Here is a 72,089-nt window from a genome sequence, read left to right on the forward strand (position 1 = left end):
TAGGGATGGCAGTGGACATGGGGAAAGCGGGGCCCCACCTTGCCCCGTTTGGACCGGGGATGGAGGGCATGAAACGGGGATGAGGTGGGGATGAAGGTTAAAATTCATCCCCGTGCGGGGATGGAGGCGGGGATGGACTGACACTTTCCCCCGCCCTTCCCTGTCCCGAATCCTGATAGCACACCCGTTAACCCTGCTAAACCCTAACGCAAGCCCCCTTTCCCTATTTTTGTTCACCTTCCTTCTCACGCAACTCGATTTTTCTTCCTTCTACCTCGCCGCCTCCGATCGGAGGAGCGGTTCGAGAGAAGAACCACGGCAAGGTCGATTGTGATCACACCGGCACTACAACCCATCCCGTTGAGATTAAAGGTCTTGATGTTTCCCCTGAGCTTGTACTTGTTGATGATCATGGCAGAGAGCGAAGGCATTGGATTGAAGAGGCCAGAACGTTCGAGGATCTTGCCCTGGAAGTTGAGGGCTGGGTCCTCGAAGTTACCGGAGAGGCGGGAGTGCTCCATGAATAGGGAGAAGGAGACCTTGAGGTTGGGCGTCTTCGGGGTGCCAGATTGAACTGGAGGTGCTGCCCCAGTTGTCGGGCATCTTCGGGGTTCATTTGGGCGACCTCCAAGACGATGACCACCATGAGCGGGATGGGGCAGGGATGTGGCGATGGTGATGGTGAGGAGGGGGACGGGACGGGGATGAGGTGGAGATGGGGACGGGGATGAGGATTAATATTTTGAGACGGGGCGGGGTGGAGGTCCAAAGTCTCCCCCACCACAGGAATGGACCGGGGATGAAGGTTAATTTTTTGAGAAGGGGCAGGGGTGGAGACCTTGTCCCCCGCCCCGCCCCAGTCCATTGCCATCCCTATCCACAGTAGTATCTTTTATCACTCTTTTGAATAGAGATTTGTCTTCATTCAAATATATATAGTTACATTTTACTGTCGTACAAGCCAAATTTACCATTCATCTTTATTCTGAAATCACGGTGAGGGTTGAGCTTCATTTCTGATTTTGAAAATGTATGATCATACCAGGCTTCTCATGTAACGACTCCTTTGCTGTAGTCTTTATCTTTTCAGATCTCATTGGCAGCTGCACCTTCGTACTTAGAATGTTCCTGATCTTTATCTCTAACATGCAACCATGGGCCCCACAACCGACATGCTTTGTACTCAAGATGGAGGGTGATTGAATCATTAAAGATTTGATATTTTCTAACTCTGTAACTCCCTAGAGACTAAAAATAAAAAGAATATGTGTAAACGTGATACCCACACCAACCAGAAGGAAAAGGATTGAACAGAGTAACTCCCGAGCATTTTGGTTATCTCAGATGTGTCTATTTCAACAAAAACGAGTGACTCGTTATTTTGACACGAATCATTTCTTCGGGCAAAAAAAGGATTATTTAAACAATTACTCAAAATCTCACTGTATACGTCATTCGGGGCTTTGTTCGCTGCCACGTGCAATTCTTTTCTCTTGCTTGGCATAAAAAGAGTAGCGGCGAAAAATGCACAAATATTTATGCAATTATATTGCACCTGATCGAAACGTAACGGGTATTTGAAGATGAGAAAAGTAGTAATGAACTCACCCTGTAAAAATGTGTCAGAAACCATAACTTTTAAGTTTTTCATGTTTGACAACTGTTGTTGGAAAAGCTCGTACGGCGAGCAGTTGTCCGTTAGTCTATGACACGGGTTCGACTCGCTGTCCTAGATACATGAAAAGCCGATATAAAATTTTAGTATTTTTTTTTTTATATGTGAACACCCGTATCTTATTTTGTCCATAACAGAGGCCAATGGTAACATAGGTTAAACAGATGGAAGTTTGTTTGTTTTTATTAACAGTGCAAAAATTTATGTGACTATTTTTTTTTTAAATTAGGTCGGCTTTTTGAAATGCATATCCGCTGCTGATTGCGCAAAGATCAGCGAAAAAACGTCATTTTTTCCGTAAAAACAGATTTAGCGGCAGTCTTGACCATTGTTAAATCTGTTTTTTTTTTTTTTTGCCCAGATGCTCCAGATTTAAGAAAATCAGATGCAACAGGCGTGTCCGACCCTTGCTCGATAAAGGGCATCCACTGTTACAGGCTTCTCTCTTTCTTTTTCTATACATATATAGAGAGAGAGTAACTGGTAGCCGCCTACCAAGCTCAGGCTGTTTAAGAGTTTTCTCTATTTTTTTTTTTTAAGTCGGACCATACATATGTGCTCTACATGCTTGATTTTATAGGACTCTTGGATTGTTTGATTATGATACATAGGTAGTTTTTTACAAGATTTAAAAATCAATGGTTTATACTTTTTATAAATATTTAATGTTTACAAAATTATATTTTTATCAAAAAACAAGATCCAAGTGTAATTTTTTAGCAAATCTCAACCATTCCCAACACATCTGCAGGATCATATTTGCCAAAAACGCCTTTTTGCTAGTGGTAGGCTGAAAAAGTTGTAAAACGGATACCACTTTTCTTATATATATATACTACTTTTCTTGCCTATTGGGCTTTTGAAATGAAGGGTTTTATACATTGTTTTAAAAATGTGACTATACAGATGTGATCTATAGGAAATGACTCTTGGATCATCTGATTCTGTTGAGACGCATGTAGATTTTTATAAGATTTAAAAAATCAATGATTTACATTTTTCGTAAATATTTAATGCTTAAAAAAATTATGTTTTTTTTGTGAAAAAAACATGATCCAAGTGCCATTTCCTAAAAAAGTGGTAGGCAGTTATATGAAAAATTTATGAAAATATGCTTGACTTTTGACCTATTTACAAAAACATGCCTAACTTTTAAGAATTTATGAAATGCCCGCTTAAGTTAAGAAACTAACTCTCAAAGACACTACTGTTTCCTAGCTCAGCTGGTTTTACCATGGTAAAATTACTCCTTTGCCTTCTTATCTCTCCTTTAATCATCTTCTCCTATACTTGGGTCAAACAAAATCTCTCTCTCTCTCACTCTCTCAGCAATGCCTTCTCGCCGAAGCTAGATCGTGCGCTCAATCAACAGCAATCACTTGAAAATTGGAGGAACCACACCCGAGTGTTGTCGAAGGCACAGATCAGGGACGAAGGGGCTGGGGCTGAACTAGGGATGTGAAACAAAGTGCTCACCCAGATGTAGTTAAGCAATGGGAGGAGACAAAGAATAAAAAAAAGGAGATGTAGATGATGATGTTTGATGAGTGATGGATGATGATATTGACGATGATATATATATATATATATATATATATATATATATATATATATATATATATATATATATATATATATATATATATATATATATTGGTAAATATTGGCTACTAATGAAGGTAAGCACTCATTTCTTAAAAACTTTCATTTTATTTTTGTAGATCAAAGGTTACTGATGAGATTTACATGGTTTGTTTAGTAGGAAACTTGTTTTGAATCATGTGATAACAAGAAGTAATTAGACTTTTAAAGGGGCTAAAAAATCAATGGTCTAAAAATATTATAACTCAAAAAATCATGTTTGAAAAGCACGATTCAAGGCTTAATCCTTAGCAAACAAACTATGTTGAACGCATCCATGTAGCTAGATTAAGACGATACAACTTGCACCTATGATTTCTGGCTCATTAGCTCCTTACTTTCACTTTCCTTTCTTGAGAGATAAACTGCCTCCCCCTCCCCCCTTCTTCTCTTTCCTTTCCAATCGACATTCTCTTTCCTTTCCAACCAAACAGTCTCTCTCTCTCTCTCTCTCTCCACCCTACCGTGCAAAACACAAACACTAACTAGAAAGCCTGGCTAAGTGTCATAGTCAATCACATTAACATTTTATGTGGGGCCTGCAATCTGTAACTTTAACTGTAGGCCCCCATGCAATACTGTGTCCTGTGATTGGCTATGACACTTAACCGCTCCTTTGATCTTAATTCATATTATGTGCAATATGATTACATAAATATTTATGCATCCCTCTATCTTAAGGACAGAGCATGTCAGTTGTGAGCCCAAGGCATGATGGAAAGCAATCAGGTGTTTAATGCACAAATTCTGTGCCATGTGATTGCACCCCATCTGGACTCCCACTCTTCGTCTACAATTTAAAAACCTTTTTTTCCGGTTATTAAACCGGTAATTAATACGAGAAACACTTATTCAATCACTTTTGCTTTCTTTCACTTCTGGTAGTAGTATCCAACTTTGAACTCATTTTCATTCATAACCAAATATTTGACCTTCATAATCCGTTAAATTGCCGTCTTTTAGTCTGTTTTTAATTATCGTTTTTAGGCAACCCATATTTGACCTTTGACTAAAAGGACAGGAGAATATGGTAATTGAGGTCGAAAGCAGCACCCCGCGTCGCTTCCGTGTTGAAAAGACACGCGTTGACGGTTGATTTGTGCGCAGTAGAATATACTGTGAATCGGACGGTTCTCATTTCCCAAAGATGCCCTCTTTTTACCTTTCTCTAGAAGAAAGTCAACAACCGGCTGTCACCAGTCGCTACCACCACCAAAAAGATCGAGCTCTGCGTTAGGCCACCGCCACGTGGCTGTTTTAGCTGACAGTCTCACGCGTAGACCAGCGGTTCTCGATTCTTCGTAAAAGCACATTTTCCTTAATATAATTACCGAAGTTCTTCGTAAAAGCACATTTTCCGTAACATAATTACCCAAAGGCCACTGCCTCCCCTGCCCGAGCACTCCAATTAGGCGTGTCAACGGGTCGCACCCACGCTAAAATGGGTAGGTCCAAGCCTTAATCCAACTAAGTGATGCGGATTTCGGATCTTAATTTGGGTCTAAACGGATTTTTTATATGCCATACCCGGATCCAATAAGAATTACATAAACCAGACCCGGTCCATACTCGGTAAAATAATAAAAAAAAATTTTAACATTGAAATATTACATATCTTAATAGGAACTCGAGTTGGACCCGGGTTTGGTATAAAATTTCATAAACCGTACCCTACCCATTTAATAATGGGACTTCATGGGTCCAACCCAGATAGTTAATTGGACCCTTTCTTTATAACCAAACCTTGACCTCATCCAGGATTTTGCTTAAAGGGGGCAAAAAAATATATAATAAAATAAAATATAAAACTAAACTATATTCAAGATTTTGCTTAAAGGGGGGCAAAAAAATTTATAATAAAATAAAATACAAAACTAAAATATAAAGTAGGGCAATATAAATTTTTATAATAAAATAATAAAAAAATTCAAAACTTTCTTAAAGGAGGGCAATTTTTTTTTATAAAATATAAAACTAAAATATATCCAAGATTTTGCTTAAAGAAGAGCAAAAAAAAATTATAATAAAATAAAATATAAATGTGTGCAATATAATTTTTATAATATAATGAAATTTTTTAAAACTTTAGGTTGGGATTGGGTCACACCCGATCAGTTGACACAGCTAACTCCAATAGTCCAATTGTTGTTAGAAACTTGGAGGTTGGGGTCGTGCATCACTCTAGTTCACCCTGAACCAATGTCACAAAATGTTGTTCTCAGGAAAATCTCCTGATATTTTAAGATTTTTTTATTTTTCTCAGAAAAATATAATGAAAAAATTGGTGTATATATATATATAAATTAAGTATAAACAATACAAAAAATATACCATAAAGTTCTTATCTTACAATATCATCATCAAACATGATACCTTAAAATTTTCACATTTTTTCAATATTTTTATCGAAATTGAAATACCATGATAAAATTGAGATATTTGTGTTAAGACTTTTGTTTAGAGTCCTAAACCTCATGTGTTAAGACTTAGTGGAGGGCGGCTTAGCCACTTGGAAGGCAAAGAAAAAACTGTAATGGCATGAATGTAATATACGGAAAGAACAAGGGGTAGTGTACAAATAAACATGGGTGCCGTCCTAAACGGGAAAAAATCGTCTTGGATATCCGTATATTTAAGTACAAGGGGACTTGTGCTGAATTCCTGGACACACCAGATCCTTCACTCTTCCCAATTTTACAACCTTTCCATGGCGTCCCGGTTCCCTCTGGAATTGGAGCTCACCATCTCCTGTGCCAAGGACCTCAAGAATGTCAATTGGCGCTATGGGGACCTCAAGCCCTATGTGGTGGCTTGGGTCGACCCGGAGTCCAAGTCCACCACCAGGGTCGATGACCACAGTGACACGTGCCCTGTCTGGAACGAGAAGCTGATTATCCCGATCCGTGGCTGCCCAATCGAGGACGCCGTCCTCTCGATCGACGTCGTGCATGCCAACGCCTCTGGCGAGACCAAGCCGCTCATCGGCTCGGCTCGGCTCCCACTCCTGGAAGTCGTGGATGAGGTCGGCTTCGGCGAGCTGTACGAGACGACACTCAAGCTGAAGCGTCCGTCGGGTCGGCCGCAGGGGAAGGTCGATCTCGTGGCTGCAGTCTGTGAGGTCCGGTACCCGGCTCCGGACCCGTATGCGAAGCCATATGGCCAAACCACTAGGGATTACCAACCGGCTACAGCCTACCCATATGGGGCACAGCCCGGTCCATATGCTGTGCCAGTATATGGATCCGCCCCGCCACCGCAGTATTACAGCGGGCCGGATTTGGGTTACCGGAGCGCACCGGCGGCATCGGAGCCGGCTAAGGGCAGCAAGTTTGGTGTGGGGACTGGGTTGGCTGTAGGGGCTGTGGCTGGGGTGATGGGTGGGCTGGTATTGGCTGAGGGGGCTGACTATGTGGAGGATAAGATTGCAGAAAAGGTTGAAGATGACTTGGCTTACGGTGGCGATGGTGATTATGATGATGATTTTTAGTTGATTAAGGTGCAATAAGCGAGAGGAAAGTAAAGATCATGTTTTTTGTTGCCTTGGTTTCCTCCACTACTTCTTGTTAATCTATGTTTAAAACATATATGCATGAGGATTGTGTGCACATTTTTCTTTGTGATGCTGTCCTTTGTAACGAATATTTTATGGTGATATCTTCTTAAAATGTTATAATCCAAAAAATATCGAGATATGTTCCTAATATTTCGCTTATTTTGGGACTATATATAATGATGGAGATGATGGTATCGGTGCATTTTGGTCCAAGTGTGGTGACATGAAAATATACGCGACGGATCCATTGTGGTTCATGAAACCAATGGTGAGGATTTAACCAAAATCCACATAAAAATGACAATGCTATTATATATATATATATATATATATATATATATATATATATATATATATATATATATATATATATATATATATATATATATATATTCAAGTTCTCTGGAGATGGATCGGATCCAGGTCACTTGATGAATGAGAAATCCAATGTCACAGGGCACACCATTTTTTGCCGTGTCTCTCTCTAGCGAGACGATCAGAAGTGCGCAGATACGTTGATACATACACCGACACTTATGGCCATTATTTTATTATTTTTAATGGTTTTTTGAATACCTTGAATATTATTTCAATCAAAAATAGTTTTATTGATTAAAATTTAGTTGAAAATTAGTGTTGGGATCCTCGCCTCCCATTTTCAAAAGGGTTTCGAGCTTGTGAGTCGAACCCTCGTATCCATGTATCTTTCATGACAGAAAAAATCAGACTTCAGTACAAACATGAAATTGGAGGGGGTTTGGCCACATGGGGAAATTGTGGGATGCTTTGCCTAGATGCCATTTGCACCAAAGCATTATTCCTGCTAGCTGCAACTTGCTCCTATTGCTTTGTCAAAGTGGGGCTTTTGAATATGTTCTTTCTATCTTTTTCTTCTTTGGTTGATACCACAGGTTCACCTTCACAGACTGCCAGTCCAGCAAAAGTATTGCATGGACAAGGAAAGATGACAACGGGTCGGACCCATTAAATATGTGTCCCCGACTTCTTGTTGGTGCGTGTGGTCATGTGTTGCACGTTATGTTTATCCATGAGTAAGCCTGCTCATGGATAAGCAAAGTCAGTTTTACAAAGCATTTTAAAATTCATATTTTATCTTTATCAAAATTCTCGGACTCACCGTGATTCTCTCAACTGACTGTTGAGCCGAGAGAGAGAGAGAAACTGAAGGTTATAAATACAAGGGACTCAGCCCCTAAAATATATACACAAAAAAATCTAACTCTGTAAAGAGAGAGGCCTTCAAAGCAAACCTCAAAGTCGATATTCAATTCTCCTCTTCCCCTTTTCTTCTTTCTTCTATAACTCGAGAACTTCAAACTTCTGCTTCTTCTGGAGTTGCTTCCGCTGCCCCAGATCCAACAGTGGTATCAGAGTCGTGGTTTGAAGATGCTCCACAAACTGTGTTGCCTTCAACCTGCAAAAAAAGGAAAAGCATTAAACATGTGAGTTTGCTCCTCTACATTTTTTTTCTATCTCTAAAAACCCAAAAGGGCAAACAGAGGCTCAGTTTCTTCACGAAAGAAGAGTTTCTTCTCCCTGACTGTCTCTGAAAACTCAAAAGGACAAACAGAGGCTCAACTTCTTCACAAAAGAAGCATTTTTTCTCCCTATCTGTCTCTGAAAACCCAAAAGGGCAAATAGAGGCTTGACTTCTTCACGAAAGAGGCGATCTTTTTCTTATTCGTCTCTGCAAACCAAAAGAAAAAGAAAAGAAAAGAGAAAAATAGAAAGACAGACCAAGAAAGAAAAAAAACAGACAATGTTTTTTTTTTGTCGATGGATAAAATCGGTTGACTGCCATTTTTTTCGGCAGCACCGAACAAGCAAGGACAGAAGACCTCCGGTGTTTTTCTGGTGCTCCCTATCCAGAAAAAAATCACCAGGACACATAATCTTAAAATAGAAAGTCAGAAAATGGCAAAACCCTAAGTTACCGGGAAAACCGATTTTGGGCCACTGTTTGGCCTCGGGTTTGCGCGCAGGGGAACTCTGCGTCAAGAGAAGCAAACTCAAACACTGGGTTGAGCCATCGTCGTCGAAGAACGACTGGGAATTTTTTTTATCATTTTGTCTTCCCTGGAAGCTTCGACGAAGAAAAGGCCTCGGTCCTGTGCGTAGAGGAAGCCTGCGTTGAGAGGAGCAAACCCAACCAAAAGCTTGGGTCATCGCCGCTGGTGAATGGCCAAAAAATCAATTTACGGTCATTTCTGGAAGCTCCACCAGTGGAACGACTGCAAATTTGCACACAGAGGGAGCTTGCAATGAGAGGAGAAAACCCAACCAGAGAGTTGGATCATTGCTGCCGGAGAACGATCGGAAAACACCAAGATCGCCTCCGACCGCTCTGGAGCTTCGTCGAAGAGGAGAGAGAAAAACCCAAAAAAATAATACGTTGTTTCGAAAGGGTTAGGGAATATATAACCTGAGGGGTAAAAAGACCTCGCTGCCCCTGAAATTTTTGCATATTTCAAAAATAGGGTTAAACGAGTTTTATTTTTAACCCACATACCTTTTTAAACAATTTTGCAAAAATAGGTTTGCGACTTTAAAATGTCTGAAAATTTGTCAGAAATAATAGTATTTCTTTTTCGATACTTGAAACTATTTTAATTTTTAAATAACTTTGTTCCTTTTAATTTAAAACACTTGACTTTTATGAAATTCCATTTAAGACTCAAAAATAGGTCTATTTACAATTAGAGGCTTGTTCTCAGTATAGACTGACATAATCTTCTTTTTTTGTCTATTTGTCTCTTTGTGCTGACTTATCATAAATAAATAAATAAATAAAATATATAAAATAAATTTATTTTAGTATAAAACGGCTAACCGTGTATGTGCCTCCGAACTAGCAAAAACCAACAAGCTAAATGGGACCAACTTTCCTGTTTGGAAAAGGTGGATCCCCTTGGCTTTAGTCCTGGAAGGACTGAAATATGTCCTTAGTATGTCTATAGATAAACCGAATGATGAAGCAACTCAAAATGATATAACTAAATTTAGAAATTTTCAAAAAGATGACCTGATGGCAAGAACAATCATGCTCACCTAAATGGACGATGATTTGTTTAGGGTCTTTGAAGACTATAAGACAGCCAAGAAAATGATGGAGGCAATAACCATAAAATATGACACCACATCTGAAGTCCACATCCAGTTACTACTCGAACATTACAAGTCATATAGAATGAAAAAGAGTGACAGTGTAGTAGACCATCCAAACAGGATGTTGGTCATGGCTAAAGACCTAGCCATTGCTGAAAATGTAATTCCAGATATAATGCAGGTGTCCACCATACTAAATAGCCTCCCACATTCGTAAAAAATGGTGACAACTACATTAAGATTAAATTAAAAGAATTTAAACTTAATTGTGCTGCCCTTTCAGTTGGCCATAGAACAAAAACACATGGCTAAAGAAAAGAAGTCTGAATTGATGGTGGTTTAAGACACACTGTCTCATAGCTGAGTATCCTTTAAGCATAATAACTTTAAGAAGAAAGGTAATGGCAAGTTCCATAAAGGGCAAAATGCAGGTTTCAAACCTTAAAGCAATAAAGGCTCGCAGGTCAAGTGTTTCAAGTGTGGCAAGATGGGGCACATACAGAAGAACCGCAGGACAAAGTTTTCCAACAATAAGAGCAATTGGAATAGTGGAAGATACAATAACAACTCAAACAAGAAGAATGATGGAAAGAAAGTCATTTGTGTAGTATCTGAATGTCACTTTGCGAATGAAGAGATCTCAGGATGGTGGGTGGACTTTGGAGCTACTCACCACATAGCCAAGTCCACTGATGGATCTGTGGATCTCAAAGAGTTGGGACCAAGAGAGCATAAGGTTTACATGGGCAATAACTCCTATAGTGATGTTCTGGGAGTTGGGTCTTACGGACTCAATGTGGAAGGGACTAGTGTTTTACTTAAAGATGTTCTCTATGTTCCTTCAATGAGAATGAACCTTCTGTCTATACCAACTTTGACTGAAAAAGGTTTTGAGGTCCGTTTTGTCCCTGAAAAGGTCATAATGAGAAAACATGGTAGAATCCTGTTTGAGGAAAAATTTGATAAAGAACACAGAATGTTCAAATTATCTGACAATAAAGAAAACTTTTCCTCTTATATTGATTGTGCCTTAGTTATTGATGTGAATGCATGACATAAAAGACTTGGGCATATAAGCCTAAAGAAAATAAAAAATCTGGCACAACAAGGGATAATCTATACCTTTAATGAATCTCACTTTGAAAAGTGTGAATCTTGTATTTTTTGAAAGATGACAAGAAAACCCTTTCCACCTAATCTTATTCGAGCCACTGAATTGTTAGAAATAATTCATACAAACATTTATGGATTTTTTATAGTCCAAACTCACAATGACATGTTATATTTTATAACATTTATTGATGATTTCTCAAGATATAGATATTTGTATCTCATCAGAAATAAATCAAAAGTACTTGAAAAATTCAAAGAATACAAGAATGAAGTTGAAAGATAACTTGGTAGATACATTAAAATTATAAGATCTGATAGAGGTGGTGAATACACCTCAAATGAATTTTGTAATTATTGCAAAGATCTTGGCATTAATAGGCAAAGAATCATGCCAAGAACACCGCAACAAAATGGTGTTGCTGAGAGGTGTAACAGAACCCTCTTGAACATGGTTAGATTCATGTTGGCAGGTGCACAACTGCCCAAATTTTTTTCAGGTGAAGCTGTAAATACAACTATGTATACTTTAAATAGATTTTCCTGTAAGGTTGTCCCAACAACTCTATATGAAAGATGGACTGATATGAAACCAAATTTAAATCATCTTAGGAGATGGGGATCTGTAGCTCATGTAAAAATCATTCAACTATGGATAAATTAGATAACAAATCAGCAAGATGTATCTTTATTGGTTATCCAAAAGGATCAAAAGGCTACAGATTGTATCACCAAAGACTGAGACTGATTGACGGTAGCGATGTTGAGTTTCTGAAAAATCTCAACAATGAATCCAATGATCCAATTGAGGATCCATTTAATTTTCTAGATGATCCTAATGATTAGGATGAACAATTAGGTAATGAACCAACTGTGGAACAGTTAAGCAATGAACCAACTGATTTTGAGCCCTTTACCTCTCAAGGACTAAGTGGTCATAAAAGGTTTAAAGCTCCTTCATCCTACTTGGATGACTACTATGTGTATTTGTGTGAGGAACTCTGCTACTCTGTACACCTTGATGAGATGACTAATAATCTCTCATATGTTGATGCAATTAATTCAAAAGAGACATCAGAATGAAAAAAAAACTATAGATGAAGAAATTGAATCCATCGAAAAGAACCAAGTATGAGATTTAACTGATCTTTTTGAAGGAAGGAAAACGGTTGGTTGTAAATGGGTTCTTAAAAAAAAAATAAAGTTGATGGATCTATAAACAAATTTAAAGCAAGACTGGTTGCGAAAGGTTTTTTCCAAAAGGAAGGGACTGATTATACGAAAACTTATTCGTCAGTTGCTAAATTTACGTCGATCATGATAATATTATTCATAGTTACTCATTATGATATGTATATATGGCAGATGGATGTAAAGACTGCCTTCCTAAATGGTGACTTAAAAGAAGTTATATATATGACTCAGTCAGAAGGTTATGTGATAAATAATGATAAAGTGTACAAGTTTAAAAAATTCTTGTACGAGTTAAAGCAATCACCAAGATAATGGTATTTAGTTTTTCATAAGGCCATAACAAAGATCGGATACAAACCAAATCAATTAGATCATTGTGTATATGTGTGAAAAAATGAGAGTCTATTATGTATCCTATCATTATATGTTGATGATATTCTTTTGACTGGTAATGATAATGAAAAGATAGTCAACACAAAAAATGGTTATACACAAACTTTGAAATGAAAGATATGGGTAAAGCTTCATATATCTTGGGAATTAAAATCACCAAAAATAGAGATTCAATGACTCTTTGTCTAAGTCAAGAAAGGTACATTGACTATATTCTAAAAAGATATAGAATTCATGATTCCAAATCCATTGAGACTCCAGTTACAAAAGGAGTAAATTTAAGTAAAAGTGATTGCCCAGGTGAGGGCCAACAAAGTCTTAAAATTTCTTATGCTCGGGTTATTGGAAGCCTAATGTATGTGATGTTATTTACAAGACCTAGCATAAGCTTTGTTGCAGGTCTTGTTAGCAGACATCAAAGTAATCCTGGATGGCCTCACTGGCAAGTTGTTAAAAGAATATTTCGATACTTAAAAGGCTTTAAAGGCTTACAACTGAGCTTTCATGTTGACAACCTTGATTTGATTGGATACTCTGATGCTGACTTTGCAGGGTGCAAAGATGACAACAAATCTACTTCTGGCTACATCTTCATCTTTGGAGGAGGAGTTGTTGTTTGGTCCTGTAAGAAACAGGATTGTGTTGCTCAGCATACTCAAGAGGCTGAGTATATCGCGTGTAATACAACTGTGACATTTGCAGTATGGATCAACAGATTCATTAAAGACTTAAAGATAAATCTATTATGTGAATTTGTGTAGATATACTGTGATAATCAAGTTGTCATTGCTCTAATGAAAAGTGGAACTGATAGTTCCAAGAGCAAGCATATAATGGTAAAATACCACTACATACACAATATGATTGAGAATAATGAAATATTTGTGGACTACCTTCCTACATTGAATATGGTAGTTGATCCCTTAACTAAGGGCATTTCAGAAGACTTGTTTACCGAGCATGTTGCTCGCATGAGGTTGAGATACGTATGATTATGAAGAAAATCCTTAATGGAAAAATCTGCAATCGGTTCAAGGAATCCCACGCTAGTGGAAGCAAACTGAGCAATCTCATGTCCAAGTGGGAGATGTTGGTGTGTGTGGCCATGTGATGCACGTTATGCTTATCCATGAGTAGGCCTGCTCATGGATAAGCAGAGTCAGTTTTACAAAGCATTTCAAAATTCATATTTTATCTTTATCAAAATCCTCAGACTCGCCGTGATTCTCTCAATTGACTGTTGAGCCGAGAGAGGGAAACAGAAGGCTATAAATACAAGAGACTCGGCCCCTAAAACATATACACAAAGAAATCCAACTCTGTAAAGAGAGAGGCCTTTGAAGCAAACCTCAAAGTCGATATTCAATTCTCCTTTTCCCCTTTTCTTCTCTCTTCTATAACTCGAGAACTTTAAACTGTTGTTGTTGCTTCTGGAGTTGCTTTCCCTGCCTCAAATCCAACACTTCTCAGGTCCTCATCATAGTCACGGATATCGTTGATGTGTTTATGGTGATATTAAGGTTGTTTGAAAGCTCTTTGGCCTTTTGGTGCGTCACCTGCATCCCATGCAAACGCGGAAAAAATAAACTGGGATTGTTTCTTTCGCTCTTGTAATTGACCTAGGAGCGAGAGCATGATTCTACCTGTTCCAGAGGGTCCATTTGGATTCATTTTGATTCTTTATGGTCTCTTGTAATTATCTAGTTTGGATCGTAGTTTTAGGTCACTTTTTGGATCTTGTTTGACATAGGATCTATTTCATATTCATAATGAGATTAGGGTTTCCAAGGTTTCTCTTTGATTGCTATAAGTATTTATGAGAGAAGAAAACTTGATGAATAAATTATTGGTGATTTTAATTAATTTTATGCAATTTTCTGTTACTTTTTTATCTTTTCTATAGGACTTTATCCAATATATGAGCCACTTCAATTCTATTTAGTTGCATTTGGTAAGGCAAAGTTATGTCCGATTATAATTGGATGACGATATCGTTTTGAGATTTTGTTATCAAATGGGATAAATATTTAAACTGTTTTTTTTTTTTGCAAATTGATCCCTGCCTTATCAGCCATTTGCAAATTAATTCTCGCCTTATCAGGTTTCGCAGGGATATTTGTGTATGACTGCCTGCTCAAGATAGTCTATTAGCATTTTTGGTATCTATGGTGATTAAATCTTTTTATGATGGACAAGATTATATCCAGCGGATGTGTTCGATACGGCCAATTTTACATGGAATCAACAATTGGATCATGTTTTTTTATAAGAAAAAATGGTTTTTGTGGGGTCTGAAAATTTACAAAGATTTTAAGCAGTTGATTTTTTAAACCCTATAAAAACCTACTTATGTATAGGAATTGGATGATCCAAGAGTTGATCCCTATGAAATAAAGCACTTTAATCACCTCTGTACAGTCAGGATTTTAAACAAGACTAAAAAAAACACATTTTCAATGTTTTTTTTTGCAGATTTCATTTGTAGATTCCTCTCTCTCTCTCTTTCTCTCTCTCTATATATATTAGATATAGAGAGAGTAAGGGGTCGGTGCCTAATGTTTTTGTGCCTACCGTGTGTCTACCGAGCTTTAGAACGATTGTTTCTATTTTTTTCTAAAATCTGACCATACATATGTGATCAACATGCTTTATTTTGTGGGAATCAATTTTTGGATCATCCGATTCCAACACCAAGTTAGGTTTTTATAAAATTCAAAAATTAACAGTCTACAATTTTATAAAATATTCAATGCTTAAAAAGTCATCATTTTTCTCAAAAAAACATGATCCAAGTCTGATTTTCTATCAAATCTATAGTCTAGATCACATATGTAGGGTCAGATTTTTGAAAAATCGCCTGGAAACCCCTATCCAAACTCGATAGGCACACGGTAGGCACAAAAAGCATCAGGCACCTACCCATTCATATATATGTGTGTGTGTGTGTTTGCGCTAAATTGATATGGGATAAATGGCTTATTCTGCCCTTTTGGTGTTTTTTTGGCAGTTCTAACCCCATAAATGTATTGGGCACGATCGATGTACGAGGAATTCACACCTGGATGTTTTCCATGAAAATTGATATTTGGAGCCTAAAAAATTTACAAAATTTTTTTACTGTTTACAAAAATTTTAGAGTGTTGATTTGTCGAACCTTATAAAAACCCACCCATGTGTTGGAATTGAACACGTCAAGAGCTTATCCCTATCAAAAGTACATAGACACATTTATACAGTCAGAATTTAAAAATAAAATGTAAAAAACTGAAAAACCTCATTTAGAATGTATCATTTAGCACCTACCCATTACTTTATATATAGAGTAATGGGTAGTTGTGAAATTGATGCATGCTAAATGGGTTTTTCTGTCCTTTTGGTTTTTTTTTTTTTTGCAGTTTCAACCCGGTAAATGTGTTGGGCATGATCGATTTACAAGGAATCCAACCTTGGATCATGTATTTTGGATGAAAAAAATGATATTTGGACCCTTAAAATTTTACCTATCATTTCACACCTACCCATTACTCTCTCTCTCTCTCTCTCTCTCTCTCTCTCTCTCTCTCTATATATATATATATATATATATATATATATATATATAAAATGAATCGATGCTCCTGGAGCACCTGCTCCTTTTTATTAGCCATTAGATCTTTTGAGATCCAATGGCTTGGGAATCACTTTAAATATGCATACTTTGGAAATTCTCAGCTGCTACCTTAAATGGCTCTCTCACAAAAGGATAAATGCCTCTCTCTCATACAGCTACCTTAAATGATACTCTCACAAATATCTGTCTTACATGCTAAGAGGACAGCAGAGGGAGACCTAAAAAATCATGAGTCATGAGAGAGGCGTGCATGGGTGAGCATGTCATTACTCATCATGAAAGAGAGAGAAAGAGATACCAAAGTCAATATGTTATTATTATTTTTTTTTAGGGAAAAAGTGAATGGAATTAAAAGAAAATATGTACACATGCTATACAGTTTGTGTTTAAAGGTCAACAAAGCACAAACAAAGAATCAAACAAAACCGTAAGAATAAACGGTTTGTTTGTGCAAATAGAGGGTGATGATCATGAAAATTCACCCAGTCCAACCCCTCCCTCTGCCAGCAAACGCGGATAGCATCATTAGCCGAGCAACTTGACATGGGTTGTGCAGCAGTTCAATGTAAATCCTGCCATTTCTTTCCTTTCAGATAGGCCACCAGGCTGTGCAGATCCACCATCTCCAGATTTGTAACCATTTCCCAGAATGTTTTAAAATCAGTTTTTAGGGAGAATGAGATGTCTGGTCAAGACATGCAAAAAATCTCTTGGGTGAAGCGACAAGATCAGAATATGTCGATAGGTACTTCATTCATCACAGACGCACAGTAGGCATCGATTTGCAAGATGGAATCCCAGCTTTTTTTAGTCGATCCTGAGTGTAGATGCTTCCTGTGAGCAGCAACCACGAGAAGAACGCCCCCCTGGGGGAGTGGCCTCTCGACCAAAGCGCCTTGGGCAGCAACTAGTCTGCACTGTGCTCAACTCCGACCCTGTAGCGGACGTGACGGAGTAACAACCATTGTTGCAGAGGGTCCAAATCAGCTCCTGCCCGTTGGTGGATGGATGCACTTGTATGTTGTTTGAATTTCGGGAAAACCTTTAACAAAGGTTCTTCGAAATGGATGCCCCTTGTTTCCAAGAGGCATGCGGTTGCCATGATGCAGAGGCTCCGGTGCTTGACAAAATCCAACATTGATGACTCTTCGGAAGCAAGCCGCCACCACCAGCCACACAAGATTGCTTGGTTCAGAATACCCAACCTTTTTATTCCAAGGCCGCCCCTGAAAATAGGCATGGAGACCCTATTCCAGGCCACCAGAGCCTTTGGTGGGACTTGAAGGAATGACAGAGACGTGAAATCTTATCCTCAATCCTCTTCCGGATAAAAAAAAAATGACGCATCATGTGGAGGAGGAGGTTGTTAAGAATGTGAAGAATCAGGATAATTCGACTCGATTTTCTATAGATAATTCCCCTGCCAGTTAAGAAGCTTTCTATCCACGGAAAGATATAGAATGACATCCAAACAAATGTTACGTGAAAGATACAAGTGGGAAATTAAGCAGGTCAATTTTACATACCTGTTGAACACCTTAAGCAGTAGTGTTAATGTGGGTGCGATATGAGATTGCGACACAACACCAAAGAAGAGGACATCATCGGTGAATTGAACCATGGTGAAATTGTCTAGGCCAGTCAGATCCAGGTTAGATAAGAACCTAGATGAGACTGCTTTCCTAAACAAGTCATTAAGGGTGTCATCAACAAGATTAAACAACAGAGGGATAGGCCCCTACCCATGTGAAATTACTTACCTTGCTCTTTGTTGATTGAAATCGTGATCTGAGCATTAGTGACCAGATCGAGCACCCATCCGATAAACTGTGACCTGAAGCCCACCGATTCCATGGTTTCTTTGAGAAAAGACCAAGAGACTCAGTCAAATGCTTTGAAGAAATCGATTTTCACGATAAAATAGACCCTATTTCTCTTGTTGAGGGTGTCAACCACTTTATTGGATAAGAACCCACAGTCTTAAATCTTTCTCCCAGGAAGAAAGGCACATTGGTAGGGAGAGAAAATATTTTTTAATAATAATATTGGTCTGAATCTGGTTATATCCTCTTTACAGTCCTTTTTTGGGGATTAAGATAAAATCGAATTTGTTCAATTCTTTGAATAGTGTCCTATTAGAATGGAACTCATATGTAAGCTCACAAAGCTCCTCTTGCAGCATCCACAGAATGAATGACTTAAGATGTGAGCAGAAACCTGTCAGGGTCGGCTGGGGCCTTTCTTGATGGAACCCTTTTGATTTCTTCTTCGTTGAAAGCTCTTTCCATCTTTCTTGAAAGCATTTGGATGAAAAGACCTTCCGACTTTTCCAACAGATGGCCCAGGATGTGAAAAAGAAGCTTTGGAAGAAAGAAGAGGCAGCTGAGATGATCTCCTGGCCCCAGAACGTCTCCTCACCAATACGGAGTGAGGGAATACGGTTCAGCCTTCTGCGGTGAGATGTCTTGAGGTGAAAGAACTTGGTGTTTCGGTCACCCCACTGAGGCCAATTAACTCTGGATCGTTGCTTCCATCTGATTTCGTCATGGATACCCCCATTCGCGAATCATGGATTCTAATTCATCAGATCTGGATTGGGATAAAAGAAGTGGTCAAACTCTGGTTTGTGTTCCTCATTGAGTTCATTCTCCCATTCATGCAATTGCTGAAAATTGTGCTGGCCGTCTGTTTGGACTGCCCAATGGAGTTCGACCATCTCGGTGAAATTAGGATACGAAGCCACTAGTCTTCAAATTTGAAATGTTTCGGCTTCTTTATCCCCAAGCCCAACTCCAACACCATCTGTTTGTGGTCTCATTCGATTTTAGGTAGGATGGAGCTGACAAGGTCATGAAAGGAATCTAGAAATATGGGACAAACCAATGCCTTGTCAAGGCAGGGGTTTTGCATTCTTGTTGAAGCAGGAGAATGGTAATTAAGCCCACCCCCCCTAGGGGGTACATCATAAAGGTTATGTTGAGACCAACAATTCTCTAAAACTCTGCATGGACCTGGTGGCTTTGATGGGCTGATTACTGTCATGCGGATACATGATGAAGTTGAAATCACCCTTGATGCAGCACAGCATGGGAGGGTGATTGAGGCCCCGATGATGTCCAATTCGCTCCAGATCCGCGATTTGTTGTTGTTGTTAGTTGTACTTGTGGGGCCGTAGACGGTGGTTAGAATAAAGGAAGAGTCTGCCGCAGTTTCAGAGAACCGGATAGTGAGGGAATAGTCCCAGTTCAGGCCCCCACAAGATTATGATTCCCCAGAGGCGCGCCTGTGGATGGCTTGAACTAAAAGTTGCATCCCCTCCAAATGCAATTCACAAGAGGGACATCAGCCACCTCAATTTTTGTTTCGACGAGTACGAGAATATCTAGCTTGTGCTCTTTAAGCCAGTTGGACGCTAAACAATTTTTATGTAAAAATGACATTTAGCGACACTTTTGAACTAGTCCCAGTTCTGCTAGAACTAGGGGTGTCAACGGGTTAGGTTTAGCCGAACCAAACCCTATAGGGTCCGGGTATGGTGATAAATAAGAAGACCTGGGTCCGATTAATACATGAACCCCCCAGTATAGTTTGTGAAATTTTATTCCAGACCCAAATCATACCCGAGTTCCGATTAAAGACTAGCAAATTTTCAATAAAAATATGGTTTTATCGGGTATGGTCTTGGTCTGGTTCATGTAGTTCTTATCGAGTTCGAGTACAATTTTTCTTATAATGGACTCGATTAGACCCAGGTCCGGACATGATACCATACCCGAAAAGCGGATTCAAGTTTGGTTCTACCTGGGTCCAAACCAAACCCAACCCGTTGACACCCCTAGTTGTGACCTTTAGCAGCGCTCAAAACCGCTGCTAAAAAAAAGAAATATATCGAGCACATACCCGGATGACCTTTAGTGGCGTTTTTGAGCACCCCTTAAAAGTCCCAGCGAAACCCCCTAAAAGTCCCAGCAAAAATGGAACCTTTAGCGGCACTTCAAAACCATCGTTAAAGGATGTTTTTTCGTGTTTTGCATCTTTTTTACTGTTTTTTGCGCACTGACCATCCATCATGCGCCATGAATGGTCAGCACGATCAAGTTTTATCAAGGAAGTAATGGATCAAGCACCTACGCATTTCTTCGGATAGTTATGCTCTAAAAGCAAAATCTAACCATTGGATGATGTTTAGTATATTGTATTTTTTGTGAAAAATGTTGAGCACCCAAATTTTTGGCTTTGGATATGGCTTCCTCTCTATCCACATGTCAAGCTTACTTCGTGCTTTATAATATGCAGGACGACCCAATTCATAATTTTTCTTCTTTGATTTTTGTTGTTGTGCTCCAATACTAGAAGATGTTTATATTGTGGACCCCTTCAACACAATCTTCTCAATTTTCATATTATATTAAACAAATTCAGAATTTTCTAAAATAATAAGACATGGAATATAGATAAACAGGCGGGCAACAGAGACAAGACATAGTCTATTGAAAAAGCATTGTAAAAAACAAATAGAATAGCCTATATACAATACAAAAACCCGAATCGACAATTATTTATGAGGATGAGAAAGTTCACATAAATTATTCGTGAACAATGACCGATATGTTTTAGTTGAGCAATACATTTGCGAACTCATCCTAAATATGTGATTTTCCTCCTAAAAATAGTTGTGAGAAATTAAACTTTCGCAAGAAAAAAAATCAAACAATGTTCCCTAATCATGTTTATAATACAAGCAACGCAACATATAAACAACCAAACTAGAGAATAGAGTCATACAAACAAATAGAATAGGCTATTGAGCATGCAAAGATAACTTAAAACTATGCAATTCTTCCATAAAATAACTAACTTAGGCCAATTGTGAAAAAAAATAGTTCAATCATTAAAGATGTTTTTATCGAAAAAAATCATTGTCGATGATTTTAAAATACTCAAGGATGAAGTGTCGTTCGATGAATCACCGAAAATAGTTATCGGCATGAAGCAGGTTGGGGACCACAAAGAACCCTATGTTATGCGAAAATAGCCCTAGGTGTGAACAATCGGTTTTATAGTATCAAAGAGCCACATTTATTACTCAGACGAATCTCCACAAAAAAACCTCACGTAGTATTCATCCCAAACATATGCGATGTTTGGGAAAGTTTGCATATTTATCATAATATCAACGTATATGTAAGGATCAACGCATATATGTCATAAATTCACAAATATTTATTCAATATTTGTGAAGTTACGAGGTTCTCTTTATCAAGAGGTTCACACATTTTATGATGCAAACTTTGTGAGGCATATACGTACTAAGTAGAATATTTGCGACGTTTTGAGGTTTCAATTTAACCGAAGGTTCACACATTTGTTTATGTGAACTTTGTGAGTTATATGCAGATTAAGTAGAATATTTGTGAGGTTATAACATTTAGTTTAACGGGAGGTTCGCACATTTTTTATGCGAATTTTATGAGGTATATGTGGATTAAGGTATTTATGGAGTTACAACATTCAGTATAACAAGAGGTTCATATAATTTTTATGTGAATTTTGTATTATATATGCAAATTTAGTCAATTATTTGTGAAGTTTCAAATTTCAGTTTAACTAGATGTTTGCAAATATTTTTATGCAAGCTTCATGAGGTTAAGCATAAGAAAATTGCAATTCTACATTTAAGTGGGAGTTTGCGATATCAGACAAGCGGAGCAATATATCGCAGGAACTTCATCAGTTTTACACATGTGCAGGGTAAAAAGGTCCTAACAAAGTTGGGTATTTGTAATTTTGAACATGAGGATTGCAGAAATTGTGGGCATTTCAAAAAATGTCATTTTTGTTGTTTTCCATTTTTTTTCAAATATTTTCTCAAAGACAGCTTTCTTTTTTATTTATTTCAAGACTTTCCCTTGCCCAGAAGAAACTGACATAATTGGATTTGTTCTAGTCAGATTTTGGAGTCAGATTCAGATGCATACGGGAAAAGCTTTTGCCTAACATGATTTTATTAGCTATTGAATCGAATCAGATGTGCTTTACTGCTTTTACATTTGAACTGGTTCTGCTGATGATCTAACTCGATTTGAATAGGAAAACATAAAACCACATTCACATTTTAAACCCAAAAGAAAAGGGAACATATCTTATGACAAATGACGCTAGGCATTATATGGGTCGGATCCAGTTTAGACCTGGGTCGGAATTCTGACCCACTTGCTAGACTTTAAATCCAAGTTCAGTAAGATTGGGGTCATTTTTTACCACTTCAACTACCTTCCAATATAAATTAAAAAAAGAAAATGGGCCAACAGAATGCGCTAGTCTCAAAATTTAGCAGAAGAAACTGAAAATCACATCCAACTTATTACTACTTATAATGAAATAAATAAATAACATGAAATATCAATTTACATTATTGTCAAGTCATATGGCAATAACAGAGGATGAGAAACTCTATATGATGGTGGATCTAACATTATGCAGGTAGTTTGGTGATTCACTTTCTTAAAATTTCTTTAATGATCCTGCCAAGTTCTTCTCCACTATCCTCCTGAGCATGATGCCCAGCCTGTTGAACAAGAAAGAAAAAAAATTATTTTACCTATATGTGTCAACATTGCATGAAGTCGACCCTAAGGGGTTGCCTACATGGCCTCGGGTTTGTGGATAGGGAGCTTCCTCCTTATCCGAGTTCGAGTCCCCATGTGGACATCTCCTTCTGCAAGGCAAAGCAGGAGGCAGGAGGCTAAGACCAGTACAACCAAGTCTTTGATCCCGAACACAGTTTCTCCGTGTAATAAACAGGGAATTAATATATATATATATAGAGAGAGAAGGTGGTAGGTACTACCCACTTTTCTAGCTAACCGGGCCTTTGAAGGGTTTTTTCCATGTTTTCCTTGTATCTACCTAACCAGGCTTTTGAAGGGTTTTTTTATATGTTTTCCTTATATCTACACATACAGATGTGTTCTACATGCTTGATTTTATAGGAATAGACTCTTGGATCATCCAATTCCGATACGCAGGTAGGTTTTTATATGGTTTAAAAAATCGATGGTCTAAGATTTTCCTAAATATTCAAGGCTTAAAAAATCATGTTTTTATCCAAAAAACATGATCCAAGTGCTGTTTCCTAGTAAATCGACCATGCCGAACACATCTGTACAGTCAGATTTAAGCAAAACATGGGAAAACCCCTTTGAAAAGCCCTGTTAGCTGGGCAGTTAGCTAGAAAAGTGGTTAGCAGCTACCACCTCTCTCTCTCTCTCTCTCTCTCTCTCTCTCTCTATATATATATATATATATATATATATATATATATATATATACCATTGCATGAAGTCATGTATTTACTAGTTCTGCCAAATATGGAAGTGCACTAAAGTAGAGCTATAAACTCAAAAGGAAGGAAAACCCATATCAAGTGAGAGAACATTACAGCTGGAAGTTCCACCAGTCTGTGCTTTGAATCTTTGCAGAAGTCCTCAATGCCCTCATAACTCAACCATCGATCTCTAAGTCCCCAGCATATGGTTGTATTGATTCCCCAAGTCTGACTGCATAAGAACTCATTGGTGTCTTGGACATATTTCTGCTCGAGTTGGCAAAGGAAGTTTGATATCAGCTGGCTTGACACACTATACAAGTCATTGATGTGAAGGCACACGGAAGCAAAAGCTTGGTTCTTCCACATTCTCTAACATCAAAACACTTAATGTACAATGTAATAATATATTAACCACTTTTACTTTAGGAGATAGAATGTACAAAGCAATATTAAGTTGTTTGTCCATCCATGCATATCTTTAAAACCTGGTGAGTTGAATGATGACTAGTCTGAGTCAACTGAGCAATCCCCGCCTCTCTCTCTCTCTCTCTCTCTCTCTCTCTCTCTCTCTCTCTCTCTCTCTCTCTCTCTCTTCCGTGCACGCACCCCCTGACCCAACCAAAAAGAAAAAACACTGTCAACCCAGTTGGTTCCGAGTTTGGATTTTTAATTTTTTAGGTTTTAACCACATGATTAACACCATAGAGATGGAGTTTTATTTGTTCTATCTGTAAATGAATCTATCCAATAAAACTTCCCATTTTGTCTTTTTATAAAAATGTACCATCCAAAACCGAAATCCAAAACATAGCAATAGTATCTGCGATAAGATCCATATCATCCCTATAAACATAAAAAACTGAGAGAGAGAGAGAGAGATGAAACATATATTTATTTATTTATTTCAGTTTGTAGATGTCACATTGCAAGGAACTTGGACCAGTTCTATGCAATAAAAATATTGCATGAATGCTATTGTATCCAGAAGTTCAGATGTTGGTGAATTATATCAACCCATTAGTTGGGCCTTAGTATGAAAACAAATACTGTACTGAATCATTTTTGTTAATTTTCTATTCATGGATGTTTGGCAGAGTAGCTGAATTTACACTTTTTCATCTAATAGACAAATTTTGCAAATTAAATAAAATTGTTCCCCTTAGGCTAGGCTCGAACACCATTGGGAGATCAAAAGCCTTTTCTTAAAGATATATTCAAGGTTATTCTCACCATCAAAGAATTGCAACTAGATGCCTACATTTGTCTTGCAAATTTTGCATACCATAGCACCAGCACAAGATCATGAAGAATTTACAAAAAGTTTGGAGGCAAGACACAAGTACTAGACAGATTTGTGACAAGGATATGACAACCTTTTCATGTAAGCAGGACATAATGGCTATTGATATTTTCAAATATTCATACTGTGAATATATATATATAACAAGTTGAATGCATTAAACTCCAAATTTCCTATTAGACTCATAATATTGTTTTGTGACATGATAAAACAGAAAAGTTGCACTTTTTTTTACATTAACAAGCCAAAGAAAATTAGCAATTAGCAACAATATCATCCAACAAAAGAAAAAAGAGAGATGAAAGAGAATGAACATGGAAATGATATTGACCACGTCCAACACATGTTCTGCCATATCTATAAGCTGATGTGACATTGGTCATGTGGGTATTGATGTTGGGTTTGTAATGACATTGGTATACATGGATAAGCTAGATATCCATGTTATATGTATGCTGGCATCAGTGCATGTGCATGTGCATGTGTCCATGAGTGAGAAAGGGAAATGGAGATTGCAGGGAGGCAGCCAGAGAAGCCATAACCATGAAAACATTGAAAAACACTGCAAGCAATGTGGCAAATTTTTGCAAAGGTTGAAATGACACAAAGAAACAATCCATTCTGAATATGCATCAATTCAACTCTTCCAAAGCATATCATTATTAGACCAAAACTAAACATTGATAACCACACTCTTTATTATGCATGTGCTAGTCCACATTTAGAGAACACTAAAATGAAAAGATATAATATGAATGCCAACAACAAAATCAGGAGCCAATCTTGGTGACTACCTTCAATTCTTTCTTCATAGCCCTACTGATGGCTGTTAAAGCAAAGCCAGAAGAACCAGATGTCAAGTAAGGCCGTCTATAAACCATAGCGTCCTCCTCTTTCATCATATAAGGTCCAGAGCTGGTTAAAGCTTTATCACTTGCTCTCAAAGGATCCTTAAAATACAGAATGACACCAACATTCAGAATATTCATCGATTCAACTTTTTCAAACTACAGACAGCCACCCATGTTGATGAATAGAAGTGGTAACTCTAACCTGAGCAAAAACTTCACCAAACAAAAAATTGCTGAAGACTGACAAGGTAGGTGGCAGTATAGTGTGCTTGTCTATCAGCTGCAAAGGAATTAAACCTTTTAGCTTCGGCCCGGATTGATTGAATATATGTTATCATATTCATAAAGTATGAAAGTATCATACAAAAGAAAAACACCCAGACTTTTTTTTCAGTAAGAAATGTCATGCACCAATTAAATTGATACAGGAAACCTTCATAGAGAGATACTTGTACAGATTTCACATCATTTCCAACATAAACCTGTTAATTTTATCTTATATCTTCTTGTGTAGCACTTACTGGGGGGTTAACAAGAATAAGCTTTTTCAACTTTTCTTGATGAACATTAGCATATTTGACAACAACTGGGGCAAAGTAACCCTGCAGATTCCACACATCCAAGTTATTTACCCATAATTTTTTGATATTTTTCATGGGCACTAAGAAAAATGTAAGCAAAATATACCTGAACAACAAGGGAATAATTATCTAAGGCTAATGAAGTAAGAAGGGAATCCAATGCTGAGACATATTCTGCCAACAAAGAGCAACATCATGACCACAAAGAATATGCAAAAATAATTCTACGGAGGTCAAATGAAAACTTCCATTTTCTTTTCCAGGCAAAGGGACCAACTTACCATCCAAGGTGTAGTCAAAACCATATCTTGGCTGAGGCTTGTCAGAAAATCCAAAACCTATAAACAGTATATATTGCCTTAGCATGTGAAGCACAATCATACAAAATCACCAGTCATTAAGGAGTATGTGCCAATGAAAGGCTAAATCAGATGCAAGCTGACGATAGGGGTCGAGAAAAACAATGCAATATCTGAAATGTAATACCCTAGTTCAAATAGTAGAGTCTAAGATCCATTTTGAATTTAGTGAGAACAAAATGACACTAAAAAATGGAGTGCAGCTAATTAGAACCTTTGAAAGCCAATTAAAGAAGCCTCTTAGAAATCATATTGCAAAAAGCAAGTGAGACCATTCACTTTAAAAAAAAATCCTCTAGGAAGTATGCACGCACTTTAGTTCAGTCTTGCAAGAATCCTTATCAATATTATTGTTAACAGGATTTTGGAGAGAAAAAAATAATAATAATAAATAATTCATCATATTTTTATGTATGACAACATTGCACAGACACGAATACACCAGGTGTAATGCCCCAAAATCCCGAACTTATAAATTTTAGGAAAAAATTGAAATTTTAACAATCAATCTTTTTTCAGAGTTGAAAATAATAATTCAACGGAAGATAATGTTTGGAAAGAACAAGTCGGCGAACCTTGGGCAGATTACAGGCGAAATTCCCACCCAATAAATTGGGTCCGTATCTCCATACATTCATTTAAAACCATGAAGATTAAAAACAAGATTTTATATAGAAAGAGTTATTACAAAAGAACCCTTATACAAAATTACAAAAATGTGCTCAAAAGAGAATAACAGAGAAAGTAGATTCTTTATATCATCGCGTCATCGCACCACCGCCTGTAGCATCATTCTATTCGTCACCAGTATCCCATAAAACGGGTCAGACTCATGAAAACCTGGTAGGTGCATCGATATCAGACAAGACTAGCATATGCATTATCGTATTTCACAATATTTGGTTTCAAGAGAAGCAAAGTGAAAAAATAATCTTGTTTTGATAATTAACGACCTGTGAGTACTCACAACACAATACGTAGAAACAACTGAAACCACTCAGGGGTTTATTATTTTATGTAAATTATAACCCGAATGAGTAGCTGAGTCCGCTCCAATGGGAACGGTTTCAGAGACTGAGAGAGAATTCCCTATAGGCGAGAATAAACGGGGGATGCATCCGAACTTCTGCAGAAGTCAATAGGATCTACCAGTTAGGATAATATTTGGTAGCCCAGTCCCCTAACTCCAATGGTCGGGGACGCCGAGCCATTGCCACTCGAAGAGCATAGTTGTTAACAACTTGTCCATCGAAGTTTGTACCTCTTATCCTTTCTCTTGACAAAACCAAAGGATGAATGGGTATGCTAGTTATTATTTTATCTGACAACCCATTCAATATGCTCTGGTCTTTTAAACCAAATTGTGCATCTTGCTTGTAAAGACGATCATTTGTGTTTACGTGATTTTTCCATAAAGTGATGCATTATCGCACAACTAGGTTTGTCATAAACCTCCTATCCAGTGTTGTGAAAAGCGTTAAGGCATAGCGAGGCGCTCCACCAAAAACTGAGGCGAGGCGTAAGCCTCAAGGCGTAAAGCGTAAGCTTCAAATTTTTTTTTGAAAACTTTAAAAAAATTCTAAAAAAAATATCTAAAAATACAAATAAATAAAGAAATGTTTTATTGATGAAATAACAACCAATAAGAAATAGAAAATCTCAAATAAGTACTAAAAAATATGAGATTAACATATAAAAGTAACTAAAAACTGATTACATAACTGGAAAATATATGAGATTAACCAAAAAAAGTTAAAATATACTAAGAAACTGATTACATAACTGAAATAACTGGAAAATATATGAGATTAACCTACAAAAGTTAAAATATATGAGATTATTCTAAAAAATATGAGATTAACATATAAAAGTAACTAAAAAAATGATTGCATAACTGGAAAATATATGAGATTAACCAACAAAAGATAAAATATACTAAGAAACCAATTACATAACTGAAAAATATATGAGATTAACCAACAAAAGTTAAAGTATATGAGATTAACATATAAAAGCAACTAAAAAACTGATTACATAACTGGAAAATATATGAGATTAACCTACAAAAGTTAAAATATATGAGATTATTCTAAAAAATATGAGATTAACATATAAAAGTAACTAAAAACTGATTACATAACTGGAAAATATATGAGATTAACCAACAAAAGATAAAATATACTAAGAAATTGATTACATAACTGAAATAACTGGAAAATACATGAGATTAACCTACAAAAATCTTGTTGATTGTGCCTCAGAAATCTTATTATAAAAAAAATAAATTTGCGCCTCAGGCTTGCGCCTTGAGGCACAGAGGGCCGCGCCTCAAAGTGAAGCGCGCCTTTTGCACCTAAGGCGCATTTTTTATAACACTGCTCCTATCCATTCATCATCGTACGAGCATATCGTGCAAGTCTGATAGTACTACATAGATGAGAATGATATTGGTTTCTCAGAAAGAACCCCCAATCACAACACTGAAAATCGTGATTTCTAGAGCTTTAGGCTGGAGGAATATCAGAGTCATTGCGAATATAGAAAAGGACATGACGTACGTACGACCGAAGGCTACATAGTCAAAGTCTTTTCGTTATATTGGTTCGAAGAGAAGACTCAGTTGTGAATATCTGAGTCATGAAAATCTCAACTTATTTTAAAGTTTGAACTAGGTTGGAAAGGTGTTTCAAAGAATACTCCAACGCTTGAGAATTGTCTGGTTAAGAACGGACGCAACAACCTTGATGCATGAGAGCATAAGAGACTTATTTTGTTTGTAGGACAAGCAGCGCATGTGTATGCTGAATATCACAAACATGCGAACGTAAAACACTTGTTTTATTTTACGAAACATCGGAGTATGCGAACTTGAAATCTCACATGAAAATCTTTTTAAAGTTTAAAATAGGGATGCGCAAATCTGCATCTTTAAATAAATATTGGCGTAATTTAAAGTAAGCAAGAATACGCAAAACTGCGTACTCTAAATAAATGTGTGCATAATTGAAATAGAGCAAGAGTACGCAAAACTGAGTACTCTGTATAATTATATATGTATATAGGATACATATATTAAAACAGAAGCTTGTGCACATAACAGCGCGATGGCAAAGTAAATAGCGTATATCAGGGCCCGGTATGTGAAACCACGCATTGGGCTAAGTAAATTGCGTAAACAGAGCTCGGTATATAAAACCATACATCGAGCTAAGTAAATTGTGTAAGCAAGGCCTGGTGTATAAAACTATACATCGGGCTAAGTAAATTGCGTAAGCAAAAGCCTATGAACATAACAACGCGATGGCAAAATAAATAACATAATTTAAATGGGAGAAGAATACGCAAAAATGTGTCCTTGAGTTAAAAGCGTGTATATATATAACGTAAATATAATACATATGTATCAAAAATATTCTGCCATCGTCATCGTATGCAACTTTTTCCTACATCAAAAATGGTCTGAATCTCTGACGATTCTGAGGGTAGGTTCTCAAAAGCTCGTGCCTCGATAAGTGTGTCTCATATGTTGCGTCAATGTGGGGCACTAAAAAGATTTTATCGTGATGCATAAAGAATGATGTTAAAATCTTAAATTTGAGGACGAGGCGACAAATGTGTCGCAGGGGTCAAACCCGAACCTAGTTCGAGCTTATCGGACCGAGTCAGGCTCGATACAAGAAGTCGAGCCAATCTCGACGGCTAGACGGGTTGGGCCAAGGAGAACCGAGTTGGGCTCGGTGCTAGCCGGGCTCAGCTCGGTAGTGCTTGACAAGGCAGGCCGATGGAGGGCTGGCAGGGTCCGATCGAGCTAGCTCGATGAAACCGAGTCAGACTCGGTGCACTTGGGCCAGCCTAGGGGTGCTAGACCGAATCGAGCTAAGCTCAGCCTTAGCCAGGCTTAGCTCAGTTCGGCCCGACTTGAGACAGTAGTAGCAGAGTTGTTGCTACTCGAGCACAGCAAGGGGACGGGGGTGAGGGCTCGGCAGTCAGGTCGAGTCGCACCCGATTCCAAACCAGGATAGGACCGAGCCTGGCTTGGTCCTCTAACAGGGGGAAGGGGAGAGAGACGGCAGTCAGGCCACTACCGGAGCACAGCAAGGAGACGAGGGTTTTAGACTAAAAGTGTTTGGATGCAAATGTTTTGTTTTTAGTGATAAAAATGATAAACTTTCTCCTCGTGTCATCCCTTGTGCCTTCTTAGGTTATGTAAATAACCAAAAAGCTATAGGTGCTTTGATTTTAAAAATAAAAAATTATATGTTTCAAGAAATGTATCTTTCTTAGAAAATAAAAAAGTCTTTGATTTTAAAAATACTAAGAAAGTAACTGAGTATTCCTTTTTATTTGACTTAGTTTCAGAACATAATGACTATGATCATATGACCTTGATAATGGTCGAAATATAATAGAAGGTGACCTTGACAATGGTCATGATGATGTCATTGATGAAGAGAAAACCCATAAGGACAATAACTATTTGCAATACTCTAAGCGTAGGGATTCAAATCACCCATGTGCATTGAAAAAATATTCTGACCAGTCTAAAGAACAAACCAGAAGGTCATCTAGGATCTCTAAACCACCTAAAAATTTTGTCCTATGACTCCTTTTCCCCCAAATACAAGACATTCATTGCATTAATTCATTCATATATAAAACCATCAACCTATGCTCAAGCCAATGAACATTTTAAGTGGGTGAAGTCATAAGGGTAGAATTGAAAGCTCTAGAGAAGGCTAGAACTTGGACCATTCGAGACATACCACAAGGAAAGAAACCTATAGGTTATAGGTGGGTATATAAGGTTAAAACCAAGAGTGATGGAACGCTTAAAAGATATAAAGTCAGATTAGTCACCAAGAGATATTCTCAAGAATACAGCATAGACTACGAAGAAACCTTTGCTCATGTTGCTAAAATGACCACTGTTAGGACCCTAGTTGTCTTAGCCTCAATCAGAAAACAGTTTATATTTCAAATGGATGTTAAAATGCATTTCTTAAAAGAAACCTAGTTGAAGAAGTTTATATGGAGGCATCACCTGGTATAAATATCCCTAAGGGTAAAGCTCTTCGTCTGGATAAAGCCCTTTATGGCCTTAAAGAAACACCAAAAGCTTTATATGATAGGTTTAGTCAAGTTATGCTTGATATTAGATTCAAATCATGTTTGACTGACACTACCTTGTTTGTTAAGGTGTCTAATGCAGGTATAATTATCCTTCTCCTCTACGGGGACGATATGATCATCGCTGGAGGAGACAAACATGGAGTTGAAAATATTAAAAAACTTCTTAAAAAATATTTTGAAATGACTAATTTGGGGTTTTTAAAATATTTTTTAGGAATTGAAGTTGCTTACTCTCCTAGTGGGTATCTGTTATCTCAATTTAAATTTGCTTTTGATATTGTTTTCAGGACTGGCATTACGAATGATAAGAGAGTTGACACTCCTGAAATCGTCAACACCAAGATGCGAATTGACGATGGAGAACCTCTTGAAGATCTTACTCTTTACAGACAGCTTATTTGAGCTCTCTCTTACCTTTTAATTAGTAGACCTGATATAGCACACATTGTACACACAGCTAGTCAATTTTAGCACGCTTCCACTTCTCTTCACATGAAAGGAATCTTGCGCATTATTAGATATATTAAGACCTCTCTTTCTCGAGGCCTCTTTCTATCTGTTTCTTCTATATTAAATTTAATTGCTTATACTGATGTTGATTAGGAAGTAATCCAAATAACAGACACTCAATCACTGGTTTTTGTATTTTTCTAGGTGAATCTCTGATTTCGTGGCGATGTAAGAAGCAGTAGAAAGTTTCACTTTCATCAACTGAAGTTGAGTATCAGGCCATGTCAACCACTACGATGGAGGTGGTGTGGCTCAGGAAATCACTAGCAGATATAGGAGTTCAAGTGACCAACACCTCACGCATGTGCTGTGACAATAAAATTGCAATTTACATTGCCAACAACTGCACTTTTCACGAACGCACCAAGCACATAGAAATGGATTGTCACTATGTTTGAGAGGAGTGATCTGCCTTATGTTACTTCAAAATACCAGTTAGTAGATTTCTTCACCAAACCTCTTGTTGCTCTCAGGTTTTATTTCCTTTTAGGCAAACTTTCAGTTGTTACGCCGTAAGTTTAAGGGAGAGCTAAATTGTATATATATATATATTCCTTTTTTTATTTTATTTTATCTAGTTCTCTTTGAACTAGAACTTTGTTCTAGTTCACTTTTTGAACTAGAGTTTGATTAGTCAACACTAGGTTGACTAGTCAAAAGAGCTATTGGAGCAAGCTCCAACGACTCTTTTTGTGACCGTTGAGCTTGCTCCAACAGCTCTTTTGAGCTCTCCTTCTCTCCCTTCTTTTGTATATAAATAGCGGTGATCCCCTCCCATTGTATTTTAATAATGCTTCTTGCATTTTTGTGAGGTTTCAATAAATTATTATTTTTACATATTGTGTTTGCCCTTTATGGAATTTGTGAGTGTGCTCATTAGTGGCTTTGTGATTGTGCACCTTGTAGCCCTTTAGTGGCATTGTATTTGTGCACACTTTGTTTTATTACAGGAAGCACAAGCACACACACTAGAGTAGAGGACAAAACTCTAAATTGTCTTATTTCCTTAAGATATACAAGAGAGTCTACCCTCTTTATTGGGCTTACATTACAAGGAAACATTATAAAGACTGAAATACCCCTAAGAAAGATAAGAACAAGAAAGAAACAATAAAAAAATATGTACAATAAAAAGACATCAAATATCAAAATACCAGCTATGCCCCTAAGACACAACCTACTCACTATTTCCACACCTCTGATACTCCTCTGAAACCTTTCCTTGAGTAAGATTAGATAGATAAGTATTCTATGACTCCATTCCTTAAAGAAAAGCAGATATTCTACACTAGTACAATTCTATGGCAATAACAGGAACAGTGAAAGAGAAGAAACAACTCCCAAGTGTCACCTCTATTATCAAAATGAGAATGGTACCTGCAAAACTATTAATGCAGAAGCTCCAGTAACCAGGCTAAGTGCATTATTTAACTCAAAATTTGCAAGTCTTAGAAACATATGCGATCTCAAACACATTCTTGAGGTGAACCAACAAAGAATCCATCTTTTTAGGGAACTAGAGGGATTAGACTTGTTCAAATTTAGGTATAAAAAATCAAGTAGATGCTTTGCTGAAATCAGTTCTGAAGTCGATTACATGCAACTCAAGAATTTTATTTTCACTTTCAGCACCTATATTACACAAGATGAGAAAATGAAATTCCAAATTAATACCTAAGAATGCCCTTTCCTCAGTTTGCATAGAATAGGGTGTTAAAATGTAAAACTGTACATATATGTATATATAATAATATTATATTATTATATATATATATATATAAATACATTTTTCATTTCTTTCTTTTCTGTAATTTTTTTCCTTTATTCTTATTTTTTGTCTTTATGTCATCTAGTTGACTGTTGCTAGTCAAGTCCTGTCCAGACTTGACTAGCAATAGAGCTGTTGGACTGACACAGTCCAACAGCTCTTAATAGAGCTGTTGGACTGACACATTCCAACAGCTCTAAATAGAGCTGTTGGACTGTGCCCAACAGCTCTATTGAGTCCTCTTTCAGCTGTGTATATAAAGGGGTGCAGCCCCTCTTGTATTTTACTCTAATGCTTCTTAAGCAATTGGTTTTTCATATCAATAAAGAATACATTTTTATTTTTATTTTGTTTCCAGTTATACCCTTTTTAAGGGTTATGCTTTAGTGTCATTCTTGACACTTGCTCTTGTTAATCTAAGCTCGTGTTTCGAAGATCCCCATTTCATTTCATAGGGATTCCATTTCTCACATAATCCATGGCATTCAATCTTTGTTTTGATCATATGAGCTTTTAAATAAACAAACTGAACATGCTATATAGCAACTCTACTTAGATACACTTTTCCAAGACTGTAGTAACTTGCAACCTGTCTTAGCAAAGTCCATCTACATATGACTGGAAACTGAGGTCCTGATTCTTCTAAGTATGCAATATGGTCCACGCATCTATGATGCATCACATAGTCCTGGTTGTGAGGGTAAATGAGGAGCTCACCAAGCCAGTCAAAAGCGATAGCACGATAGTCTTCCGATAGCAGTGGAAGAACTTTCCTGTATGAGTATGACTGTTCCAAAACAAAAAGGAATTAGTCCGATATCTTTGCTCACTACCAAGCATCAAACTAAAGAATTTCTCAGATAAACAAAGAAAACAGGGAAAAAAAAAGAAATGGAAAAACAATGTAGGAAATTGGAACAACATCTAAGAATCATAAGGAACAAGGATATTATCACTCGTCCTAAAGTTGCATTGTGAGATAAATTTTACACATAATCAAAAGAAAAATGTGACAATCATCTCTAAAGAAAAACAGAAAATAAATGGTAGAGTCAACAAGTTGATCATTTGTTAATCACCAGATAAGAGCCAATGTCATTATGCATGGTCAACTATTTTTTGCAATCTAGATAAGCTGAAGGAGCATCAGCTACTGTTGCCCCAACAATGAGGACATTGAATGACATAATATCAACAGGTTAGGATCCACAGACAACATAATCTATTTCTCACATTCTTCCTATTACTTAGGCATCAGGAAAACACCACATGAGGTTGATTATTGATATCCTAATGCATTACTACTTTCAGCCTATTCTCAATTTCTGACAGATGCATTTTGCTTGTGAAATCGCAACTGTGTGCATATAAGGCCTTTATTTATTTGTGGATTGGGGTTGTTAGTGTTCACCAAATATGATAAACATAAATAACACCACTGCAATAACAAATAAAAATACTTTTTCCTTTTAGAATTGTATATTTAATCTGCAATGATGGAAGTGGAGTGAAAAGGAATGAAAGAAAAAGAAAGAGGAAAGGAAGATAGCAACTCAAAATAGTCTTTGAATCCAAGCAAAAGTATTTTCATTTATCAAAATATTACACCTTACATAAGCCAAATTACAAAAGTCCTCCAACACTAAACAATAAGATCCAAAGGACTGGGCAACATGTGAAATAATGCAAATTAGACAAAGTCACAAAATGAAATTCCTCTTGCAACACATATAATGAAAAGTAGAAAATGAGCAACCACACACTCAAAACGCCCGCACAGTAAAAACACCCGCACAGTACAAACTAATGATTCTAATGAGATAACAGGCAGAAAAGGCAATAACACTCCCCAAATCTAAACCCTTTTTGCATCAATAAAGAAAACAAGCTAAGAATAATAAACTATAACCAGTTCTGAGAAGAAGTAAACCTGTGAAGGAAATCCATGAACCAGAACAACTGTAGGATTGATGTCTTTTCCACTTTCAATGCAAAACCATCTACAGTGCAAAAATGAACGAGCATAACATGTAAACTATGTCACATAGGTGCGGGTGCAGGTGCGGATGCGGGTGCGGATGCAGGTGAGGATGCGGCGATGCAGCACTTTAAAAAAACTTGGGTGCGGGGAGGGTATATATAGTAACGATTTTAAGTTAACACAAATGAAATAAAAACAGTTATCATATCATCAATTCACCATGCATAAATTCATGCAATAAATCAAATTAACAATATACAATTGCTATTCCTCATCAATAAAAAATAACCACACTGGTGCGGAGGTGCGGATATATATATGTATGTATGTATGTATACGTGTATGTGTATGCATTTATGTGTGTATATATATATATATATATATATATATATAATATAGATAAAACTAGACTTGGTTAGGGTTAATTGAATCTACTTTTGGACAGAAATGGACCTCAGTGTGGTTGACTTCACCTGACACAAAGGAAGCCGTGTCCAAGTGTCGCACCCGCATGGGTGTGGGTGCGACGCGGGTGCAGTGCCCTGTTAGAAGAGTCTGTGTTACATAGCATGTAAATCACCGTGTACCAGGAAGCAATTATTTTCTGTTCAAGCAGAACCATGCATCATTTGGAACCTACAGCTTTTAATATGTCAAGGCCCCTGGCTTCATATTTTCTGAAAACAACTCCATAGATGCTGATAGCCTCTATAACTTTGGGTTCACCTGAAAACATCAGTGGAAGCTTGAGAAGCTGAACCCATTGTAAGACCAAAAATTGGATCTTTGGCCTTGTCCCTGCTTCCCTTAACAGAATAAGCTTTCACCTGTAAAATAAGATCATAAGGCAATTATGAAACACTTCCACAGATATACATTAAGAACTGCACAGACACATTTTTCTGGCTAAAAGAAAATGCTCATAAAAAGGTTTTGCACATGAAGCAAAATACAACCTATATATAAAACAAGATTTGCAAGTTAGAAGTTAGAACAATTAGCTTTGTGCATGCTTGCAGACACACAGACAAAGACCATAGATGACAGAAAGTAACAGCTGATGCAACCATAGGAGATTGCTGTCATTATGAAATCCGAAGGTTCAATCAAAGATCAAGTTAAATAAATCTGAGAGAAGTTCCAAATCATCATAAATTCATAATACATTACAGGCAATATAGTGTGGAAGTGACTACCAGCACTCATGGCCTCCACATTTTCTGTTTCCAGAAAGCAAAGTATAGCCTTCACATTCATCTCATAAACTAGCGGCACCAGACAGGACAAAAAGCATTCCAGATAGGTAGCTATGCACAAAAAAGATCAAATGGGTGAAAAAGGGATACAAACCATGTATGTTGTGCATATATCATTAGTGGGATGGTCCTCCAACTGATGAATCATGCCAGTGGACTCAGCTGGCCAAAAGCAAGCCCAAGAGACAAATCGGTTGCCCCACCCAAAACTGCCTACGTGACTTGAAAAGGGTGAAACTCAGGTGACACGGGTATTTACAGCTAGCAATAATCATACAAAAAAATGTACTGTAGCTACACATTTCCCCTACACATATAATAGAAAAGCTGGTGAGAGAGATTGAGAGAGTCAAAATTTGATATAGTAAAGACTGAAATTTCTTGCTAATATGATAACCATTCTTTAATTGTTCTTCTGCATGTGTACTATACATCAGTTGAAGGAAAATTTCCCAATGAATATTGATTTGTTACTCACTATCTTTCCTTTTTTGAACCACTCGTCAGATTTGCTCGGTGCATCTGAGTATTTCCCTGCTCCAGAATAAGAATAGAATGGTACAACATGCAATAAGAATGCAACAACAATAAAATGAAACACACACACACAAATGAAAGAAGAAATTGGTACCTCCACTAAAAGAGAAACCATCTCCAATGGAAACAGGAGCATCTAACAAGTAATCCTTTGAGAAACACAAAACACAAAACACAAAAAAAAGGCCATTGTTAAAAAAAGAAAATATTATGAAAAATACTCATATTGGAGCTAAATTAGGTCAAATAAACCAGTAAATTTTTCTCCACCACTTCAGTCAGATAATATCTTCTGCTAAAAGAGAATTCATCTCCAACAGAAAGGAGCACCTAACAAATAATCCTTTCAGGAAACTAAAACCAGGAAAGGACTACCATAAAAAAAATTTGAAGTTTATGAGAACTACTCAACTTCGAGCTAAGTCGTAACTGTTCCTCACCATTTAGTCAGATTACTTGCTAATGAGCTAGAATTAATCATACAGAACTGCTTCTTATTCATTATCTTTTTGTGCATTATTCATCTATAAAAAAAAACTAGTTCAAATTCACAAATTTACTCTTCAACATTCGCACTTGCATGCCGCCCATGAGCGAAATCAGGTCAAGTCAGCACCCTTCAAAATTTTCTCTTGTATCTCGTCTATGACAAGACTAGGAGATTAAAACACACATTTCATGATGTCCTCTCATATTATTAACACATAAGCTAAACTAGGACAAATCAAGTCAAGCATTTTCCGCTATTTTCATTTGAATTACCCTTTGTAGGAACTAAGAAAGTTCAGAATCCTATATTCTTCGGGATTTTCGGAAGTAAATACCATACGATCTAAATTAAAAGAAACCAATATATTCTAGGCGAATATGATTCATAATTATAACCAGGGAATCCAAATTAGAACAAATCAAATACCAACATCTTCTCAGAAACATTCTCTAGATGTAAGGGCTGCAAAAAACAGGATCACAGAATCATGGTTTTCCTTCTAATTCCTCGTCTAAAAGCCGCATTATCGGAAAACGAAAGATTTTCACGTGATTTTACTTCAGATGACGCGCCTAGGAACCATTCAGAACCAAAATTGACGGTTTCTTTCGCGATTTCGGTCCAAAGATACTCATCAAATAAGCAATCTTACATCGAATTTTGTAATTCTTCGGAGTACGGCAAAGAAAAATACCTCGTCGCTACCGGCCATCGCTCTGAAACCGAAGCCCGGGGGATTTCTTGCGATCGTTTTCCGAGAGGCGGCGAAATTCCGGCGACGCAGCGGGATCGAGGATCGGCGATCAGGAGAATTTAGCGGCGCCGGGAGAGCGACGCTCGAGAGGATCGCCATGAGAAGCTTCAAGAAGAATCGCCTGGTCGATCTGGGAACGTTTGGGATTTGTAGGGATTTCCCTGGATAACGTTTCTTTGGCTCTCGAAATTTTTCCAACGAAAAAAAAAACGGAAAATTGAATTCGACGACCTTCGGTTTCTTTTGTTTTTGGCGGAAAATGAGCGAATCGGGAACTTGTGGTGGTTTAGCGGCTGGGTATCCGGGTCGGACCCCACAGGTCCGATTATTAAATGGGTCGGGTATGGTTTAGGAAATTTTATATCAAACACAGGTCTGGTTTATGTAATCCTTATCGGATCCGGGTATGGTTTTTCTTATGAAAAAAACTGTCAGACCTACCTGCATCACTTAGTGGTATTTTAGCAAGGGGTCCGACCCTTTGACGCCCCTAACTGGGGTGGCTACAGAGTCAAGACCGATTCAGATCCGAGATGGAATGGTGAAATGGATACTTGATATGAATGTCAAGAGATCCGCTCTCTAACCGATCCAAACCCATGTACTCATGTTTAGGTCCTATTTATTAAACAAGTCAGATTCGGTTTTAGGTCTTTAAAATCTACTTTAAATTTAATTAAGAACACATTTACATGTAAAAAGCATATCCGATTGAATGTCTCACAAAGGGTGATTAGAAAAGCAAGCAGAAATATGCAAATCAAAATATGTGAATTGGGTTGTTTAAGGCATTTTAGCATCTTTTCCGCAATGCCCGACTCTGTAAATGTATTCAGTGCGATCGGTTTGATAGGAATCTACATTTGGTTCATGTTTTTCATATGAAAAACACTACAACAAAGCAGTAGATTAGCGACGACCACCTTCCGTCGCTAATCCGTCGCTAACCATGTTAGCGACGGATTAGCGACAACGCGGCGACAGTATGCTTACGTCGCGAATATTTCGACGCTAACTGGCGACGGAATAATTCCGTCGCCAAGTCCGTCGCTAATTGCGACGGAATAACGAGCGCTACATTCCGTCGCCAATCCGCCGGTACTAAACGGCGACCACGGCATGGCGACGGATTTAATTCCGTCGCTAAGTCGTCGCTAGAATAATATGAATAGCGACGGAATCATCCGTCGCTAATCCGTCGCAAAAACGAAAAAAAATCAAAAAAAATTTATTTAAAAATTAATTACGGAGAACTGTACAATTTATATTTCCTGTACAATTTATATTTCCTGTAAATAAAAAACAAACCACACAAAAAAATTCATATAACAAGTATCTATAATAATTAATCATTCCACCTTAAAACTAAGAAGTTTAATTATTTACAATTCAACAATTACAATTAGGAAAAATAAAAAAAATAGAACTTCTTCAACAAAGTCCTCTAATCATCGCCAAGATTTTGTGCGTCTTCTTGTTCATTGTCTTTATCTGTCCCTTCAGCTCCACTACCCTGATTATCGCTAGCAGCCTACACAAGAAAAGAACAGTCAGTATTGATAAACAAAATATAATGAAATAAATTACACACTATATGTGATTCTATCATGTGCTCATGTGTGATCTAAGGCAATAAAAAAACTCTATATGTGATTCTATCATGCTCATATGTGTGCTAAGGCAGTCAAAAAATTGAATATGTGATTATAGCATGTTCATATGTGTTCTAAGGCATCTAAAAAAACTCTATATGTGATTCTACCATGCTCAGATGTGCTTTAAGGCAGGCAAAAAACTATATATGTGATTCGATCATGCTCGTATGTGTGCTAAGGCAGTAAAAAAATTGAATATGTGAATATAGCATGCTCATATGTGCTCTAAGGCAGGCAAAGCCAAAAATTTTATATGTGATTCTATCATAAATGATATATAACATGTTCATATGTGTTCTAAGGCAGTTAAAAAACTCTATATTTTATTATAGCATGCTCATATGTGTGCTAAGGCAGTCAAAAAACAGAATATGTGATTATAATATGCTCATATGTGTTCTTAGGCAGTCAAAAAACTGAATATGTGATTATAGCATGCTCATATGTGTTCTAATGCAATCAAAAAAACTTTATATGTGATTCTATCATGCTCATATGTGCTCTAAGACAGACAAAAAGTTAAATATATATATGTGATTCTATCATGCTCATATGTGTGCTAAGGCAGTCAAAAAATTGAATATGTGATTATAGCATGTTCATATGTGTTCTAAGGCATATAAAAAAACTCTATATGTGATTCTACCATGCTCAGATGTGCTTTAAGGCAGGCAAAAAACTATATATGTGATTCGATCATGCTCGTATGTGTGCTAAGGCAGTAAAAAAATTGAATATGTGAATATAGCATGCTCATATGTGCTCTAAGGCAGGCAAAGCCAAAAATTTTATATGTGATTCTATCATGCTCATATGTGTGCTAAGGCAGTAAAAAAATTGAATATGTGATTATAGCATGTTCATATGTGTTCTAAGGCATCTAGAAAAACTCTATATGTGATTCTACCATGCTCAGATGTGCTTTAAGATAGTCAAAAAAACTATATATGTGATTATACCTGAGAGGGACCTGGAATCGAAGATCCCCTATCCTGAACAGCGGCCTTGATCTCATTTCGGAGAAAGGGGGCGACGGTGTATTGGAAGTAGTTATTCAGTGATTCATTAATGATCTCGCGTACATCATCACCGGAAAGAATAGTCGGCTGCTTGGAGCTTATGTTGGCGCAAGAAGTTGGTGAGCCGTAACTGGAAGAACCAATAACTGGTGAAGTGTTCATATTACTCCCAAACCCGAACACGCGACCTTTTTTGGGTTCACCTGCTGCAGTCACCCATGCTGTAGGATCAAATGATGGATGCTGAGTAGCGTCTTCACCATATCGCTCTACCATTTGTTGCTCATATGCCTCCTACAAAATAATGTTTAAAGTATTCATTAATAATTAATGATAACATTATGATGACTTGCATATATATTGCAATGATTATTAATAGAATTAATACATACCGTTGTCGTTCTCGCCTTCTCTGATACGAAGACTCCCATGGTCTTCCGTTTATGTGTTTCTACAAACACATCCTTATATGGTACACTGCCTCCTTTTTCTGCTTCCTGCGAAGTTAAATGATAAAAGATTTAGTACACAAATTTGCAACTATACTTATAAAATTAATATTATATATTGATGAGTTACCATTTTCTTTAGGTGGCTCCCAAATGTCTTAGATCCACCTGTGTGTAGATGGGCTTCGGGCATCTTCGATCGATTTTGTGAAGCCTTCGCAGAGCGATTTTTAAATGCATCTCCCGTCCACATATCGCACATTTCATCCCAGTAATCTCTCCTGATAGTAATAGGACCATGGCCCTTCCACAATAATGGATCATCTACTACGCCAGATGCTTTTTTTGCTGCAGTCTTCATAGTGTGCAGCATGTCTGCAAATCGATTGGCAGCCACCTTCTGCCACACCTTCCTTGCATCATTTTCTTCCACCGTAGTTGCAAAGCGATTCGAAGCCTACAAATATTTTCAGAAAGTTAGTAGACATTGCTTAAATAAATTAAATATGAAACACATTAACTATGAGGAACAACTGTATACCATGAATGAGGACCACAATCTGTCTAATACCTCCTTTGGGTACTCTTTCCATTGAGCAACTGGTCCTGGTAGATGTTGAAGAAGTGAATTCCTAATCTTCCGTACTACTTCTTGTGGCTCAAACCTCGTGCTGCACATGAATTGTTACACAGTAAATATCAATATAAAATATTTAAAAGATATGCAATAATTGAAAACAAAATACTTACGGTCGATTATCGATATACACTATTCGAATGAGTCTTCTTGTGCCAGACTGTGAAGACCCTGTTTCCTGTGTTGGCTGTTGACTTGTGCGATCAACTGGTGTAGGTGGGTCGTGTACAGGCGCAACATCATCTGTAAAAAAATACACACCAAGTTCTCAGAATGTGCATTCGAACTAATCAAGCATCTAATTAGTTATATGATATACCTATCACAGGAGCCCGTGAAGATGAAGGTTGAGCCTGGCTACTACTGGATGAGCGACCACTATAACCTCCACGAACCATATTCTAACAAATAACATATGTCATACAATACATTCAAATAATTTTATAAGTATACAAATTAAGTAACAAACTAACTAATCATGAAACAAGATGAAACACTAACTAAAAAAATTAAAACAAATTAAAACAACTCTAACTAATTGAAAGAAGAGAAAAGAAAAATAGTATATATGTTAAGCCAAATCTAACTAGAAGATGCTAATTTAACAAACCAGCTATAACATGTTGAACCAGTCGACTAACATAAAGTCATAGACAATTTCTAATCTGAACTACTTAGCAAAGGAATAGTAAATCAATCAATTAGTTTACTAGAAAAGATGTGAACTCCGTTTAACCACCACTATCATAAAGAATTCAAATAGCCCTAATCTAACTAACTGATTGTGAGAACATTAAATACCAATCTATCTAAGAAAAATATAATTATAAAAGACTAATAGATTGAAATACTCTAACTAACCAGATTTCAAGAAAACAAATTGAAGTAAAACTAACTACCAGTAGACATTAACAAACTAACAAATTGAACAACATGGACAACTTGTATATATACATTACAAAAAAAAATTCAACTTAAAATCCATATGGACAACATATATGCAAACTACACTTAAAACCATATGGACATCTTATATACACATATTACAAATTTTTTTTCAAGCTAATCACATGGACAACATAGGGATCACATAATAACTTTTTTTTTTTTAAAAAAGAGATCACATGGGCAGCATAGGTATCCATAACAAAAATTCTTTTCAAAACAAATCACATATGCAACGTAGGTATCTCATAACAAATTTTTTTTAAAAAGAGATCACATGGGCAGCATAGGTATCCATAACAAAAATTCTTTTCAAAACAGATCACATAGGCAACGTAGGTATCTCATAACAAATTTGTTTGGCAATGAATTGATCTTTATTCACAAAGCAGATAAGATAAAAACAGGTTCTGTGGACTTTTGATCCGGGGCGGGTCCGTACAGCATCTTTTTGAGCTCCCGTTCAAAGATCTTCATAGCTGGAGCAGGCAAGGAAATCGGGATCACCATCCCTTCTCCCCCTTCGTTATTCTTGGAGTTGACGTAGAAGCTAACCAAGCCGGGGATTGGGCCGTCACTGCCCTTGGCTGGACCGCCGTACACCGGCATTCCCCAGCCGAGGTCCAGCTCGCTGAACCCGGCATGCCTGATGTCCGAGACCACGAAGGTGCGGACCACCGTGATGTTAGGCCGGCCCTTGAGCACCATGAGGTCCGCCACTGACCTCATGTACTCGTCTGTCACCTCCTCCTTGGCCTTCTTCACGAGCTCCACCGCATAACCTAGTGGGTTCGCACAGAGCTTCGCCGCTATCGAGACAGCTGCCGGGATTACTATCAGGCATTGCCGTAGTACCCCTGCGGCAGCGGCGGAATGTACCAGGACCGCGCGTTGAAGATGCACAACAGACGAACCTCCTCCTCCGGATCGGGCTGGAGGCCGGCAGTGCGGCACCGCCATAGGCAGGGGGTCGACCCCCCTTGCCGGAAACGCAGGGGGTCGACCCCCCCTGCCGGAAAGCACGGCAGGGGGTTAAACCCCCTCCGTTTCCGGCAGGGAAGGGGCGTACCCCCTGCGTTTAGAAGAAGAAGAAGAAGAAGAAGAAGAAGAAGAAGAAGAAGAAGAATATTACCTGCGCTTCGCCGGACGGTGGCGGGAGGTTGACGGGGAGCGGCAGCTGGCGAGCGCCGGCTGGCGAGCGGTGGACGGGGAGCGGCGGCTGGCGAGCGGCGGTGGCCGGACGGTGGCGAGAGCCGACGGGCGGGAGGGAGCAATACAGAGAAACAGGGAAAAGAGAAAGAGGGATGGGATTAGGGATTTACGCGATATTTAGCGACGGCTTAGCGACGGAAACATTCCGTCGCTAAACCGTCGCTAAATCAAAATACAAAAACCGCGACGAAATATATACTGTCGCTAATTCGTCGCTAATGAGCGACGGATTAGCGACGACAGAGTTCCCTCTCTAAATCCGTCGCTAAAATGGTGTTCTTGTAATCAAAAGTAGCGACAAAAACATGCAGTCGCTAATCCGTCGCTAAGTAGCGACAGATTAGCGATAAAAGTCGTTTCTTCGCTAATCCGTCGCAAATTAGCGACAGATTCTATCTCTAGCTAATCTGTCGCTAAGTAGCGACGGGAAAAATCCGTCGCTAATTTCCGTCGCTAATTAACAATTTTCTTGTAGTGAAAGTATGTTTTTTTTAGCTTTAAATGTTTATAAAAAATTTGAGTTATTAATTTTCAAACCTTATAAAACCCAAGTATGCATCCCAATGAGACAATTCAAGAATCCATTTTTTATATAATCAACAACGAAGATCACATCTATATGGAAAAAAATAAAGAAAAATATATATTTTTCATTTATAACCCAGAAAAACTGCATCCGAACCTCTGAAAAAATTATTCTGTTTTTGTTTCGGCATAGTAACTTTCATTGTTCTTTCCAGCTGCATGGATTTTGCCTGTAGAATAGATTAACTCAAGCATTCCTAGTGAGTAGTGAAAGAACTACAGCGCAGAGAAGGAAACGTCTGTGTATTGCATTGATTCTTGAGACAGCCAAAAAGGCTATTTATAACCATACAGTCTACAACGGTTTAGAGGATACAAGAGTTATCGTTGCATAACGATAACACTGAATTATTGTTTTTTATAACCATTATCAAAAATGATATTTAGCTAACTTCAGATGGACTCTTCAATGTTTTAACTTTCTGGTATACAGGAGTCTTCAACGTTTTGATGTTCTGGTGTACTTTGGACACAGGAGTCTGAATTTGGTTTATCTGGAGGCAGTTCATGTATTTTTGAGAGACCACAAGGTTCTGGTATATTCTGAATAAAAAAGTCTGGAAAACCCGTATTCTTATCATGCCCCCGCGAGCTCAACGTGGGGTCAACGACATTGAGCTTGTCACAGATAAAAACAAACTGCGAGAACGGAAGATGCTTAGTGAGCCCATCAACCAGTTGGTCAGATTTGGAGAGAAATTGAACCTGGATATGACCCTTTTGCACATGATCCCATATGAAGTGAAAGTCTATTTTAACATGTTTAGTGCGAGCATGAAAGACTGGATTTGCAGCAAGATAAAGTGCACCAATATTATCACACCAAAGTATAGGTGACGAAGAGGGAGCACGACCAAGATCAGTCAGGAGAGACTGTAGCCAGAGAAGTTCTGATGCAACGTAGGCTAGCAACTTGTATTCAACTTCAGTGCTGATGTGAGCTACGGTCTTTGCTTGCGGGAAGACCAAGAGATCAAATTGGTACCCAGAAATACCGCAAAACCACTTATGGATTTGTGGTCATCAAGACTCTCGGCCCAGTCGGCATCAGAATAGTTGTGAGTTGAGACGAGGAGGACCGTGAGAAAAAGAGACCATGCTGAATGGTGTTTTTAACATACCAAAAAATATGCTTGATTGCCGACTAGTGAGTCACTGTGGGATGATGCATAAATTGACACACCTTGTTGATGACAAAAGCAATATCAGGCTGAGTGATGGTGAGATACTGAAGGCCGCCGACTATACTCTGGTATAGTGTTGGGTCATGGAAGGCGGAGGCATCATCTTTAAGTAGCCGAGTGGTGGAGCTCAGGGGAGTGGAGATGGGCTTCACATCCGCCATAGAAGCACGACGAAGGAGATTCAAGGCATAAGTACGTTGGCACAAATGAAGACCTCAAGAAGCGTAAAGCACTTCAATGCCCAAGAAATATTTTAGACGCCCAAGGTCTTTGACGGAGAGGGCACGGCTAAGATGCATAATTAACTTGTTGATGGCATTGTGTGAACTTTCTATAATTATGATATCATCAACGTAGAAGAGAACATACATAATCAAAGCACAGTCCCGAAAAATAAATAGAGAAGCGTCAGAGAGAGACATCTGGAATCCGCATGACTGAATATAAGAAATGAGGCGGTGATACCAGGCACGCGGAGCCTGTTTGAGACCATACAGAGCATGGTCCAGCTTACAAACATAATGAGGATGACAACTGTCTTCAAAACCGGAAGGCAGTGCCATATAAACATCTTCTGAGAGAAGACCGTTGAGGAAGGCATTGTTAAAATCTAATTGATGTAGAGGCCATGCAAATGAGACCACAAGGGCAATAACCACACGGATGGTGGTAGGTTTTACCATGGGGATAAAAGTCTCAGAAAAATCAATACCTTCTTCTTGATGAAATCCCTTTGCAACAAGTTAAGCTTTGTATCGAGCAATGGAGCCATCGGCGTGGCGTTTAATCTAAAAGACCCATTTGGAGCCAACAACATTATATTGAGGAAGAGTAGGAACAAGGTGCCACGTGTGATTGAGTTGTAAAGCATTAAATTCTTCTTGCATGGCTGAGCACTACTTATGATCAAGATTGGCATGTTTGAAAGAGGTGGGTTCAGGTGTAAGTAAAATAGGGCTAAAGAGAGCAAATGAAATCGGGTAGTGAGAGGAATAGAAGGTACATGGTTTAAGGAAGTTGGTCATGGATCGAGTAACCATAGGATGAACATGATCAGAGGGGCGGTTTAGAACAGGTTTGAGAGAGTCAATGGTTGGTAGAGGTGGAGGTTGTGGAGCTAGTTCAGGGAGGCCAGCATTAGGTATGGGACTCATACCATGAGTGGGGGACAGAGGATGAAGAGAGGAATCTAGTGGAGATGGTGGTTCAGAAGCCGACAAGGGTAGGGAATCTGGGGAAGGAAGAATAACAGGAGGGGAGAGACCCCAGGCAAAGAAGGAAGGTGAAGGGGAGCAAGGTTCTGAAAGTATGAGTCCAAGAGTGGACTCATCAAAGTAAACATTGCGGGAGACATAGGTGTGGTTATGAGATGAATCAAGACATAGATAGCCCTTGTGGCGAGAGGCATATCTAAAAAAGATGCAGAGGACGGTCTTGAGGTGAAATTTGGTGGTGAGATATGGTGTTAACAGGGGATAGCAGTGGGTACCAAAAATGCGAAGATGATCATAGGTAGGTGACTTATTAAAAAGTAGCTCGTGAGGAGTTTTACGATGAAGGACTAAGGTAGGGAGACGGTTAATGATATAGACAGCAGTATGAAAAGCTTCGACCCAAAAAGTGTGTGGCAAAGACGAAGAATAAAGTAGGCTCAAGCCGGTTTCAACAACATGCCAATGTTTTCGTTCAACGAGACCATTTTTTTTTTGGAGTGTGCGGGCATGAAAGCCAATGTAGTATGCCATGGTCTCGTAAGAAGTTTTCAAACTCACAACTGGTGAACTCTCCTCCATTATCAGACTGAAAGGTGCGGATGAAGGTTTGCAATTGCGTTTTAATAACGAACTTAAAAGCTTTGAAGCATTCAAAAACTTATGACTTAGTACGCAAAGGAAAAAGCCATAAAAACCAAACAAAAGCATCAACAATAAGAAGATAAAAGCAAAAATATTCACGTGAGTTGACTGGAACAAGTCTTCAGACATCGGCATAAAAAAGTTCGAGGGGAGATTTTGTAGATGAAGCTGAGTGTCCAAAAGGCAGTTTATGAGCCTTGCCAATAAGACAACTTTCACACAACTTTATTTTATTATTTTTATTAATAGAAATAACATGATTAGAATATAAATAAGAGATAATCTTCTTGTTTGCATGACCGAGATGTTTGTGCCAAATGTCAAATGAAGCTACTCTGCCTGCATATGCTGCCACCTGTGTATGGGGATCCGATTTAATTGGGTAGAGCCCCAAGTGAGATTTCGATCCCCGTAGATGAATCTTGCATGTCTGACGATCTTTGACAAGAAATTCAAAAATGCAGTCTTTATCTTCAGTAAACTTTCTCACAGATAAAATATTCTTTGTAATATTCGAAACTTGAAGAACACCTTTTAGGCAAAAAATGGAGCCTTGAGAACTTAAAATAAGATTATGAGTGTGGGAGATTGAGAGAATCTTACCATTACCCACCATAACCTGTTCACCACCACAATATTGTGATTTTTTAGAAAATTGTTGATCATCCATGGTTAGATGAATTGTAGCACCAGTAACAGGATACCAGTAATCATCACTGGATTATTGAAGAGTCATGGCTGAAAAGGCTTTAGGAATGTCCCTGTAGGTTTTAGCAGTGTGTCCTCGTTTTTCGCAAAAACTGACAAGTTATGGTGACAAGCCCGCCTTGATAACCGGGGTTATTATTATTGATCGTGTTAGGAGAGAGACTTTTTCCTTGACCCCTCCCACAGCCTCTATTAAAATTACAGCCTCAACTCCGGCCTCTGAAAGTGGTGAAGGTCGTTTGTTGGGATTTAGATGTTTCAGGAATCTTGATATGAGATAAAAGCAAACTTTTTTTCTGATTAAGAAGCATATCATATAAATTCGTAAAGGAGTATGATACTGAATTGGTTGTGACAGAGTCACAAAGCTCTCATATTCATGAGGTAGACTGTTCAGCGTAATTTGGATTAATTCTTCATCGTCTACGGGGTGATTTGCGGCGGCGAGTGAGTTGGCTAGAAATTTGATGTGATCCAAATAGGACAGCATATCTAGGCTTTCTTTCTTAATGAAAGTTAAGTATTTCTTTAAAATCATGAGTCTTAAAGAAGATTGAGACCCATATGATTTTTCTAAAGTAAGTCAAGTCTCATGTGTTGGTTTGGTTCTTATAATTTGACCAAGAACAGTTTTTGAAACGGTAGCTTTTATCCAACTAAGTGTCAATTGGTCAGAGCGAGTCCAAATAGGATAACTTGGATTTTTTGTCTTACCTCCGTCTGACGTGGCAATAAAAAGATCTGGTTGAGAAGACAACCCATCTACAAATTTGAGAAGGTCCTGACTGATCATGATGGACTCGAGTTGAGATCTCCACAGCAAATAATTGTCCCAATTAAGCTTAATCGAGATGAGACTTGCAATAGCGTTCCACTGGGTCATAGGGCAGGAAAAAGACGACTATGAGGTCATGTCAAGCTCAATGGAGAGTCGTTGCTCTGATACCATGAAAGAACTACATCAAAGAGAAGAAAATGTCAGTGTATTGCATTGATTCTTGAGATAACTAAGAAGGTTATTTATAACCATACAGTCTACAATGGTTTAGAGGATACAAGAGTTATTGTTGCATAATGATAACAATGAATTATCATTTTTTATAATGGTTATCAAAAATGATAATTAGATAACTTCAGATGGACTCTTCAATGTTTTAACTTTCTGGTATACAGAAGTCTTCAACGTTTTGATGTTTTGGTGTACTCTGAACACAAGAGTTTGCATTTGGTCTATTCGGAGGCAGTTCATGTACTTTCAAGAGACCATAATGTTCTGGTATATTCTGAATAGAAATGTCTAGAAGAACCATATTCTTATCAAGTAGGAACCAATTGCATGCATGCTTGGTAGAAGCCATAGAACAAGCAGATAGATACTCTTTTTATTAACAGAAGGAATCGTCGATCATCGTCGTTGGAGATTGGGTACCAATCGGTGTTGTCACTCAATGATCATCTCTCTTGGAGTATGATAGTTGTTACCCATCTACTGTGTTGATGAAATAAATTGACTGGTAGTATTTTTTCTTTCTTGAATTCATTGTTTTTTTGTTAATATCTTTCATTTGCCTTCTGTTTCAAGTTTTGACGATGTTGGCAGGACAATTTGGTTATGAATTGGCATCATTCTTGTTGAATTTTAGCATTTCTTGGAATGAATGCAGAACATGTTTCTGTATCTTTGAACTTTTGTGGATGGTGTTGTTCATAATGAGTGTTAGTTTTTTGAATTAGGGAACTTTCATTCATTTGTGGTTGTGTTTTGATGCATCCCTTTATTGAGAAAAAGTTGGAAGATATGTTATAAATCTGTAGTTCAGTTTCCAAGATTATGCTACTTTTCTGGATAAGTGAGTACATCAAATTTTGATTTGCAGCACTTTATGTGATGGAAAGGATGAGAGTCTCAATACCTAGATGCTCCTTGCTTTTTTAGGCATCCCATTGTCAAGTGTCTTCTAGAGTCCCAAGCTGAAAGCGCATGCACACGCAAAAAAAAAAACGTAGGTTGGTAAAGCTACGGGTAAGCTTTCTCTCATTTCTTTCACCGATTTTCAAGGTTTTATTCAATAGGCATTGAGTACATCATGATTTAGGGGACTTTGGATTGGAATCCTTTCTACATAAAGAATCCTTGACAACCAAGGACTCTTATGGACCGGTTTCTCTATGAGAGAAATCTCTTCCAACCTAATGGTTGGTTTCCTTGTGGGAGAGGGTTCTCCCAACGTGTGAACCCAATTCATCTTGATGTGGATTGGATCCGGTTTCTCTAATATCCCTCTGCAAGTCAAATGGTCAATGGCACACATGAAGCTTGAAATGGAGATCAACGAACCTAGTTGTTGATAACAACTTGGTGAGAATGTCAGCTATTTGATCCATTGTCGAGATGTAACGAACACAAAGCTCCCATTTGATAATTCGATCCCAGACAAAGTGAACATCTATCTTGATGTGCTTACTATGATTATGAAGTACCAGATTGGTCATCATATAGGCGGCACTGATATTGTCACACCAAAGTATTAGTACGGATCCAAGAGGATGATGAAGTTTAACAAGAAGTTTTTTGACCTAAGCTAGTTCTGCAACTGCATTGGCAAGGGCATGATATTTTGCCTCTATACTGGAACAAGCAACAACTTGTTGCTTACGGAAGTTTCAAAAGATCAAGTTTGTACCAAGAAAAATAACAAAACCATTGATATACTTATGGTCAGGGCAACCAACCCAATCACCATAAGAATAGGCAAAAAGAGCCAAATAGAATGAGAGAGAAATCAAAAGACCCATGTCCAAGGTGTGCTTGATGTATCGAAGGATCTCTTTGACCGCAGTCCAATGCTCCTCCTTGGGATAATACATAAACTGGTATACTTTATTGATAGAGAATGCCAAATTTGGATGTGTAAGAGTAGCATATTGCAAAGTGCCAACTGTATAGAGGTAAAGAGTAGGATCACCAAATCCTGGGCTAGAGTGGCCAGACGATTGGGTGTTGATAGGAAGAGGTGTGGTGATAGGTTTGGCATCAAACATATTATTCTTCTATAAGAGCTTTAAGAGATATTTTCTCTGAGATGGAAACATGTCATCCTTGTCCTGGGAAACTTGAATACCCAAAAAATAGTGTAGTGGTCCCAAATCCTTAATGACAAAACAGTGGCCGAGAGTGCAAAGAAGCTCCCAAAGCACTGATGCATAGCTACCTGTCAAAATATTGTCATCCACATAGACAAGCAAGTACATAAGTACATATGAGTGATGGTATATAAAGAGAGATGGGTATGAGCGGGAGTCTTGGAACCCAAACTCTAGCAAAAATGTGCTAAGGCACTGGAACCACGCTCAGAAAGCTTGTTTAAGACCATAAATAGCGTGCTAGAGATGACAAACATGATTAGAAAATGCAATATCTTGAAAGCCCAGAAGTTGGGACATAGCCGAGAAGTTGAGACATATAAACCTCTTCCTGAAGATGGTCATGCAGAAAGGCATTATGAACATCAAGTTGACGGATCTCCTAACCATGGCTAACAGTAATAGATAAAACTGGCTGAATCGAAGGTGGTTTGGTAACATGGCTGAAGGTTTTAAAGAAGTCAACTCCTTCAGTTTGAGTGATTCTAAATCAAAGCACAAAACTCATCGTTTATGGTAGTGTGTCATTATGGGACCGCATTGGCTTGAGAAAAGGACTGAGGTTCTATATCAGACAAAAGTTCAGTGGCATAGGCAAGAGGTAACGAATATTTAGTGCAAGTCCAGACCTTGGGCTTTAAAGTCTCATCCTGAAATCGGGTGGTCATAGGGTGCGTCTATACCAGACAGAGGAACTAAGAGGGGGGAGAGTGGGTCCAAGGTTGGTAGGGATTGCACATGGTTTGCATCTTGAGAGGGCCCCACCAAAATCAGTGATTGAAGTAGGCAGAGGGAATAGGACTTAAGGGGTCAGGTACGGCCAAAGGAGAGATAAGTGGGGTTGGGACTAATGCTTGGGTAGAAGACACTACAGTGAAGGAGTCAAGGGCAGCAGAGGAGAGCTTGGGGTCAGCAGTGTAGAAGGTTGCATATGTATAATAACCATAAAATTTTAATGTTTATTTAAATCAATAAAAAAGAATTTTATTGCAATTATCAAATTTTAATTAAATATAATATGAAGCAAATGAGGATTTGAAATATAAATTAGAGCGAATTTAAATGTTTTGAGGAATTTAATGAGAAATTGGAATGTGAAGATAATTTAGAATTTAATCCAATTTGGTTTTGGATCCAATCAAATTAATTTGGATCTGATATTTGGATATGGATCTCTAGTAGATTCGAAATCCATTTTTGAAGTGGTTAGATATGGTATTTGGATTTGGACCTTGGGAGAATCCAAAATCCATTTTGAAATTAGATATGGATTTGTATCTAATTCAAATGGAATTGGACTTAATTTGAATTCAAGATGAAAAAGAAAATTTAAAATTAGGATTTTTGTTAGGATCTTGGAATTTAACAATAATTTAATAAATTATAATATGTAGGGTGGCTCTCCCCTCCCTTGTGGGCCTACTTACCATGATAGAGTTTATCTAAATATTAAATAAGATATCTATATACCGTATTTTCCTAAAACAAATATTGGGTTTGAATACTTACCTAAATACAAAACATAATATTTAAGAAGTAAGAATCAAATGAAAAGGCAAGTGTGGGCCACCCCCTTGTGGGTCCCACCTAACTAAGAAGGAGGGATGGACCTCCCCCCCTCACTCTCTATAGTATCAAAATTAAATAAAAAAGAAAAATAGAAAGATAGGATAAAAAATAAGGAAATAAAAGAGAGTAATGACTTACCTTGCGTGAGGGAGCACCGAAAAAGAAAGGGGGTGTGCCCCTCTCTCCTTCACATTCCCATGTGAGGTGCTACATGGCAGAAAGCCTCACATGCCAACTTCTCTCTCTCTTTCTATATCTCTCAAACTCTGTCTATTGATTCTCTCTCTCTCTCTCCCACTTCTCTTCTCTCTTCCCTCTCATCTCCCTCCACACAACAAGTGTGTGGGGACTACATAAATCTAACTAACCTAGTTAGAAACTAAACAAACCACTTCTCAAAATCATGGGACAATTCATGGTTTTGATCATAAATGCATGCTTGATCTTTTTTATTCTACATAAAGGAAAGTGACATGTAAACGTGTAAGATCTAACACATGAACATGATTATTATGCATGGAATTTTATGCTTATAATATGTGTATATATATATATATATTAAATCATTTAAATCAACACACTACAAAGCATGTGACGTTGACACACACACATATATATATGCCCTTTTCTTTTCTCTTTTATTCAACTTCAATCACATGCATATTGGTTCTATCACACATAATATGTCATCGATCTCACCGATGAAGGTGGATCGATACGCATATCGATATGCATTCCAACATGATCCTACATGTTGGCCCATTACTCATGCACAATGGTAAAAAACCCGACCTAATAAACCAGTTGGATTGGTATGATAGAATGCACGGTTGACCGACTCTCGAATGTGCACTCTCCTTAGGTCTTTGAAATTTATTTTAAAATTTAATTTTAGTTTGAAGTTGAATTTTTAATTTAAATTTGAATTTAATTGGATTTCAATTTAATTTGGGATTTGAATTTGGATTTAATGTCAATTAAATTAAGAAAATTGGACCCATAGGGTGGGACGCCACCACCCTGCTATAATCATAGAAACACAATACATACTCATGAATCTACATCCAAAATCAACCCCTATCCCACAAAGAATATGTTTTTCTAAAAACTGAATTTTAGAAAACAGATTTAGTTTATTAAAAACCTCTATGCTAAAAAATATGTCAATACCTAGGTGAATCTAAGATTATATGCATACTGCATCGCAACTGAGGATTATCCCATAATATGCTCATGTATCTAGCCTCATACAGATACTTAAGGTTACGATGGACCTACCTCGAAATCCAAAAATATACCAGAAAGGCTCTCTGAATTCATATTCGTCAATTGTCTCTTCCTACGTATGTATAACACCTCAAAATTTTTAACTCGTAAAACACATAAAAATTTTAAAATTCTCTTTTTTGAAAACCTTTTTAACTTGAGTTCAAAACCTAAGGCAGGTTACATTCCACATAATAACGATAAGACTGAATTTAAATGTGGATAACATTACTTATTTAAATTAGTAACATGTACCCAAATTCAGCTCCCGAGAAAAGAAAATGACTGGCTCTTATCTGCTCTATAGTTATTCGCCATCCTTCACCTAAAATCCCATAAAAAGGGTCAAACTCGTGGAAACCTAATAAGTCTACACGAGAACACATAGTGATTGTACAAAGTTAATACATATGTCACATTAATTATAACATATTCATGATATAAATTAATCAAATAATCATAATGTATTCATTTGCAAAGTGACCAAATAAGCATGATGTGTCATTCACCAATACGTTAACATATTCAATTCAATATTAACATTATATTATAATCTATAATCGATAAGGGTATGATTCTTACATTTGAGGTCAACATGTAATCATGCTACAACAATTGAAGTAAAGTCAAATTCATAGTTTCCTAACTGAATATCTTAACAAGATCATGTGATCATCACAATCCGCTATAATTGTTATCTTTAACATATTCATCCTCAAAGAGATGCATCGTATCTTAAAAATAAGTCCTTCGCCAAATTACCTAATCTTGGACATGCACATCCTTGTAGAGATTTACCGCCCTAGCCGATTTACTTGATTTTGGACATATTCGTTCTCACAAAGATTTACTGTCTTAATAGGATTACCTAGTCTTGGACATATATATCCTAACAAAGACTATCCGCTGGAAAATTGTTCCTCAATGGGTTATCTGTTTTTGAAATTTTATCAAGTGCATTATATTTCCATACATGCATTACATCGGAAATCGCATTGTATGACATTTCATCATAATAAAGTAGCATATCGTCACACATTGACATCATAATATAACCGCATGTATAATAGCATTTCATATTATTTGAAATCCATACATTCATAAATTGAACCTTGAAGTATGCATATTTAAATCTTGCAATTTCATGCATGTGTATTTCAGAATATAAAATATCTAAATCTCAAACATACATTTTTAGTAATATATATATGTGTATATATATATATATATTTGCATTCTTTACATACATTTCACATATGAAAAAATATATATTAATATTATATAATTATCGAATAATTAGTATAAATCCCTACACTAATATGCATGCATTAGAATCATACAGATACTAGAATTATTGTAAATTTTTCTTACCTCAAAATCAGTGTAGTTTTATATAGAGCAAAAAATCCTGAAAATGATAAATTTCTTCAATAGTGAGTTCCCACACTTGAGAGCTACTATAATTTCATGGATTTAGAGAAAGCTTAATAAGAAGTCACTCTCAAAATCGTGAAAAGAATGAGCTCATTTACTCTAAAAAAATTGGCATCAAGGGGGAGAGAGAAAGAGAGAGAGAGTGAGAAGGGAGAGTGTTGGGAGTGAAGGAGGTTTTAGTTCATGAAATAGAGAATGTGAAGGGGGGTTGGTGAGAGATTTATGGGAGGTGATGGGAGGTTGGTGAGGGATTTAGGGGAGGTGATGATGTAGGTGAATGAAATAAAGAAACTGAAGTGGGTTGGTGAGGAAATCAAGCGGGTGAGAGAGAGAGAGAGCAGAGTTAATTACGTGCCCTAGATGGCCATTTTATATAAAAAATTAGCGATAAATTCATGACAGAATAATTTCATCGTCAATATCAATGATACTTAGCGACGGATTCGTGACAGAAACATTTCGTCGCAAATACCATCGCTAATCAGCGACAAAGTAGCGACAAAAAAAAGTCATCGCTATTCCGTCGCTAAGTTGCGACATAGTTTGCGATGGATGTAATTCCGCTGCTACTTAGCGACGGATTTAGCGACGGAATTGTTTCATCGCAAATCTCGAAACTAAATCAAATTTTAGAGATGGCTCATTTTCTCTCGCTAATCCGTCACAAAATTGCAAGGAATTATTTTTGCCACAAATTTTCGTCGCTAATTGACGTTTTTCTTGTAGTGTTTGGTCAGATATCCAGTTGAACCCAAATCTGTTTTGTTAGATCTCGGTTAGGATAATCAGATCCAACTAGTTAATTAGGTTGGGTCTGTTTTGTGATCTTGCATCTAAATCCAAAGCCAAATCGACACCAAACAGAGGGTCAGACTACATATATAGCTAATCATATCTGAGATCCGGTGAGGCATTTTTCTACCTGTCTCCAAATCCGATTAGACTTCAGCTAATTTTATTCAACCTGAGTTTTGGATTTTAAAATGGAATTAGAATGTATTTTCAGATCCAATTCATATTTATATGGACATGATATTTTTGGACTCAGACTCGGATTAGCATCTTCTGTTTGATTTCTGCTCAGATCTGGATCAAATCACATTAGGTTTCCCTCTCACGTGTAGAATATATGTTCTTATCCTATTTTTACCGGAACCATTAGAACCATATAAAGTTTTGACCTGGACTAACATCTACTTCCCATTGGGATTCATAGTTACTGATTAAAATTTGGATTTGGATTCATTCAATCATAATCCTGCCTATATCTAATCCACTTACATACCTTTCTTTGTTTTTTTACTAGGCCAAGGACCCCCCTTGTTTTTCCTTTCTGGAAAAGCATGATCCAAGGCTCGATCCTTAGCAAACAAACCATGCTGAGTGCATCTATGTGGTTATATTGAGTCGATACAACTTGCACCTATGATTTCTAGCTCATTAGTTCTTTACTTTCTTTAGTAGCAAATATTCTTCTATATATAATATATAAATATATTATGTGTAAAAGCAGCCTAAATGAGCCGAGCCCAGCTTGCTATGTTCATACCCAGCTCATTTATTTAAATGAGCTGGCACGTAAGTCATCTCGCCGAGCTCAATTTGCAAGCCGAGCCTAGCCAAGCCGAACTGCGAGCTGCTTATCTGGTTTTCTCCAGCCAGGAAGGCAGAGCACGTATGAGCATCTATTTACATACCTAATATAACAGTTAGGCATATGTTTCAATCAGCTTGGCCTTCAATTTATCTATTGGCTTGGAACCTCTGATGTCTATTTGTGTTCAATAACCTTTTCTTATACGAATTATCCTTTGACAAAACTAGGTCCAAACCATTAAAACAACTAGAGCCTCTTGGTTTAGCCCACTGGAGAGCTTGGAAACTAGCCAGCTCCAATAGTGAAAGGTTACCTCTGGCTTGATTTTTTCAACATGATTTGATACCTGGGGAGTACTAAAGTACACGTTTGGTATGATCGCAACAATCATATAGTAACACCACCTACCTAAAGTAGGCAGCGAAACAAATTCACAATTACTTCCATAGTCCTTCGAATTCTTGATATTTCAATAGAGTGAATATGCGTAATAGCATTGTCATTAAGGGTGTCAACGGGTCGGGTTTGGTTCGGACTCAGGTGAAACCAGACCTGGCCCCAATTTTTGGGTATGGTATCGGGTTCAGACCCGGATCTAATTGGACCCACCATAAGAGAAACCATACCCAGACCCGAATCATACCTGGTAAAACAATATTTTTTATCATTTTTATATTGAAAATTTGTGGGTCGTACTCAGAACTCCAGTCGGGGCCCGGGTCTGGTATAAAATTTAACAAATTATACCCAGGTCCATGTATTAATCGAACATTTGGGTCTAAACCCGGGTCTTAATAGGGGCTTCATATTTATCACCATACCTGAACCCTATAGGGTTTGGTTCGGGTCCGGTCCGGCATGGGGTAAACCTGACCTAGATCCCTATAAAACCGAGCATCTAGATCGTATCTGTAAGGTGATATTCAAGAAAAAAAAACCCACAAAGTATTTTCAGTAAAGTAGCACAGGCATTTAACTTAGTCTTAACAATTTCCAAAACGTCAGCACTGTTCGTTAAATATTTGGAAATTAGGTGCATTAAACATAAATTCATCATACATTGGGTGGCTATATGTAAACTACCGAAATTTTTTGTTGTACATTCACGTACCTGAACGAAGAGGGTGTAACTTGGAAGCAAGGCATCATTCTCTTTGCTATCCTTGTCGAAGAGAAAAATTCACTAGTGCCCCCTACTTCCCAATCTGTTTGCACTAAGACCTTAACGGATGTCACCTTTTGGACAATGTTTTAAATGTGTCGGAATCCAATCGAAGCTAGATACATATGGGTTTAGTTGGATCAGATAGAATCCAGACCCGGAATTAGTACCATATAAAGCTGAACTAATTCACCTACTGGACTTTTTTTTGGGATTTAGTTTTCTTTTTGGATCTATAACCCGAATAAACCGCACCCGGCATGAAGTCCTGGTTGCGCTGGCGCAACATGCCATACCTACGGTCGTGCGGGCAGCATAAAACTCCGAGGATAGGACCCCTGCGCGGCCCCTAAGGCCTATGCTACACGTTATCCCATGCAGAAGGGCAATGCTCATGAGAATCGAACCTTGACTGCCCGTCTAGTAGCCGAGGCCCGACCCCACTGCCAACCCCTCTTGGGGCTTTGGGTTTATTTATATGGAGAAACTCAGAGCCTATCAGCCCCCTCAGGAGGGAAAACTCCATGGCTAGGACCCTCGGCCCCAGGATCTATGCTAGTCATCGGCTTGTGCAATGAGGTGACACCCACAGAAATTGAACCCAACCCCTCTTGGGGTGGTTCACCTAGTGGACTTGAGAGCATGATTTGACTAAGTCAAAATTCATTGACCTACTGGGCCTAGAAACATAGTGTAAAAGAGTCAAAGCCAACTTGGCGAGTCAAAGGCCTAACCTTCTAATGGGTTAAGACCAATGCACACGACTGAGGCAATTGACTTAGTTTGACTTGGTTTTGACCTATCATTCACATTAATTGACCCAAGCCCACATGCTAGCCCATGGGCCAAATAATGTGGAAGAGCCAGATTGATTCAAGAGATCTTTATGTTGAAGACTGAGCCTTATATTGTATTTGCTTTACTTGGTTGCACCCAGCATTGGTGAACTCAGGTAAGCTCAGTGAATGTGCAGTCAAACCTTAGACGTTGACCCAAAGCCTCTGCAAGTTTATGGCCACCTTGTCTCTGGTCAACCACTGAATGGATTGGCCTAGTTGACCTAGTTGATGCTTGGACTTGAACCAAGTCCGGTCAAGATGGTAACCCAGGTTGACTGAGTCTGGTGTATTTGACCCCAGCCAACTTAGATTGCTGTCTTCCGAAAAAAGGCCTTTTGATCGGCCGGGTCGATCCATATCACAGTCTTGATCAGATACATATCCTCAGTTCAAGTCTATCTACGTCCAGGTCCAATTCTTGTCAGATTGAGGTATCATTTGACACAGATCCAAATCCAATTCAGATGTTTTTCACTTCTTGGTTTTCTCATCAAAACTAGTTACAGAAAAATGGGTTTGGGACGTAGGACATCCTACTGAACCCGGTCCATTAGACGTGTCTCGTGGATTCATACAAACAGGACTGATCCGATAAACAGTTTCAAACTGATAGTGATGTAAATAGTTTGGGTTTGGGTCATATATCCGGCCAAAAAAGGGGCCCGTTTAATTGGACTTGGTAAGTAAAGCTGTCCCCAATTACTAACTATACTTAAAATGGGTTTTATTGTTTTTATATCAGAATCCGAGTCCAATTCCAAGCCCAACATGATCCCAACCTTTCACAACCATTCCAATCCAATCAGGGAACATACCATAATCAAATCCAAATTTGGTATGTGTTCTCTTTATTCTTAATCCAACTCCAAAAATCAAGACGGGCCAAGCCAATGCATAGCATAGGTCCGGGGGGCAGGGGTCCTAGCCTTGGAGTTCTACTTTGTGCCCGGAGCGATTTCTTTGGATAAGAGTACATCGAACCCATATTCCGTCTTACCATGAGCGGACTGTATCAATGCGTTTCTAGCTAGGGATGGCAGTGGACAATGGGCCTCGCCCCTCCTCGTCATTTTGGACCGGGGATGGAGGCAGAGATGGAGGTTAAAATCTATACCCGTACGGGGATGGACTTATGCTTTCCATCCACCCGGCCCCAATCCCCGCATTGCCCTGCTACATCCCATCCCCAACCCTTCAATGGATCACTATAGACTAAGGGGAAACGGGGCCGGGCCCGCCCCCGTTTGGACCGGGGATGGAGGACTTGAAACGGGGATGAAGGTTAAAATCCATCTTGGGATGGAGGTTCGGATTTTGAAACGGGGCGGGGGTGGAGACCTTGTCCCCCGTCCCCCACCCCGGTCCACTGCCATCCCTATTTCTAGCGCTAGTTTCAGATGAGCTTCTAAAAAAAACTCCAAAAATCTGTCCGGTTTAGATCCTATGACACCGAGTCCAACCCATTTGTATCCCTGGCAGATTGGTTAAACTGGATCCAAGATCAGGGCCCAAATCCAGATCCAACTAGGAAAACATCATCTATGCCGCAGATATCACTGATATCTTCAAAATCAAAAGATATTTTCAAAATAACAACTATTTCAAGCATTGTCTTTTTTTATCGCGTTATTAATACGATAAAGAACTTTTTATACTATTTTTACACTCTTCACATTTTATATATTTTTATTAGATTTTACAATTTTTTATGTTATATATGCCAATGGTTTTCAAAGATTTTCTTAACAAAAACCAAATTTTTAAAAAGGTTCGCAAGATTTTCCGAGTATTAGACATTGGGTACAATCACACCTAGATTCGATCGGAATCCAACCCGTTTACATCACAAAAATTAATTCTTTTTCAACACTCATTTGGTTGGACCGGGTCCAAACTGTTCGGGTCCAACTAGTTCCGAACTGTGAAGAAGGATATTCTCGTAAGTTTCGGCTCCAAAGACGAACAAAATCGTCAGTTTCCATATTTTTGATTAATTTAATGATTCATTTATTTATCTCCTGCTGCCGGAGTTTCCCTTTAAACCGCTCCTGAACTTCTTCCGAACGAAGGAAACTCCCCCCTTGATCAGATCGGAGCTCGGAACCCTAATTCCCCTCCGTCGATTCCTGATTGAATCTGGGGTTCTGAGTTCTAAGGTAAATTTTCTCTTTTTTTGTTTTTGTCGTGAATCGACGAAGAAATCGGTTTTTTGTTGTTCCTGTCGTTTGTTTTGATCAATTTTTTTTTCTCTTTTTGTAACTTGCGCTTTTGTGTAGTTGTTATGGGGTTTCCGAGTGCTGAGGTAAATTTTTTCTTTTTTCCCGCGTTTTTTTGAGGGTTTTCCGTCTACGAATCGATGAAGAAATCGATTTTTTCCTTTTTTTCGTTTTAAGATTATCTTTTCGGTCTTTGTTCCAGTTTGATTTCTCGCAGTTACGATCGATAGACTGAGTTTGAGTTTATGATTCAGTTTTCTTTTTTGCGAATTTGATGGAGAATATGGCTGAATTTGGGTCTAGGGCTTGATTCTGATAAATTGGAACCGATTGTTAGTCTGTTAATGTTTTGCTTTCTGTTGCTTCTTTTCAATTGATCGGTTTTTCTTTTTTCCGTTTGGTTCTAGGTTTTATTTTGGTGAATTTTGTTGTTTTCTCGATGATGGGAGACTGGATGTGTTGATTGAAATTAGTTGGGTGTAATGAGTTCTGAATTCTGGTCCCTTGTAGTTGATAGGTTGTGGTTCCGTTCTAGAATTGTTGGGTTTACGTTTTTATGGAGGTGTGGATGAATCATTGGTTCAAATTTTTGGGTTAAATTCCTTCTTTTTAATTTGATTTTTCTTTTGGGATAAGATTTTTCGGTTTTGGTGATTTTGTTAATTGAAAGGAATAATTGATGATTATTTTTCAGTTTCCGGTGAGGTTATAGAAGTTTGTAGTGTGTGTAATTAGGGTGAGGTAAGGAAGGGTTAATTGTGTATGCTTTAGCATGGTAATGATGTTTAAGGGGAGGAAACGAATGGATAGGTCAGTTTATTTAGCGAAACTGATAGCTTTTTTTTTCAAAGAAGACCAAACCCTAGAAATTGGGATGGAATCTGTGGTTTTCCTATGTTTTGAATGTGTTAAGATCTAGGCCATTTGTTATTCATTGCATCAGAAACTTTCATTTAGATCTTGCAATGGTTTTGGCTATCATAATGTGATGTTTTTCATAGGATTTGGATGTTCTTTCTGGTCCTGGTGATTTTTTTGGTTGAACTTCCTTTTCTCTTTGATGCAATCAATTGCTGAATACTAGAAAGATGCGAGCACACATGCATGAGTTGGTGGGTGTCATGAATTGCTTGTTAGGGAGACGTTGACATGCCCAGTGAATGCATTGCATGGAAGTTGGCAAATAAGAAAAAATGTGGTTTTATTTGTTAGGATCTTGTTCATGCCTTTTGCCTTTGCTTTAATTGATCGATTTGATAATCTGTTTTATGTACTTTCATGAATACGCTGGTTAATCCATGTTATGATTGATAATTTTGAAAGAAGTTCATGCATTCAAATGGAAGCCTTGGATTTTGCCCTTATGGGAAATGATGACATCGTAAGGGTTGGTTACTTACAAGCAGCATAGTAAAGTGAAGGTTTCATCTCTGCTTCTTTCATCTTTTTGATCGACGTTAATTTTGGTTATGAGTTCTTCATCAAGCAGTTCAACCATTTCTTATTAGAGATTAGCAAATGGCATAGTCACTGATAGCGCCAATATTGTGAAAATATCATGATATTATTGGTGTTTCAAGATCAGCCGATATTTTTGCGATATTTGTAAAATATCACCAGAACATAAAATATTGCAATATTTTCCCAAGATTTAAAAAAACATCTCTTTTAAATATTTTAAGTATTTGTTTACTTTTTTTTTGTTTCTTTTATATTTTAAAACTTTTGTAATTTTTTCTTTACATTTTTGCAAGAAAATTATTATAAAACCTATTATTTCTTATCTTTATTATTATTCTTTACATTTTTTCCAATTTTTAAAACTTCTGATATTTATTCAAGATTTACCCAAGAAAAATTTGTTGAGAAATTGCCAAGAAAGATATTGGTGACTATGGTAGATAGGAAAAATAAGCAGCTACTTTTGGACTAGAATTTTAATTTAAGTCTTTTTCCCCACCCTTTGATGAGCGCTTACTGCTTATTGCAATAACATGGAGAAACACATCTGTTCTTCATATACAATTGAAAGCCTTATTGCTTTTGACTTGTAGCTGTGTTTTCCTTAATGTCATTATTGATGTTCCAGTTGCTCCATTCATTTAAAAGTAATTTGTTGACTTTTATTCTTTTTCCTTGTGCAGAAGTAGTGTTCAGAGATGGCAGATGGTGAAAAGGATGGGGAAGCAACTTCGACCCACAGGAATGATTGGGAAGTAGTATCTCTTACTGCATCAGCATATGCTGCATATCCAGGTCCCAAGAAGTTTGAAGAAGGTGAAGTTGATAAGCAGGGAGAGTTGACAGATGGTCAACATAAATGCTCACCCACAATGTTCATGTCAGACCATTTTGTATTTCCACCCAGCCAACATGAGAATCTAACCTTGGTATCTGATGACAACCTCTTCATGGGAGGACTGAACAATATTTCTGAGAATGACCAGAAGTTGCAGCAGGAAGTACTTCACAGTTCTGAAATTTATAATGAATCTGTGAGTGAAGTTGTTGATCCCATGGGAATGAATAAGTTAGGTCCAGGAGATGGAAAGACAGTAGGGAAAACTGTTGAGAACTGGGACTTCGGTGACATGCAGCAATCTGTTAAAGGTTTTGAAAAATCAGATTCTTTGCATGAAATTCCATTTTTTGATGAAAAGGGTAAGAACCTTTCAATTCCTGGTAAAAGTTTTGACGAAGTCAACACATTGGAAGGGCTTGAATGGATTGAACCGATTCAGCGGCCAGGAATGACTGTAGAGCATAGTATCTACAAATCCACTAAATTTGGATCCTTGTATGCAGAAGCTGATAAAAGTGGGTCAACCACTTTTAATGATAGTGGCTTGATTGAGGCTGAGTTGCATAAAGGTGCATCAGAGGCAGAGGACTCCTGTTCGCAGTTGGATTATGCTTCAGATTCTCCAAAGTCGTCAAAGCTTGTGGAACAAGGGAAAAGCAATGGATCTGGTCTTCCCTGTGAAGCGTGGTGGAAGAGGCAGGCATTGTCTTTATGTGCTCAGGCCAGGGAGGCAAATACTTTCTGGTCTGTTTTTGTTGCTGCAACTTTGGTGGGACTCGTTATTCTAGGTCACCACTGGCAGCAGGAAAAGTTGCACATTCAGCAGCTTAAGTGGCAATTAAGCATTAAAGATGAGGTATTCTTATGATTTTTTTCAAGGATATTAGATGTTATAAATGTCTTTATATGAAAAGGTTTTGTTTCATGCTTAATATTCGTAATTCTACCTAGTTGTTTCTGCAACGTAATGCAAGGCACATCTTAATATACAAATGGCTACTTCTGTGATACCTTGCTGTGGACTTGAAGGTTGATGTTTTGCTTTTCCTGAGCTAGCTTTATGATAAGGTGTCATGGTTCCTTTTGGTAATGATTCTGATATTTTCCTTTTGCATGATCCACCTAATGTAGCATAATTAGATGATTTTGCCAGGTTCCTTTCAAAGGGTAATCGATTGATTTTTGGTGTTTGTCTGCTATTAATTCCTTGTAAGAGATTAGGACTTCGTCTTCTTAAGCGTTTTAACTGTTACAATTATTCCAACCTGTCTGCTAATTCCCTCTATGATTACTAGTCATGTGTCTTTTTCCTTTTGCATGATCCACCTGAAGTAGCCTAATTAGATGATCTTACTTGCCAGATTCCTTTCAAAGGGTAATCTATTGATTTTTGGTGTTTGTCTGCTATTAATTCCTTGTAAGAGATTAGGCCTTCGTCTTCTTAAGCGTTTTAACTGTTACAATTATTCCAACCTGTCTGCTAATTCCCTCTATGATTACTAGTCAGGTGTCTTTTTGCTGAACACATTAACAGTGGATGCTTGGTTTGCTTACCAATTTTTATTTCTGCCCCTTGAAAAGATTTTGGTTGCTTAGTCAACGTGGGTTGTTAAGAGTGATGCACTTTTACCATCTTCAGAAACTCTAACATGGTTCATCATCCATGTCATAGGAAATTACATATAAAAAGCATATTATTATAATAAAACACACTTATGTGTTAATTTTTTAAGTTTTTGTATTATAAAATATATATTTATTGTTGTTTAATAAACTAAACAAAAACCATGACTTTCCCAAGCCACCAAGTTGCATTTGGATGCTCCAATACCTAATCTCGAGAATGCTAACCATGAGTATTTCAATAGCAATGATCAGTAACATGTGTGGCACCTTGTAACAGCTACTTGTCGATTTGTTAGGCAGATCTTCTTTATCCCTTTCTTTCCTTTCTCAAGTTTGCTAATCTGACAGATGTGTCTCTTTGACCGTTACAAGTTGATAAGTGGACGGTTATGAATGTGGTTTATCTGAATGATTGTCACCAAATGTGACATTATTTTGAATTAACTACTTTTCTAAAGCATTTTTTTAATGATAAAATATCCAACCTATCACAACAAAAGTTAAAAATAAAAACTGTAAAAATAGACCATGTTTCTGAGGAATTGTTATTTTATGTGTTTGAACGTTTTATTATTTTAAAGAAATACCTAATATGTTTCTAAAAACGAGTTATTTTTAGATTCTTCTGAGAAAAAACCTTGCTGATATTATTTTGAGTTAGGAATGTATGATGTTTCTCCATCAGTCTTCATTAGTTTATTCGTGGCACTCATATGTGCCAACCTATGTTATACGGACACTTCATTTAGCATGTGTATCCCATACTAACACTTGGGACACGATACGACACTTCATCGACATAGTCAAACCAGTTTCATGCACAGTCAACATTGTGTCATTAACTTTATTTATTTTCTTGTATGATCTTATTTATTTATTTCATATTCACTTGAGTTAGTTTTCTTTTAAAATTTGTCATCAATTGCATTACATTTCAGTTTCAACTTTGTTTCATTATTTGATGCTCCTAATTGTAGTGATTTTAAATTGTTGTTTTATGCACACACACATGCATGCATCTATGTGTGTGTATGGCCGTGTCCTTTTGTCCTATTTTTTGAAAATTATCGTATCGTACTAAGCATATCCACATCATGTCCCACACCCGCATCCGTATCCATGTGACAGTCAACTTTCCATTGGTGTATGGGCAGATGTTATTGATGCCTGTGACTACAATGAATTGCTGTTATTATTCAAGTTGGCTAGGTTCACCAATGGGTACGTAATCATCCATCAAGGCTAGTTTGGTTGTTGTTCTAAACTTCTAATATAACCAGAAATTTGAATATGGGAAAATTTTTCTGGTCTTAATGTGCAAATCCTACCTTTGGGAAGATTTGGGAGTCAGCTATATGTACGAGCTTGAACCGTCCTCCAACGAAAGGTAAATTGCAAGCAAGTTTGATCTTTCCTTGAGTTAGGTCCACTTGAAGTAGAACTGGGTCCGTGAAGAATGCTCCCCCAAAAGATAAGGAAATAAGGTTTTTATACAATAGAAGGATAAATATTATGCTAATTATATGCTCAAAATCTTAAAATATGCAAAGGACTAGAAGAAGAATATAAGAACTGAAGAGGATCCGGAAAATACCTTTTTGCAGGCTTAAGATTCTGCTTTGTCCTTAGCTCCTTTGCTCCACTTGCTCCAATGAGGGTTGATCTGGAATAAAATTCGGAAAATTTGGTAGAGCTTTTGCATTGTGTCTTTGAATGAACCTTCAAATGGGCAGAACCTCCCTGCATGATATCCAAAGTTCAAAGTGAGGCGCTAGTAAATAAGGCATTTGACACAGTCTCACAACAAACCCTTTACGTAGTATGAGACATTCTAGATAATATGTACCCTGGGAGGAGGGTCCTATTTACAGAGCTTCATGTACAGTTTATCTTGATCTCCTAAATAAGTTGGGGATAAGATTTCTACTGTTTTCATCAGTTACTGACCTCCAAAATGGGTTGAAGATAGGAATTTTGATAATCTCTAATGGTCTAGGTGAGAGGTAGGGGGCGAGAATAGGCCTTGTATTATCTAATTAGAGTAGGTTAATTAAATTTCAGTCCTTGGGTATTGGATAGGGTCGCCACTGAACCTATTCTGACAGCCTAACTTGCAAAGTTCATAACTTTTCACTCGTGTCTGATTTACATGATTTTTTTGTATGTTGGAAAGCTAATATCTTGAACTTTAAGTGATCTAACATCAGTAGGGATAAAAAATCTATTCAAATTTGAAAAAGGTTTCTTGAATCTGGGGTTTGACTCAAACCAGTTTGATCACTTTGAGGGGTTATTTGGCAACATAGGATTAGCCCTATGACAACTTTCTTGATTAAAATAGTCAAAATTTGGGTCTTTACAGGACTTGTTTAGATAAAAGAAGGTAGTTTCATTGACTTTTTGGACTTGTTCTACTTCTCTCCTAATATGATGAGGGACTTGATTGGAAAAGAAAGAGGATTTCATTAACTTTATGGTATTAACAGTTAAGGTTTGAACTTGGAATCTTTGTTATATTTACTGGTTGCAAAGGTGAACTGTTTGATGCAAAGCTTAAGCAAAAAGGCATTGATATGCAACAAGATTGTGCATATATTACCTGGACTTAAAGTGAGTGGTCTTTTGGGAAAATATCTTTACTTTTTAAAGAATAAAAATAAATTTTTTGGAAAATGATTATTTTAATAGTTTTGTATATACCTTGACGTTAATGTACTTTTGTCTTTTCTATTTTCATAGAAAACTTTTAGAAACATGATAAATTGAAAAATATCACAAACTATTTCATAACTCCTATAATTCATTAAATTGATGGTTGGTGCTTCTAAATAAAATACTACAAGAATAAATCTTCAAAATGCTTGTAATTCTAAGGGAAAAAAATAAACATCATATTATGGGTGGAAAATCACATTGTGGACAGCATGTGTGAAGAAACATAGAATAGTAAATAAAGCTACTGAATCAATTAATTTGTGGACCTTCATGGAAATTATATGCAGAGTTGTGACCTGTTTACATAGCACTAGCTTAAAAATGGGGCGAGTTTTAGCAACATGAAGGGAAAAGGCTAGCACCTCACATGAAAGTCTGTCTTCTCAGTCAAACATTAGTGACTTGAGGAGGTTTTTCGGTTATTATAGGAATGCCAAAAAAATACCGTCTGAATCTCACTGTAGCATATGATCCACCAAACACATTATCAGCCAGTTTAAGTTAAATTTCAATTTTCTTCCTGGCATAATATATGTTGCTCGTTTTCCACTTGTAATTCAGTTGGCTGATGAAATCTCTGCATACGATTTCTATGTTGCATCTCTCATATTTCTACATCTGTATTATGACATAAGAAAGAAGTATACTTTGAAAGTTTGACATTTGAATGTGTTGGATGCATGAACTTGAGTGTCTACAGATGCACGGTTTTGGTCATGCAAGTAAAAGCAACCCTAATTTGGGCATTGTGTTGGAAATATGAGTTCAAATGTCCAATGTTTGGACACCACTTATGGTTGGAAAATCAGCATCTTCAGTCAATTTGCAGCAATGTTTGACAGGTGTGCCCTTGTCCTAAAAGTGTCTAGGTAATCTAGATGTGATAGTGCATTTCTGCATGTTTTTTGTGAGTTTGAATCTTTCAACATACATACGTACCTACATGCATAAATATATATGTATTTTGTGTGTGTTCTAAACATTATGCTTGTTGGAGATACATATGATTATATTGCCTATTGTATCTGTATATGATGATGGTGATAAGACAGTTTTAATGTTTCAGCAAAAAGGAATCTATAATAGTTAAAAAGGAGGAAAGTTTGGTTGTTTCTATATGCCACTCTACTGGGTAAGTGGCAAACCTAGGATGAAAACAAGAGCTGTCTTGGCCAAGTGTGCATCTGTAGCTGTTTAGGTGTTCAGTGACGTGAGTCTATCAACTATAGCCACCTTCATAAGCATTCAATGTAGCATGGAATTGGTCGCTGTTATGATTTATGTCCACAGTTTGTGTCACTTATTTGATGGTACTGGAACTTCGGTAGGATGACTATATTGTGAGGCTACTGATGTGTTCATAGACTAGGTGCTATTTTGTCTTTGTGCTGGAATAAAGCCAAGAATCGTATTTGCTTTTTTTTTCTTGGTAAATGATAGCAGCCGGCCCGAGACATTCTTGTTTTAGTGTTTTTGGATCTGGATATATCCCTGTTAGATAAATGGGTCTGCTGATCCATATGGGTGAGCGGGAATTGAGGTTAAGATAAGGGATAATTCATTCTTTTGTAAATAAGAGGGTCAACAGAGGATATGCAGGGGCAGAAAAGGCACATTTCCAGGCTTATCGTGTTCCCAGGGGCATATGGGTGCTTTTTCTGAAAGGGCACCCCTTTAGGGACAAAATGGGAAGGAAAACGAGAGGAAATCTCTCCTGGATAGGGATGGTTTGGTTGGGTCCTCCATTTGTACCTTCATTTTTATTTAAGCTTCTTGTAAGTTGTCATTTGTTTTTATCAAAATAACAATTATCTTTAGGAGGGTTTTACCTTTCTTGGCCTACTTTTTTGGTAGGATAGGTCTCCTTCCTCAGAAGTGGAAGGCTCTTGAGTCATCAAGAGAGTCCCTCCCTTAGAAGGAGAAAGCTCTTGCCTTACCGATCTCCCTCTCTCTCACATCTCTCTTAGTTCCCCTCCATCTCACACCCCTCCTACCTTCCATAACCCTCACATGTTCCCTAGTTTCCCCTACCACTCCACCTCCATTCCATCCAAGCCCATCGTTAACCAACATCCATGGATTCTAGTGAAGCTTCCCACCTTGGCTAGCTATCAATAAAAATTTCCTTGTCTGAATGAGTTTGCCTTCTAAGTTTTTTTTTTCTTGGATAAGGGCTACGTAGTCAAAAGCCCTGACTAGGCACCGACTAGTCCGCCTAGTTGGTCCGACATAAGTAAAACGCCTAGGCTTTGAAATTCCTATGTAGGTACCTTAAAAGGTACCAATTTTGCCGTCTAGGCACCGACTAAGATGCCTAGTTGGCGACTAAGCTGCCTCAGCCTAGGCACGAGGATGATTTAGCCATTTATTATTTTTATATATATTGTTATTTTTTGTATATATATAATTATATATACGTGTGTGTGTGTGTGTGTTTGTGTGATTTGTTTTGTGAAACCATGAAAACATGCTTAGTTATATATATATATGTGTGTGTGTGTGTGTGTGTGTGTGTGTGTGTGTGTGTGTGTGTGTGTGTGTGTGTGTGTGTGTGTGTGTGTGTGTGTGTGTGCTACTTTGCTTTTGGGATGTTTTTTATATGTGTGTGTGTTTATTTTTTATGAGTTTTTCTATAAAATCCTGGAAGCATGTTTAGCATTATGAATTATGTAATATGTTATTTATATATGTATGTGTTATTGTGCTTCTGTGAAAGGTTGAAAGTATATTTTGTTGATTATACTGAATATGTTATGAATAATTGAAATATATATATTTGTGTGTGTACAATTATATATATGTATATTTTGGTTATGTATA

At 37.6% G+C, this 72,089-nt stretch overlaps 3 protein-coding genes and 1 pseudogene across 8 annotated transcripts in view; 2 read left to right on the plus strand and 2 right to left on the minus strand.

The window, feature by feature from the left end:
* The first annotated feature begins 5,974 nt into the window (after positions 1–5,974).
* LOC149845000 (uncharacterized) lies at positions 5,975–6,921 on the plus strand. Its single transcript, XM_089997420.1, has one exon. The coding sequence runs from the start codon at positions 6,024–6,026 to the stop codon at positions 6,801–6,803; it is 780 nt and encodes a 259-aa protein (XP_089853546.1). The 5' UTR covers positions 5,975–6,023; the 3' UTR covers positions 6,804–6,921.
* Positions 6,922–22,652: 15,731 nt separating this feature from the next.
* On the minus strand, positions 22,653–39,379 carry LOC149845001 (uncharacterized). Of its 3 annotated transcripts, XM_089995424.1 has the most exons (15): positions 39,090–39,378; positions 38,000–38,054; positions 37,847–37,902; positions 36,839–36,939; positions 36,062–36,131; positions 34,849–34,918; positions 26,646–26,702; positions 26,471–26,538; positions 26,305–26,385; positions 25,986–26,063; positions 25,727–25,882; positions 24,206–24,241; positions 24,118–24,165; positions 23,744–23,896; positions 22,653–22,870 (listed from the first exon to the last, which is right to left on the minus strand). In XM_089995424.1, exons 1-15 carry the CDS (start codon positions 39,246–39,248, stop codon positions 22,799–22,801), a joined length of 1,260 nt encoding a protein of 419 aa, XP_089851550.1. In that variant the 5' UTR covers positions 39,249–39,378; the 3' UTR covers positions 22,653–22,798. The 3 variants fall into 3 exon arrangements, with proteins under 3 accessions (XP_089851550.1, XP_089851551.1, XP_089851552.1); XM_089995425.1 differs by lacking the exons at positions 24,118–24,165; positions 24,206–24,241 and adding an exon at positions 36,586–36,654; XM_089995426.1 differs by lacking the exons at positions 24,118–24,165; positions 24,206–24,241 and having other exon boundaries at positions 39,090–39,379.
* A 4,856-nt stretch (positions 39,380–44,235) lies between these two features.
* On the minus strand, positions 44,236–44,814 carry LOC149845002 (benzyl alcohol O-benzoyltransferase pseudogene; annotated as a pseudogene).
* A 17,619-nt stretch (positions 44,815–62,433) lies between these two features.
* LOC149845003 (ATG8-interacting protein 1-like) overlaps positions 62,434–72,089 on the plus strand; it is an 11,856-nt gene continuing 2,200 nt past the window's right edge. The window contains exons 1-3 of one of the 4 annotated variants that reach the window (XR_016430159.1): positions 62,440–62,566; positions 64,771–65,784; positions 69,970–70,111. Coding sequence is in view for 3 of the 4 variants with exons in the window: in XM_089995427.1 (XP_089851553.1) it covers positions 64,786–65,784 (999 nt within the window). In the remaining variant the exon portion in view is untranslated. Of the gene's footprint in view, positions 62,567–64,770; positions 65,785–69,969; positions 70,112–72,089 lie in introns of all 4 variants that reach the window. The other 3 variants (XM_089995429.1, XM_089995427.1, XM_089995428.1) reach the window with 3 other exon arrangements.

The sequence above is a fragment of the Nuphar pumila genome, chromosome 2 (genome assembly GCF_984573655.1).
Source record: "Nuphar pumila chromosome 2, dmNupPumi1.hap1.1, whole genome shotgun sequence".
NCBI lineage: Eukaryota > Viridiplantae > Streptophyta > Magnoliopsida > Nymphaeales > Nymphaeaceae > Nuphar > Nuphar pumila.

Excerpts from the sequence above, each read along its gene's own strand:
- LOC149845001 (XM_089995424.1), bottom strand. The coding sequence starts at position 39,248 with ATGGCGATCCTCTCGAGCGTCGCTCTCCCGGCGCCGCTAAATTCTCCT. Across the intron at positions 23,897-24,117 it reads GTCATCATTCAACTCACCAG|AAATATGTCCAAGACACCAA; the intron begins GTTTTAAAGATA and ends CAACTCGAGCAG. Across the intron at positions 22,871-23,743 it reads GACTGGTGGAACTTCCAGCT|GCTGGGCATCATGCTCAGGA; the intron begins GTAATGTTCTCT and ends CTTGTTCAACAG.
- LOC149845000 (XM_089997420.1), top strand. The coding sequence starts at position 6,024 with ATGGCGTCCCGGTTCCCTCTGGAATTGGAGCTCACCATCTCCTGTGCC.